Genomic DNA, 72,089 nt, shown 5'->3' with positions numbered 1-72,089 from the left:
AAGGGATTCAATGATCTGTATCTGTGACAATAGGTAGCTGCAGTAAAAGAACGCTTTTGTGATCTAGTGCAAGTAAGAACTAAACATTCACAAAACAACTGCTGGTTACATAATGAGTTCCTCTTCTTTTCAGAGTAGAGCAGGTGACTGCAAATGTAAAAATGATGTCCTTATAGAAATCTGACTGGAGTGTCTCTTTGCAGAGAGGATTGGAGATGCAGAGGTCCTTGAAATCCATGCAGGACCTCAGGATCATCCTCAGGATCCTCCACTTCAGAATGCATAAAGTTGCTTCTTTTTGGCTGTGTTGGTAGCTGCAGTATGATGGCGTTGTTTATTGCTCCCATGATCACAGGTTATCTTTAGCATATTTGGTTTATACCGATATATTTCTGTCTTCACAAGCCGGTTTAATCAGAGGACTTCACCAGATTGCTTTTCATTTGCGCTTCATTAACACCATATACTGTAGCTGTGATAGTGTTGCCCCTTGCTACGTGTGATGTCATATCATCGATCAGCTGTCTGACGTAGTCTGGCACCATGTTCATCAACATTGTATTAACTTTTGCTTGGTGTGAATTAAAGTTTCAAACTGGATTTTTTAAAAATGATTTTATGCACCTAAACATAATCTAGTCAAACTAAAAATGCCAAAATCAAAGTAGAAATACATATTGTATTATAACGTTGTTGACTTTTTTCCAGACAGAAAGTTATAAGTTGCAATACACATAGAATAGAATAGAATAGAATAGAATAGAATAGAATAGAATAGAATAGAATAGAATAGAATATTCTTTATTGTCATTATAGAATACAATGTATAACGAGATTGCAGATTAGCAACTCAGTGTCACTTTGGATGCTAAATAGTGCACCTGGAATAGCAAACCTACCTTGCTAAATGCACATAAATCTGCAGCAGGACAGATGATCTTATTTCCTTTGAAAAATATAAAGTCCAAAAGTATAATTAATATGAGCATAGTATAGTATAAGTATAGACTTATCTTGAGAAACGTGAGCTTGAATTCATGCATAAAGCATGGCACACATTAGCATAATTTTGTATAATGGAGGAACCTTTTTCTTTTTCTTACTCTGTGTCCCTTCTGTTGTGGGTAAAATGCTCTTCAGTAATGCCTGTACAGTATAGGAGCACAGCTGTGAACAGAAGTTTACATACACTCTGAAAGACCATGTAGATCATGACAGTCTAGAGTTTCCCATGACTTCTACAACTCTTAATTTTCTATAATGGAACGACTGGAAAACATGCATCTTTGTCACAGAATGCAATCAGGCATTTTGAGGGTTTTTACTGATTTGGCTAAGTCTGCTGAGTAAAAAATATACATACAACAATTCTAATTTTTGGTTAAATGTTCCTTTGGCATTTTGTTTTTACTTCAATTAGGTGTGTTTGGTAGCCATCCACAAGCTGCTGGCGCATACCTGGTTCTATCTTTGACTACTCCTCTAGACAGAATTGGTGCAGTTCAACTAAATCTGTTGGCTTACCGACACAAACTCATGACTCATTTCTTCAGCACAGTTCAGAGATTCTCAGCGGAGTTTAGGTCAGGACTTTGAGTGGGCCAGTCTAAAACCTTATTACAGCCTTATTTAGCCATTTCTTTACCCAGCTTGTTGTGTGTTGGGATCATTGTCTAGTTTGAACATCCAACTTAATGAAAGACTCAAGCTTGACATGATTTTTATTTTTTTCTTAAAACTGTATAAAGCACCAGTTCCACTAGCAGCACAACAACCTCAGACCACAATACTGCCACCACCATGCTTGATAATAAGTTTAATGTTCTTGGGGTTAAATACTTCTTCTTCTCTTCTCCAAAGTTATTTCTAGTGATTGTGGCCAAATAGCTCAATTTTAGTTTCATCTGATCCCAGATCTTTTCTTCAGAAGACATTTTCTTTGTCTACATGACCAGCAGCAACCCTCATTTGAGCCTTTAAGTGTTGCATCTAGAGCAAGAGTTTCCTTCTTGTATGGCACCCTCTCAGTTCATAGTGATTTCAAACACACTTGACTGCAGATAAACACCAATGTTCCAGCAGCTTCTAATTCATTGCAGACCTGCTTTTTGGGATTCTTGTTTGACTCTTGACCATCCTGACCAGTTGTCTCGAGTGATAGTTTGTGCTTTCTTTGTGATCCTAGCAGTGACACAGTGTTATACTTACAAACAACTGATTGCATAGTTGGTTTTCTAATCTGAAACATCTTTGAAGCAGCTCCATGTGACTTTCCTCACTTGTTGAAGTCGGTGATTTCTTGTTTCATATCTGTACTCTGCTCCTTAGACTTTGAGTAAATCAAAAGGGCCCTAATTAAGTTGACTCCAGGAAGCAGCTGTAGTCAATCGTAATCACTCATGAGCATTTAATAGACCGTGGCACTTTGAATTGATCACCACGTCTTTCTGCATCACTAGAACTCAAATAGCTATATGTATATTTTTGACCCAGTTGATGTTGTCATAGTTACAGAAGACCTATAATATACCTATGAAAGAACCAAAATGTACGATTGTTGTTTGTGACAAAGAGGCATGTGTTTCAAGGTCTTTACAAATGTATGTAAACGTCTGTTGGTGAATATCTATGACATTGCAGATCAGGTTACATTCAGCCAGATGTTATCAAGATTAAACTGGCCTTATCATGTAGTAATTGACTCAGATTTCCAAATCAGCACATGGGTGGTCTAATTACACAATTCTACAGAAAAATACCATCACCTCAATCTGTCAAAATATGAAACATGCTGACAGAAGTAAACGTAGTAAATAATTACCTTGTGATGGCACGGAAAATCAGGCTAAAGATGATGACAGTCAGTTGCATGTGAGAGCAAATACATGAGAGAAGTGTAACAGCAATAAAGGATGTAAACTGAAGAGTCCGTTTCTGCTTCACATACACAGACTATGATGAGCACTGTAGTTTCTACAGTGGGAGATCAGGTGTTCAGATACTTGAGTAAATGCAGCAATACTACAATAATAAAAAAAATCATCATTACAAGTGAAGGTCTTGCATTCAGCATTCATCATTATCAACAAAATGCACGTGAAGTATCAAAAGTAAAAGCACCTATTAGGTGGATATGCATCTTATATACCGGTAAGTGGATTATTTGCTGACACGTTAAGGTTAAAGCATATTTTTGCTATTGCAGACCTGTTATGCCACCAGCGGTTATGCAGTTAACCCTGGCTGTGGTCATCTTGTGGCTTTCAGCTGCTAAAGGAAAGTTAAGCACATCAAGGCTACGCTTGGTAACTGGCACTGTTGAATACAATCTTCAGTGTTTTATGTTGGGTTCACTGCAGAAAACATCTCAGCAACAGAAAGATTAAATAGACAAAGAATGTCAAAGTAACCAGCTTCAGTGTCACACAGCTGCTTTGTGATGCAACTGGGCTCCGTCTGAGAAGGACAATGAAATCAGGTCAAAAGACTGATAATATTTGAACTCAACAGGGAGGCATGCTTGGAATATGAATTAGTCACCCTCTTTATGAACTGTGTGCTATTAAGGGCTAATCACATTGAAATTATTCCATTTATGTTCATTCATTCACTTTGCAAAGTATATTTTAATGTAAATTGTCCAGATAAAGATCCACTTTTCTCAACATACTGGTATCTTTTTCATTGTGCTGAACTTTGATAATACAGAAATTGAAGGATAGATGTCATGTCTTTTTCTTTAAGATAAAAATCAAGCATGGAGTATGCAAGCATGTGATGATCTAGATAGTCATGTGGGGGAAAAAAAAAAATTGCTGTCTTGATGGATCAGTACATTTTAGAATTAACACCAAAGTCCTTGCTGAGTCTCAAACATCCTTTTTGATCTGCATGGTTTGTATACGTATTTGAAATCAGAATGTATAAGTTTCAAGTCTCACCTGAAAAAAATACACCCTGGTATAACTGGACAGCTGCAGCAGCATGATTAAATCCACACAAAGCCCACATAAACTACATTACTGAACAGGTAAAACCTCTATCACTCTCAGAAATGCACTGCTGCAGAGTGCAATGTTTAAATTACGTAGTCTGATGAAAATTCTGATCTCAGCCAGCTATGGACCATCGTCGTTGTGCTCTCTTATGCTGATTAAAAACCACTAAGAAATGTTTATGATTTCCTTATGGCACTAAAGTTTCGAATGCAACAATGACGAATTCTGCCACTAGATTGTAGAAAAGGGCTGTTTGTTTTTTTTCATAAATCCTAGAAAACTTTCTGACTTCCAGACAGGCGAGGGGTAACAATGTGCAAGACAAGTGATTGCTAAAGTATTGCAAAACATCCTCAGGCAGACAAATATCTGCACATAATTTCATGGCATGGTTCAGATATTTCACCCAAAGCAAGTCAGAGGTAAAACAAAACCTCCAGGATAAAAAGTCTGTTGTATACAGTGACACTTTTCAATCTATGAGAGTGGTTGGTTAAAAACTCATTCACGTGTTGCACAATACCACTGACTTCCCCATAAGCTCAGCATCCACCTGAAGGCCGAGAGAATGGCAAAACGAAAAGATAAGTGCAACCATCATGTAAAATAATCTTAAGAGTCCTCTCACTTTGACAGACAGTCGCAAACTCATATATGAGCCCATTTCTATTAGCAAGAAGATGATTGAAAGCAGGTTTTCATTGCCTTTCAACTGTATTGATTGCTATTGTACTTACAGAGTTACATAACTGCATGACAGACTTTTTCCTGCAAATGTAACAATGGCGTCAATGGTGCCGTTATTAGGGGCTATTTCCAGCCACAGAAGCATTTGGGATGCTAACAAGTTTGTACCACATAGTCACCTTTTCATTACAAGAAAAAAACCATTGGCGTGGTTGGTTTGACAGATTCTGACAGATCTGTCAAACCGACCACGTGATAAAAAGGAATCGTCACCAAATGTCAGATGATGCTCTGAGGAAGACAGCAGAAACTGTTGAAACATGTCAGCAAGGTAACCAACTTTTTCTGAATTGTCGGTTTAAATAACAGTTTCGTATAGTACATAACGACAAAATGAACCTAATCCAACTATTAAATCTTAAAGACAATAAACCTTTAAATGGGGATTAAACAGAAAATAAAATGAAGCATTGAAAAAGAAAATTAAACATGAAAAGGTGTTAAAACATTTAAAAAGAAAAACCTTCAGATTTAATCTAAAAACTAAACATTAGAAGGGAAAAGGAAGTTTTCAAACAAGGCGATAAAACATTTGAAAAACCAACAAACATTAAAAAGACAAAACATTTCAAAATGAAATCAGACAGAAAAGAATAAAAGATGAGAAAAGAGCAAAAATAAACATTTTTAAAGAATAAAACTAAAGACAAAACATTTGAAAAGACACCAGTTAGACTTTAGAAGATCAAATTAAACAGAAGAGACAATAAAACGATCAAAAAGAGCAAAAACAGATAAAGGTCTTAAAGTGTTTTCTAGTCTGAAATGAAAACATCAAGTTGTTTCTTCAAACATTTCCTCTTTCTATGTTGTTGGTTTGATTGTGGACAGATTTACTAAGAACTCACTTCAGAAAACTGCTTTCCAGATAAAGTCTACTAGTAGCTGAAGGCATCGATCAAATTAATGTTACCTTCTGATCTCCACAAACTTTACTGTTCAGTGAAGAGAATCAAAGTTTGTTCAGGTGAAGGTCTGAGAAGAACTCAGATCAATGGTCTAAATGTGAAATCAAGACTCATGGTCACAAGTTTTAAGGCTTCTGTTAACCACAAAGTTCAAAATAACAGACATCTACTCAAGAACTTTTAGGTTTTCAGTCCTCAGACTGTCGAAAGGTTCAAACTAACAGGGATCTACTCAAGAGCTTAGAAGATATCAGTCCTTGGACTGTCTGAAAGTTAAATCTAACAGAGATCTACTGTGGGGCTTAGAAAATTTGAGCCCTCAGACTGTGTGAAAGCTCAGATCCTGAGGATTTGGGAGGTCTGGAGGCTTTGGAAAGTCTTGGAACTGAGGGTTCAACCCTCCAGCACAAAGGCTGAAGTCCAACCTCCTGAGAAAAACGGTCGAGACGAGACTCAAGTTAAAAAAAAAACTTGAAAACGACAGAAAATAGAAGATAAATGCGCAAAAAAAGAAGAATTAGTATCACTGGTAATACCCCCTTTCAACCCTGTGTGAAATTCTAATTTCTAAGAACAATGATGGTTTGACTTTCTTAAATCATTCTCTATTCATGATTATCATTCAGTCATTCAGCTCCTTTTCGTGGTGTGAGGTACCATTTCTTCATAGCTTACGACTGTGCTGTTTATTTCTAATTTCTATTGTTTGATTTATACATTGATTTGTTCACCCAGCTGCACACTATCCTCCTTTTCGCACATTTTGAGTATATCCTCTGTCTGACTTGTGCATCTTTGGAATGTGGGGAAAAAAACTAACTAATTTCTAATCCATCATCTCATTTTGTGTGATATGAGTTACACTGGTGAAGCCTCTGTGTCATGTGTGTGTGTGTGTGTGTGTGCATGCGAGATGCGTTACTGTCATATCTGTGAAATATTTGGTAGAGGGCCAGGTGCTGCCCTCAATTTTCAATGCTGCCTTGCAGCAGTGATGCTGATAGAGCACCAGAATGCAGCTGCCTCTTATCGCCCAGAGCCAACAGGTGTCCTTGTGAGGAGGCTTCTTGACGTAAATGCTGAACTTCACCTGCTGACCAGACCAGCTAACCTCAAACTGCGGTCACACCATGTAGCGAATGACCTTTAGAACATGTTTGTGAATAGCAATTGTGACCTCTGAAGCCCCAAGGATGCTCAAGCGTAAACATGATATTACAATAGGCTGTCAGTGCACTTTGTTTCCCCTGTGTTAGGACAACAAAGTGTGTTTCATTAAGTCTGTGAAGTGCAGGTCAAGGGTCACAAAAATGTATTTTCTATCTCAATTCTGCAGATTCAATTTTTTTTCTTGTTCAACCCAACATGTTTTCGGGAACATGAAAGACAAGCCAAGACAAATTCTATATGTTCTGGAAGATGTGTGTAGGTAGCATAGTAAGCAATGACGTCAGACTCAAGATAGGTAACCCTTAGTTATGCCCCTATGCTGCTATAGGCCTAAGCTGCTGGGGAACCTCTCTCAATGCACTGAGCTCTTCTCTCATTAAATATGTATTTACTATATGTATATATAAATATATATACCATTATTGCATTTCATTTACTTTGTGTCCCACTGTGTCCTTTCTCCAAGTGTCCCTGGTCCCGGAGCTGGATACTTCAGGTCTGTGGTTGCTGTCCCACCAACTGGCTTAGTCTCCATCATATCCACTGTGGGACGCTGCTGCTGACTTTCCTCCAGCCCACTGCTTCTAGCTGCCCATTTCCACCAATCTACTCTGCATTGCCCTTAATCCTCAACTCTGAGTTGATCTACTCTGATACAGGAAACTCTGAGTTTTCGGTTTCACAACGGCTGATTTCAGTTGGTTTAATCAACTCGGAGTAGTTTTACTCGGAGTTAAGCGTGTGCACCGCAACTCTGAAAAGACAGCATCAATGGAACCCCGATTCGACGAGTCACCATGGCAACGGGGAAGTGAAAGGCTGCGTTTTTGAACTGGAAATTTTGAACGCGCTCATATGGCGAGTTTGAACACGTTTTTAGAAAGAAGTGGAGAACATTGCTGCCCGGGTCAATGCGTAAGTTTAAATGTAATCCGGTGTAATCGTAATAATATTACAGTGAAAACCTGTCTGAATGGTAGAATATTAAGTTATTTCATTTAGATGAAATCCCGCAGGGGAGAAGCGCACGTGGCAGCAGCTTAAGATGAAATATAAGAACAATGTTCAAACAGGTCAGACCTCGGCATTATTTCATGGAGGTCCTTCATGTTGATCATGTTTTACATTGTGAAGTAGCCTAAATATTAAGTGGCTGTTTGACTGTGCAGTTGTTTTATCCAAACAAAATATCATTAAGATTTTTTTTCAAAGAAAACTGCTCTATAGTGTTTTTAATGGCCTACTTTACATTATTTCATCATATTACATGTTTTTACGACTATGTTGAAAAAATGGCATTTTTTTTCGACATAGTATACTATGGCGGTTTTTTTGGACAAAAATTCATGATGATTTTTTTAAAAAATAAAATTGCTCTATAGTGTTTTTCAGGGAATACTTTACATTATTTCATCATACGGCATGTTTTTACGACATGTTGGAAAATTCTTATTTTTTTCGACTATGGCAGTTTTTTGGACAAAATATCATGATGATTTTTTTTCAAAGAAAACTGCTCTATAGTGTTTTTCTACTTTACATTATTTCATCATATGGCATGTTTTTACGACATGTTGAAAAAATCATACTTTTTTCGACATAGTATACTATGGCGTTTTTTTTTTGGACAAAATATCATGATGATTTTTTTTCAAAGCTGGCTGCTTGACCCCCGTATAGCTCATGGGGTTAAGCAGGAGACACCAAAATGGGGGCTGGTCTCCGACGCAGCAACCTGGGTTTGATTCCTGCCCGCGGCCTTCTCTCCATGTCCTGTCACTCTTTACTGCGACTATCTCAATAAAAAAGGCAAATACATAAATAATTCAAAGAAAACTGCTCTATAGTGTTTTTCACGGCCTACTTTACATTATTTTATCATAAGGCATGTTTTTATGACATGTTGAAAAAATAATATTTTTTTTCAACATGTCGTAAAAACATGGCGTTTTTTTTGACAAAATATCATGATGGGTTTTTTTTCAAATACAACTGCTCAATAGTGTTTTTCATGGCTTACTTTACATTATTTCATCATATGGCATGTCTTTACAACATGTTGAAAAAATGGCATTTATTTTTTCGACATAGTATACTATGGTGTCTTTTTGGAAAAAATATCATGATGATTTTTTTTCAAAGAAAACTGCTCTCTAGTGTTTTTCACGGCCTATTTTTACGACATGTTGAAAAAATGGCATTTTTTTTGACATAGTATAAGATGGCATTTTTTATGAACAAAATTCGTGATGATTTTTTTTTCAAAAACACCTGCTCTATAGTGTTTTTCATGGCCTACTTTACATTATTTCATCATATGACATGTTTTTACAACATGTTGAAAACATGGCAGGCTGCTTAGTGGTGTAGTGGTTAGCACTTTTGCCTTGCAGCAAGAAGATCCCTGGTTCGAACCCCAGGGTGGGCCTGGGATCTTTCTGCATGGAGTTTGCATGTTCTCCCTGAGCATGCGTGGGTTTTGTCATGATGATTTTTTTCAAAGAAAACTGCTCTATAGTGTTTTTCACGGCCTACTTTACATTATTTCATCATATGGCATGTTTTACGACATGTTGAAAAAATCATAAATTTTTTCGACATAGTATACTATGGTGTTTTTTGTGGACAAAATTCATGATGATTATTTTTTTCCAAAGCAAGCTGCTTGGCGCATGTACAGCTCATCAGGTTAAGCAGGCGACCCATGTAGAGGGGCTGGTCTCTAATGCAGCAACCTGGGTTCGATTCCTGCCTGCAGCCCTTTGCTGCATGTCTCCCCATTTTCTTTCACTCTCCACTGTGACTATCACAATAAAAAAGGCAAATAAATACATAATTCAAAGAAAATTGCTCTATAGTGTTTTTAATGGCCTACTTTACATTATTTCATCATATGGCATGTTTTTACGACATGTTGAAAATATGGCATTTTTTTTCGACATAGTATACTATGGTGTTTTTTTGGACAAAATATCATGATGATTTTTTTTCCAAAGAAAACTGCTCTATAGTGTTTTTCATGGCCTACTTTACATTATTTCATCATATGGCATGTTTTTACGACATGTTGAAAAAATGGCATTTTTTTCAACATAGTATACCATGGTGTTTTTTTTGGACAAAATTCATGACGATTTTTTTTTCAAAGAAAACTGCTTGACCCCCGTATAGCTCATGGGGTTAAGCAGGAAACCTTGTACTGTGCCTGGTCTCCAATGCAGCGACCCGGGTTTGATTCCTGCCCGCGGCCCTTTGCTGCATGTCTTGTCCCCATTTCCTGTCTCTCTTCACTGTGACTATCTCAATAAAAAAGGCAAATACATAGATAATTCAAAGAAAACTGGTCTATAGTGTTTCTCACAGCCTACTTTACATTATTTTATCATAAGGCATGTTTTTATGACATGTTGAAAAAAACATATTTTTTTCAACATGTCGTAAAAACATGGCGTTTTTTTGACAAAATATCATGACTTTTAAAAAAAAAAAAAAAAGCTCTATAGTGTTTTTCATGGCCAACTTTACATTATTTCATCATATGGCATGTTTTTACGACATGTTGAAATTATGGCAGGCTGCTCAGTGGTGTAGTGGTTAGCACTTTTGCCTTGCAGCAAGAAGATCCCTGGTTCGAATCCCGGGGTGGGCCTGGGATCTTTCTGCATGGAGTTTGCATGTTCTCCCTGAGCATGCGTGGGTTTTCTCCGGGCACTCCGGCTTCCTCCCACAGTCCAAAAATATGCTGAGGTTAATTGATTACTCTAAATTGCCCGTAGGTGTGAATGTGAGTGTGATTGTTTGTCTGTATATGTAGCCCTGCGACAGAGTGGCGATCTGTCCAGGGTGTCCCCTGCCTTTGCCCGAGTCAGCTGGGAAAGGCTCCAGCACCCCCCGCAACCCTAATGAGGATAAAGCGGTGTATAGAGAATGGATGGATGAAAATATGGCATTTTTTTTCGACATAGAAAATTCATGATGATTTTTTCTTTCAAAGAAAACTGCTTGGCCCCCGTATAGCTCATGGGGTTAAGCAGGCGACTCAGGTACAGGGGCTGGTCTCTGATGCAGCGACCAAGTTCGATTTCTGCCCCTGGCCCTTTGCTGCATGTCTTCTCACCATTACCTATCACTCTTCACTGCGACTATCACAATAAAAAAGGCAAAAAAAATAAATAATTCAAAGAAAACTGGTCTACAGTGTTTTTCACAGCCTACTTTACATTATTTCATCACATGGTATGTTTTTATGTAATGTTGACAAAAACTTTTTTTTTTCGACATAGTATACTATGGCATTTTCTTGGACAAAATTCATGATGTTTTTTTTCAAATAAGACTGCTCTATTGTGTTTTTTACGGCCTACTTTACATTATTTCATCATATGGCATGTTTTTATGTAATGTTGACAAAAACTTTTTTTTTTCGACATAGTATACTTTGGCGTTTTTTATGGACAAAATTCATGATGATTTTTTTCAAAGAAAACTGCTCTATAAGGTTTTTCACGACCTACTTTACATTATTTTATCATATGGCATGTTTTTACGACTTGTTGAAAAAACGGCATTTTTTTCCGACATATGTAGTATACTATGGCGTTTTTTTGGACAAAATATCATGATGATTTTTTTTCAAAGAAAACTGCTCTATAGTGTTTTTCACTGCCTATTTTACATTATTTCATCATATGGCATGTTTTTACGACATGTTGAAAAAATCATATTTTTTTCGACATAGTACTATGGTGTTTTTTGGACAAAATATCATGATGATTTTTTTTCCAAAGAAAACTGCTCTATAGTGTTTTTCATGGCCTACTTTACATTATTTCATCATATGGCATGTTTTTACGACATGTTGAAAAAATGGCATTTTTTTCAACATAGTATACTATGGCGTTTTTTTTTCGTACAAAATATCATGATGTTTTTTTTTCAGAGAAAACTGCTCTATAGTGTTTTTCACGGCCGACTTTACATTATTTCATCAAATGACATGTTTTTACGACATGTTGAAAAAATCATATATTTTTTTCGACATAGAAAACTTGGTGTTTTATTTGGACAAAATTCATGATGATTTTTTTTTTTTCCAAAAGCAAGCTGCTCAGCGCACGTACAGCTCATCGGGTTAAGCAGGCGACCCATGTAGAGGGGCTGGTCTCTAATGCAGCAACCTGGGTTTGATTCCTGCCTGCAGCCCTTTGCTGCATGTCTCCCCCCCCTACTCTTCTCCCCATTTTCTTTCACTCTCCACTGTGACTATCACAATAAAAAAGGCAAATAAATACATAATTCAAAGAAAACTGCTCTATAGTGTTTTTAATGGCCTATTTTACATTATTTCATCATATGGCATGTTTTTACGACATGTTGAAAAAATCATATTTTTTTCGACATAGTATACTATGGTGTTTTTTTGGACAAAATATCATGATAATTTTTTTTCCAAAGAAAACTGCTCTATAGTGTTTTTCACGGACTACTTTACATTATTTCATCATATGGCATGTTTTTACGACATGTTGAAAAAATGGCATTTTTTTCAACATAGTATACTATGGCGTTTTTTTTTCGTACAAAATATCATGATGTTTTTTTTTCAGAGAAAACTGCTCTATAGTGTTTTTCACGGCCGACTTTACATTATTTCATCAAATGACATGTTTTTACGACATGTTGAAAAAATCATATATTTTTTTCGACATAGAAAACTTGGTGTTTTATTTGGACAAAATTCATGATGATTTTTTTTTTTTTCCAAAAGCAAGCTGCTCAGCGCACGTACAGCTCATCGGGTTAAGCAGGCGACCCATGTAGAGGGGCTGGTCTCTAATGCAGCAACCTGGGTTTGATTCCTGCCTGCAGCCCTTTGCTGCATGTGTCCCCCCCTACTCTTCTCCCCATTTTCTTTCACTCTCTACTGTGACTTTCACAATAAAAAAGGCAAATAAATACATAATTCAAAGAAAACTGCTCTATAGTGTTTTTAATGGCCTATTTTACATTATTTCATCATATGGCATGTTTTTACGACATGTTGAAAAAATCATATTTTTTTCGACATAGTATACTATGGTGTTTTTTTGGACAAAATATCATGATAATTTTTTTTTCCAAAGAAAACTGCTCTATAGTGTTTTTCACGGCCTACTTTACATTATTTCATCATATGGCATGTTTTTACGACATGTTGAAAAAATGGCATTTTTTTCAACATAGTATACTATGGCATTTTTTATGGACAAAATTCATGATGATTTTTTTCAAAGAAAACTGCTCTATAAGGTTTTTCACGACCTACTTTACATTATTTCATCATATGGCATGTTTTTACGACATGTTGAAAAAATGGCATTTTTTTCGACATAGTATACTATGGCGGGTGTTTTTGAACAAAATTCATGATGATTTTTTTTTCAAGGAAAACTGCTCTATAGTGTTTTTCACAGCCTACTTTACATTATTTCATCATATGGCATGTTTTTAGAACATGTTAAAAAAAATCATATTTTTTTTCGACATAGAATACTATGGCGTTTTTTTGGACAAAATATCATGATGATTGTTTTGTCAAATAAAACTGCTCTATAGTGTTTTTCTACTTTACATTGTTTCATCATATGACATGTTTTTATGACATGTTGAAAAAATGGCATTTTTTTTTTACATAGTATACTATGGCATTTTTTATGGACAAAATTCGTGATGATTTTTTTAAAAAAACTGCTCTATAGTGTTTTTCATGGCCTACTTTACATTATTTCATCATATGGCATGTTTTTACGAAATGTTGAAAATATGGCATTTTTTTTCGATATAGTATACTACGGCGTTTTTTTTGACAAAATATCATGATGTTTTTTTTTCAAAGAAAACTGCTCTCTAGTGTTTTTCACAGAACACCTGAAAATCTCAAACTGGTTCCACAGTAGAACCATCATTGTAAAAACGTCACAGTATGGTGTGTTGCTAAAAAAATACATTACAACCAGCTGTCTGGGGTCGCTGAGGAGTGACAAAAACACGACAAATGTTGGTTTCCAGGGGGTTAAGTGGCTATTTATTTGAAACAGTAAGTTTACAACAACACAACATGTGAGCAGAAAAATCACAAAGTCTGTCTTTAGTTCAGCTGAAAATTTTAGTTTTTGTATTTTTATTGACCAAACTTTTCAGGAAGTAGATGAAGAATAGTTAAAGCTCTCATGTAGAAGCCCAACTTATTTTGGATCCTTGTGTAATCTTAGAGTTTGTAAAGCTGTTGAGTTTTTTGAGTCACATGGATTGTTTTGACATTTAACAACCAAGTCCTGAAATAAAATTACAGTTGTGGATTTCTGTCATTTAGTCTGGACTAAACAAATAACAGCAGCATAAATCTCAAATGTCATTATGAGGAGTCTGGATTGAGGTTTCTCACTTGATAATGATCAAAACATGAAATTTAGGTTGGTTTAAAGAAATATTTGACCTTAAATCCTTGAATGTTGATCTAAAAGGTTAGTTTCAGGAAGTATTCCACCTACAAGGTCCTCACACATCCACCTTAAAGGAACATTCCACCAAAAATCCCTGGACATGCACCTAAAATGTTGGTTTAACCGAGTATTCCATCCAAAATCCCCAAAGAGACCTCAGGGGCTGGTTAAAAGGAATATTTCACCTAAAACCTCAAATATAGACGAGAAAGAGTGGCTTAGAAAAAATCCTTCAATGTAGACCAAAACAGTTAGCATGGAGGAATATTCCACCTGAAATGTAGACCTAAGAAGTTGGTTTGGAAGAATATACCATCCTAAACATCCTTAAATGTAGACTAAAAGACAGTCTGGAAGAAAATTTCACCTAAAATCCTCCAATGTAGACCTAAAAGGTGAGTTTAATGGTATATTCCACCTAAAATTCACTACTGTAGACCTTGGAGGCTGGTCTGATGGTATATTCCACCCAGCATGCTTGAACATAAAGTTAAAACGTTCGTTCAAAGGAATATTCCACCTAAAATCCTTCAATGCAGACCAAAAATTCTTGGTGTAAAGGAGTAAATGTAGACCTAAAGGATGGTTCTTCAAATGTAGACCTAAAAGGTGATCTGATGGTATATTCTACCCAACATCCTGGAGCATTTACCTAAAAGGTTGGTTTAATGGTATATTCCCAGAAGAACCCTTGAACATTGGGCTTATTGGTGTATTCCACCCAAAATACTTGTACATATACCAAGAAGTCAGTGTAAAGGAAATGTAGACCTAAAAGGATTGTTTAAAGGAACATTTAAGCTATTATTTTCATTATTTAATAATCTGTTATCAGTCAGAACCCTGGCAAACTTATTTTCATCAGTTTTTTAGTGGAAATCACAAATAAAGGAGCTCTTGGTTTTTACTGGCGTTACTGAGTCAAAAGCTGCAGTTTGAACACAGACACATTCACATGCATCAACAAACCTCTCAGCACTCAAACACCCACAGACAGGCGGCCGGCTGGGCCGAGGCTCGGCGGCGTCCTCAGACCCACAAGACGGGTAGTCGGTGAACGTGTTGACCAAGTTTGAAGGCCTCTGTGTGGTCCAGTAGAAGTCCACGTAGTCAGTGATTGGCTTTGAACCGCAGCGACTGGCTGGCATCAGGTGGACCGGCTCGTCCTCGTAGGACTCCTCCTGTAGCCTTGAGGGGACCACAGGAACATTCAGCAGCTGTTGAAGTTCTTCCTGTCAGGCTCGTGGTAGAACGGCTCTGAAGTATCTCGTACTTGTCTTATCTGGAACAATCTAACAGCCTAAACTGTTAACAGCAATGTAAAGAAGCAAACACACAGACATAGATTCGGACTCAAACTAGATTTATTTTAGGAAATGAATCAACTTTGAGGCATTTGTTCACATGTGGCTTAATAGGAGGCAGTCCAATCAGATTTGAAGTCTTCACTCTGTAGGTTGTTTGTTTGGTGAGACTCTTGGACCTTCATCAGTTTGTTTGATGGACTTCCTCTCTAGTGCCAGAATATTCCTCCATGAATTCAGCAGCTACAGACTGAAATGAAGCTCATGCTGCTGTTAATGAATTCCTGTTCCAGATGAGATGTTCAGAGCTCACCTTGAATGCTGCCGTTTGCTGTCTGATAGTTTTTCTCATTGTCGTCTTCAATAAAGTCTTTTTCCTCATGTCAGGATGTGGTGAGACTCTTTCTCAGTGACTGCAGACATCTCTCATTGTGCATTTCCAGAGAAGAAACAGAAAAACTGATCACTGCTTCAGCATCACAAACGCTCTCCAGCATCGAGTGTTTTAGGAATTCATTCATTGTGTTGTGAACTTTGAAGGAGCAGAAACTTTCCAGCTGCCAAAGATATGAGCTCCAATTCTGGATGTTTTAAGAAATGAAGTTCATCAAATGAACACTTGATTTTTGCTGATAACTCATTAAATTGCTGAAGAAATCTAACATAAAAACCTCTAAACTCTCACGCAGCTTTTCTTAAAGTTTGTCTAGAATTCTCTCATCATGTTCTGGAACCAAGACTCTGCAGATGTTCCTTCAAACGTGTGTTTCTATTTCAGGCCTCAGGTTTGAACGTACAGCAGAGGGTTAGAAATGCTATAAAACAAGACCAATTCACAGGGAGTCTATCCCACAACCCGCAGGATATGGTGCCAACATCCGGACACTACAGGACACCCTACGAGGCAGAATGTCCATGCACAGATAGGTCAAAGCTGTTTTGACATGGACCTACACAAAAATTAGGCATATGGTTTTAATATTGCTGCTTAAAAAACAAGACTTGTAAAATAATTGTACAGTATGATAATGCATTCTTAGTTGTCATGCATCATATAGGATAAACTACAAACATTTAGGCTTCTGATTAAACCTATAATCCTTGAGTTTCACATTTATATACAACTGTATATCAACCTTTGGTCCCCAATTATTAACCATTAATTGATTCGTGGTATTTAATTTGCAGCCATTCAGGAATGAGATAATTATCTTTAAAAAAAGAGAGAATTATTTGACAGTTTCAGTCATGCTGGTTGCTCTTTGCTGTTTTCTTCATTACATATCTAAAGTACACCTATTTCATTCTGTGCTGCTACAATTTGGAAATTCTAACCTGCAGATAATTTTGCAATATAAAATTGTAATTTTGACTGTGCATGAAAACACGGATTAATCAGACTGTAGTTCACTATTGCTGCAAGGTCTCACTGTTGAATTTCTTTGCTGCCTTGTGTCCAAAGCTATGTTTTAGTTAATAAAATTCTTGTCAAGTCTGGCCTTCATGACAGAATTCAGAGCAGGTCCTATCTTCTACTCTTGGCCTTATCTCATTGGAGCGTCCTTCAAAAACCATATAAAGACCACATCCGCACTCTGTTGCTTTGCTGTCATTTCCAAAGACAGACAACATGCTGCCTGCCGTTGTAAAGCTGTGCTGTGGAATCTCTTACCCTCATTTAAGAAGCATGACAGGTAAACGCTCTCAACAATTTGACTTTTCCTTTTTGCCCTTTTTTAAGCAAATGCATCATCCTGGCTAAGATTCCTTAATCTTTTTTTTTCTGCCTTAAACCCTGCAGGACTTCAACACACAGCTTTGGCAGTAATAGGTCTGGAGATCATTGACCCGCAGCGATGGGGACGAATCCAACATCACAGGAGACCACAAGCCTTTTTAAACTTTAATGGTAAAATTGAAAAAAGTGCCTTTATAGTTTAAATGCAATATTTAGATTGTACTTTTAAATAATACTATCACTAATACTAACAAGAGCCTTTTCTAGAGACCAAACCAGAACATACAAAGCCTGCACCAGCCACAGAAGATGAGCTGTTCTATGTGCAACAAGGTCGATGTGCAATGAGCAAAGCTCTCAGCATATTGGAGGACAAAGAAGGATGGAAGCATGAGATCACAGAGGTAATGTCTGACTGATTCCCATGTGCTCCTCTCCGAGTTGAACAGAGTTCTTATGTCCTCAGTGCCCACACTCTGTAATAGACTGAATGGAAGGAGCCACTGTGTTAAATAACCTTTGTGCTTTTCTTGCTTTCTTTCTTTTTCTTAGAGCAACGGCGATGTGATCTGTAGCAAAGTGATGCCAGGGGCCAGGAAGGTCTTCAAGCTCGAGGCTGTCCTGGAGGCCAGTGTGGAAGAACTCTATGACCTCCTGTTTGTCAGAGTTGAGGAGATGCATCAGTGGAACCCGTGTATACAGCAAATCAAAGTGAGCTGCTGACCTTTCAACAACTTACAAGAGGCTACCGGTGATAATTGGGTGTCTCATGAGCTGTGAAACGATAGCCTCTATAAATACCATAGATTAGACAGTACAGCATAAGCCAGAGTTTAAAAAGTTTCTGCTTTTCTGTTGACTGCACATTTTTATTTATAACTGATGCCATGCTACAAAGACATGAAGTTGCAATTCAATCCTGCAGATCACGTTGTGCAAGAGAAATGTGACGAGTTCCTGTCTGTTGTCTTGCAGGTTCTAAAACATGTTGGACCGGAAACAATCGTCACTCATGATATTTCAGCTGAGACAGCCGGCAACCTGATTGGCCAAAGGGATTTCCTGACTGTCAGACACAGCTGCAAACAAAAGTCCGCCGTTTTTCTCGGAGGAGAAGCGATTCAGCTGGAGTCATTCCCACCTCAGGCAGGCTTTGTGAGGTACATCTGCAGAACAATCATCACATGTTAAAACATATTCAGCAGCATCACTGAACTTTCTCTCACAATACATACTGTCTGAATGTAGTTGATCTCAATTGTCCAGGCAATAAGATGAAGAACGGCAACTACAAGAAACTATTGTTTGGTTTTGCATGACATTTTAATTTGACCTGACAGTCTGTGGTGACGTACCAGCACCTGCTGATGTCAGTGTCTGCTGTTGCGTCTAGTGTGTGTGAGATAAAAACTTTCTTATCAAATAGAAAAAAGAGCATTTTGAAGAATGTGAAGGATGCAGGAAGAGAACAATAATTGAAAGCCGTTTTATAAATGAACTGATACTAGGGTGAGTCAGTGTTGCTGCTTTTCTGACTCAGTGGTGGTTTGGGCTGAATACTAATGTGTACTAACACATCCACAGTGACAATGCTAACTTCATGACATTTACCATGCTAACTGTCACAAGTTTGCATGTTAGCATGCTACTGAAACACTGTAACACTGGAGGAAATATTAGCTTACAATTAACCACAGCAATGAGCAAATTTAAATGTTGACCTTTGAATAAAGTTTCAGTGAAAAGTCAAGGAGTCACCAAATGAATTAGATTTCACAGTGCGGGCACTGTGAATCCGGAGTGTGGCACCAAATTCCATGTCAGTACTTGACATTTTAGCACCGACTCAATGGTGGAGCAGCAGGGTGACAATTTCAACTTCCTGTAATACACACGACAAAAAAACCCAATTGTAAGGAAATTTGTAATATGGATAAGCACCTAATTCATAAACCTTTCTTAAATACAAAAGTTAATGAGTTTGTTTGCATGTGCACAGAGCCGAGGATGGACCGACCTGTATCATTATACGAGCTCTGGACGAGGATTCAACAAAAAGCCGCTTCACATGGCTTCTTAACATAGACGTAAAGGTAAAATCATGTCTACTCTATAAACAGGATCGTTCTAACACGTGCAATACTTATTTATTCCGACAAACATGTTTGTGCAATGAATAAATATTGCACAGATGGCAGTAAGCAGGTGCAGGTTTTTTATTACTGCTTCTAAGCTCTAGCACTTCTGTCAGGTTATATCTAGAGAATGAAAACTTTCTGCCATGTACATTAAGTAAGGAACATAAAAAATAATAACACAGATTGTCTCTATTTCAGTAAAGTGGTGGGCGAACATGATCTGCAGATTTCAGTCTGTGACAGACGCTGCAAAATTGTAATTTCAGATCAGGAAAATGCCTTTTATTTTTTACAAATAAGCTGTTGGTAAACGTAGAGCAACCTGTTCATATTCTCCCAGGATTAACAGACATAAATCACTGCAATATGGAAGACACATGTTTGAGATAAGAGGCAGCTACAGGATAAGAATATGCTATCACAACTAAGGATGCTGGCTGAGATAAGGAGAAAGACATGAGCATATGTCAGGGATGTTGGAGGAACAGCAAAGGCATTTAAAATGCTAATTCTAGTTTTTTGAGTCTAAAATGAAGTGGGTTTTTTTTTTAGATGTTATTCTGGTGTATTTTAGTCTGTCCAAGACCTTGAAAAACTACATTTATTCAGTGTATTTGTCATGAGGAGCACTTTGCAGGCTATGATTACAGTTACACTGTGTGTTCTGTAGCCAAAGAAAAAGCTCTTGAATATAAAAAAGCCTGACTATGCCATCGTGCTTGAGCATGAAACTTGAAACTTTCAGATTTTTAAATGAAAAGTTTGGGAGGCAATGAGGCTCTAATCTTTTATTTACCTGCATAACGGGAAAATCTGGATCTTTTTTTTTCTTGTTGGGCTAAATGTTTAATTTTTGCAAATTCTCCAACTTTATAGAAGTGCAGAACCACAACTTTCACTCAAGAACTTTGTCTTTTTTAGCTTTGTTACCTGCATCTCAAAGCGTTTTTTGGAGAAGTTTTCTGTTGGCAAAAAACGACTGTTGTCAAATGAAAAACAGAAACTTACAACCAACCAAAGTCCCTGAGATGTGATTTCAAGCTTGAGAAAATGCAAGTGGATCCTCCAGTAATACTAATTTGTGAAATGATTATTTTCTGGAATCTATCTTTTCTATAAGGAACCACATCTGCATACTAACAGTCAATGTTTATCGTATGTCAACAGAACTGGTAACCTACGCTCTTTTTTGATTGCTAAGACTTACAATCACCATTCATTGTTGTTCTCAGGGCTGGCTCCCAAAGTCCATTGTCAATCAAGCTTTGCCTCGAATCCAGTTGGATTTCACCAGACACCTCCGCAAACACCTCAGCCTGAGCTGACTGACTCTGTGAGACACCGTCACCTCAGAGGAACACCGGGGAGACGGAGGCACCGTGGTGGCCTGGCTGTTCGGCAAAACACTTTTGACATGTGAAGAATCAAAAGCCCAAAGAGACACTCGATCGGCTTGGGGAGACCAACGCCAGCCTGGCCAAAGGAAGCTGGCTTACAATAGGAATTAATGTCACACTGTGCTACTCAAAACTCATTAAGATTTACTAGTTAAGAGCCATAACTTGTCTCTTGATACATGACTCCCTGCACGACTGGACAGACTTAATAAAGTGCTTGAACGTACCTATATTTTCCGATTTATTTGCACCCATTGCATTAGGAATAACATTTTGAGGACTATGTTATTTGAAACACTCCACCAATGATGTCTCCTCTCAATTCAAATACAATAAATCTTAATTCAGACTGAACTCAGTGGATGCTCACTTAGAAGAGCTAATGGAACAGTTTTCAAAGCCCAATATATAAAGTGCAACCACAAGAATGTCCGTTCTTTCAAATGTGTTTTACTTTGTTCACCATACCACTTAAAAATTCAATAAATATTAACATTTAAAGCTTTCATTCACGTACGTATATACAAGAACTATACAATAAACATAATGACGTTATGAACCGCAATGCAGGAACGGTGTAACAGTATGACCAACCAGTCTGTGGACGTACAGCATCACCTGTGTTTTCAAACTGCAACGTACACTTTTTCATAACTTGTAATTTACACTATATACATTATTATCTGAAAAAAATGTGTCAGTTACAAAAAAAACATCATAATGTGACTTTTCTGAAATCTTTTTTTGTTTGTTTTTAAAGCATCAAGAGACTGACTTCCACGAAGACAGACGGAGGGCATGCTACAGTGGTGTCGGCTTGCAAACAGTCGTGATTTTTTTTTTTTTTTAAATCAGTGACAATAATCACCAGTATGTTCGATCTGGACAACAACAAAAAAAAAAAAAAAAAAAGAAAGAAAAAGAGCACCGGGGGACAGAGAAGCCATGAAGCTCCCTGCCAGGAGTGATGACTATGAAGTCTGGAGTGTGCCACTGGAGTAATTATGGACTTAACAAATGCTTGACTAGAATTAATTAGCAGCCTGATAAATAATTTTAAAAAAACCATTACAAGTGCATCCATTAAAGTAGCATGAAAGGAGCAGCTTGACATTTCTCTCGCTGTCTTGCTGTTAGATGAGACGATGAATAGAGCCTCTCTTAGTATGGTAAATAAGAGCTTGGACTGAAAACTAACAGTCACTTAATGCAAGGGCGTCAGTTTGTTTTTTAAAGTGGGGGGGGGGAGAGACCACAGCACTTTGAGAAAATGTCGAAGAACGGCGGCAAAATGCCACAAGCTGGGCTCCAACTCACAACCACCACACCAAAGGCGGAGGCTCAAACTGTTCAGCTATCAGTACATGCATAGAGTGGTCTGTGGGCCGCTATAGTACTAATTCTCCCGGGCCGAAATTTTGCCCCTGCACGCCTCTGGTCGGAGCTTCCACTTGGCACAGGCGCAAATTTAGCATCTGCGCGTTTTTTTTTTTTTTTAATCCTCACGAAGGTGTGCTGCGTGTCTGTGCAACTCTCGGCTGAGTGCGGATGGTGCGTTCAGGAGCATCGGAATTTTCTATACTACTGAAAATAACTGGGTTTACAACGACTTACATGTGAAGAATTTGAATGTGTTGGAGACAAAATGACCCCTGAGAAAAAGTGGTGGGGACACGTCCCCACCGTCCCCCCCTAAACTGACGCCTATGACTTAATGAACTGTTTGGGTTAAAACATGAAAAAAAAGTAACAATTTTGCCAACATTCTGCAAACATGGCTGCTTTCAAATGCATTTTGACCTTTAGATTTGAGTTCAGAGCAACAGATATTTTGTGATGTATGATTTTAGTACCTTTTCCTGAAAAAAACAAACAGTAGATGTTTTTTTTTTTGTTAGTCAGAAATCACCAGCTCGACAGCCAGACTTCCATTTACTCCTCTGTTGGTTGGATGTAAAACCTTTATAAGTCAACACACTGCATCAACAGTCATCTTTAAAATGGAGCTATCATGATATGGAAAATTAAAAGGAGGCAAAAATATTAGAAGTGACGAAAAATACTTTGTTCAATAACTCCTGCAACTCAAAAATGAATGCTTTCAAATTAGGATAATAAGGGAAGGATGTCTTTTATAGGCTTTTGATGTGTAGCTTCAATTTTAATTTAATTAGCAAATGTAGCAGCTTAATAACTGACTCTAGCTGAACGCTGGTCTGTAATTACTCCAATGGCACACTCAGGAATCCACAGCTGTTACATGCACCTCCATAACGTTTGACCTCTCCTCCTGTTCACAATACAAGTTCAATAGTAGTTCTGATGCACTTGAAAGAAAAAAAAACAGGCTTACACAACTGTACACAGATAAAAACATGAATGTAGCAATGCAGTCATCACATTTTGAACACGTCTTGTAGTCGTTTTAGTTTACAGCACCTTCGGTTTGACAACTTTTTTTTTTTTAACTTCCGTTTCGTATTCAAAGCACAGAGGGCAGAGCGACGCCGCACACGCAGATCGCTCTGGAGTTTTGATGAGGTAACCATCACTGGTCTGGTCTAAGTTCACTGGCATGGAAACAACAAAAAAATCGTAAAAAAAAAAAAAAAAAAAAAAGACATTATCTGCAGCAAGAGTGAATCAGATACTGCACCGGAGTGTGAGCTGATGTTTGAGACGTCTCACTAAGCAGCACGTTCACAACACTGCTCGCTGTTCATTTCTGAGCTGACAAGGTTCTGTGACTTGAGTCCCTCTCGGATCCTAAATTGTCCCTTCTTGACCTGGCAGCGACTGGGCCTAAAGTGCTGTTTGGACTGTGCTCTTTAGAGGCACCTCCACTGGAGTCTGCAGTGGGCCGAGTCGACCCTGGAGGTAGAAGATGCCCCGCACCCGAATCTCTCTTCCCGGCGGTGAGGAAGTAGTCGCCGGTAGGATGCTGGGGCTGAGCAGCATCTGTTGATGGTGAAGCTTGAGCAGCGGAGGCCGTGGTCGGCACCGGCGCAGTGGAGAGAAGCCACCGACTGACGGCTTTAGTGGTTTGTGGTGGGGTCTGGGTTGTGGCGACGGGAGGAGTTTTGGATGAGGCAGGATGAGAAACAGTGGCAGTAACGGCTTCAGCGAAGGCCACTGGGGTGTTGTGGAAATCGGGAATGTGCGTGGTGAGGCTTTCTTTCTTGTTACAAGACTCACAACAGAGCTTATAATATCCAGGGATGGAACAATAGCGGGCGAGGACCTCCATTTGGCAGAAAATCGATTTATCCCCCAGACAAGGTTCATCTAGTAATAACAGGAAAGAAAAAAATCTAAGAAAAAAAAAACCTTTCCACTGTTGAGATTTACATCAGAGTGATTCATTTCTGAAACAAATGACATTTGAACTTACTGGAGGAGATTTTTTGGACAGGGTTTTCAGGAACCCTTTGGTATACAGCTTCGTCTTTCATTGTAGAATTTTCTACTGTTTGAGAGGTGAGAGAAGACATTGGCTGACCTGGAGGACATAACGGCAAACACACAACAGAACTGAGCTGAAAAATACTGTTGAATGTGCTACTGAACAGGATCCACATGATCCTAGGAAAATGTCTTGACCTAATCTGACTTTATGCTAAAAGAAAAACCACGGTGTTTTTTGCAGGGCACAACCTTAGTTCTTTATGTTTTTGGACAAAACGTACTTCCTGTGCAGGGAAACAAAAACCACTAGTGGTTATGAACTCCTTGAAGTGGAAGCAAGAGAGGAAACGCTGCAGGGGGGTTTCAGGGCAGAAAAATGGAGCGAATTATAAGAATCCTGGGGTGATTAAAAAAAGCTTCAGCCTGAAATTTGAGTCGGCTGCTGCAATTTTTGACATCGATGATGCAAATAAGCTGTCAGCGTAGATATTATAAGTCAACCTTTCAGTTTCCTTTGAACAGTGTGTTTAAGACTAGCAGCAAATCCGCTAGTAAAAAGACTTTGTCCCGGTAAACTCCCTTGGACGTGGATCTCACCTGGACATGGACTTAGTTTACATATGAGGACTGTCTCCGGCTTCTCGCCCTCACACTCTCCGATGGTGTTGTCGCTGGCCTTGCAGACCACCTGTCTCTGCTGAATCCCTTCACCACAGGTCACCGAGCACTGCCACACATCCAGAACAAGATACGTTGGAAAACACACAGCCGTGTTAGATGGACGTACACTAAAGCTAACCATAGACACCACTTCCCTAACCCTTACTGTGACCCTAAACCAAGTTGTCAGTTTACTCATGGAGGTCATTTTATAATGACCACTGCCATTTTTGGTCAGTTTTCCCACTATGTCAAAATACACTCACCCAATTTACATCAAGGCTTCCTGTCTATCCTCATTTTAAAGTGGGTAATGTTGCAAATAGTATTTTCCTGCAGATTGTCATATTATGTATTTTTCCTTGATTTTCACGTGTTTCCAGAATTCAACATGAATATGGATGAGCGTAAACCTGGTGTGAGGTCTAATACGTTGACTGTAATACCATGTTCACTGTTTGGCAATGTAAATAAATTAGCAAGTCTATCAGTTAGCTAACACAGCAGTTACACATGGCAGTGAATAAAAAGAAGTAACAACTAGTTTGTTTGCTGCAACTTGCTTGATTTAGTGATGCATAAATAATCGTCACAATACACAATAATATATAACAAAACACCATAACTTGTCCTACCTGAGACCACGCCCCGGTCCTCCACTGGGCGGGGCATACGGTGTGGTTACAGGCCCTCCTCATCTCTGGTCGACTGTCGGTGCAGTGTTTGCTGTGGACTACTCTGTTGGTGCCGTTGTGGAGCACCTGCATGCACTGCACCACCCTGCTCTGGTAGCCCAGCTTCCCGCAGGTCTTACTGCAGGGACTCCACTCCTCCACCACCCACCTGCCAGCACAGCAGGCAACTCGGCGATTAGACGCTTTTTCGCCGCCAGTTACTAATAGCACTTAGAGTCTCCATTTGAAGCCACTGTTATGACCTCTATGGAGGAAATAATGACCTCCCTATTAGCGGCTATTTTCAAATATCTATTTAGCTGTGCGGCGCTGAAGGTCACTTACGTGGGCTGGCTGCACTCTTGGATGTTGCAGCGCTTGCGGATGGGCTTAGGCTTTTTGCTGGTTTCGCAGAAGTTACGATGCACCAGACGGCTGTCGCTCTTCCTCCTGCATCCGTATTTTGTGTACTGTACACCTGAGAGACAAAAAAGTGTACATGATTAATCTTTCAACAGGACAAAGGTAATATAGACGTACACCTATCTACACACTTATAGAGTCTGGTATCACATTAAACATCTCTCATATTTTATTCTGAACCTGACATAAGCAGAAAGTTTAGGGGTTTTTAACATTCAAAAACACACAAGAAGTGTGAAACAAATGGTACATATTGAAGATTCTACACTATGTTCACTTCTTTGTGCAAAAGTTCACACTTCCTTGAGTTGTATCCTTCGATTGAAAGACACTTCACATACAGAAAACACTCAAGTGGATTTGATTGACTCATCACAGGCTCAATCGAGCGAATCAACTTGCGGCCATTGTTCACCTGCTGTGCCTCGAGTTTCCAGGAGAACATTGCTCAGTAAATAATACTGTTGGGTGACCATACGTCCTCTTTTGCCCGGACATGTCCTCTTTTGAGAGGCTGTCCGGCCTGTCCGGCCGGCGTTTATAAAGTCCTTCAAATGTCCGGGTTTTTGATCCCCTAAATTCCACATAACGCGAAACCGCCGCGCTCTTGAATCGTACTGCGCAGCACTTAGAACCCATTCTCTTCTATCAGACAATTTCCACTGCACACGCTGCGGAGTGCCAGAATATTTGTTTAACTGAGTTTGAAGCACAGAAAAGCCCCCTGACCCACGGAAAACCCCTAAAAATGGGGGGGACTGATAATTTTTCGCGCGGGAGCTGGAAGTGTGTCCTCTTTTCAGAGAAACAGAATATGGTCACCCTATAATACTGTTATAGTGAAAACATGTATCAGAACAAATGGAAAGCATCAGCAACGAAATAGTTATTTTGAGCAAAGAGGGGCTTTAACGGTGCAAAATCATGGCTCGACTGAAGGTTTCTAAGAGGGGGTGCTGAATGGCTCTCTCTAAAACACTCTGTAGAAATTTCATCAGCTGGATCCAAAGCACAATCAGGCAGACTACCCCAAGTAATCACCCCATTAGAAGACCAATTCATCAAGCTTTGTCCACTGACGGATAGGGAGACAGCCAAAGGGAGCAAGACTCCAATCAGTAGAAGGCAAAAGAAGGCTGTGTAACAGCTGACCTCACATGACGAGTCTCTGAAACAAGGCCGGATGCTCGGCCTTGCTTGGGGTGGGCTAAAACATCCCAGCATTTCACAGTGGATGGGTAAATCCAGATTTATGGCAGTAACAGGAGGGTGTATGCGAGGTGGCAAACAAGAGAAAAATGACACAGCAGCTTATGAAAGCCACAGCGAAACATGGTGGTGGGAATATTTGAGTGTGGGGGCGTTTTGACTAAAGAGTGGGAGCGCCTTATTCTTCAGAGACAAGCTACAATGTCTGGTTTACACACTGTTATTAAAGAAAAAGGGAAACAAACAAACACTAAGACATCCAGAAATTCAAATATATTTTGTATACATCATTTTTTTCTTCAAATTTAATGTATTAAAATTGAAAATAAGTACACTTGATACTACTTTAGGACCTCATTGTATGCTGTAAAGACATGTGCATCATTATAATTTTGTAATATTATTTTCATCACTATTTAATCATTAATACCATTCCGACTTACAGATTCACTGTATGGTACATGTTAGAAACATTTGAAGAAAGAGAAAGATGTGCATGAAGTGGTTTGCTTTGCCCTCTTTACACTGACTCCCAGTACATTTTAGAGCAGATTTGATCATGTTACTGATTGGTTTTAAAGCCCTCAGGCAGACGTCTTTTATCTGGTCCAGTGCTCTAAAACTAAATGATACACAGTATGTGCATTCAAGTCAGTGACATCTTTTAAGCTGTTTTTTAAAACATATTCATATCAGAGTGCCTTTCCTCATTTTATTCTATTCTAATTACCTTTGAACTGTATTTTATATGCCATTCTGTGATTTATCTGTCTCTTAAATCCTGGTGATTGGTGTTCGGGAAAACACTTTTAAACTTGTGTTTCTAAAAGTGCCCTATAAATAAAGTTTATTATTATCAGATAATTTACAATTATCTGAAAATGGCAAGGGAAGCAAATGTTAGTCATTTTTCACTTCAATTAACTTGTTTAAATGATAGAATTGTTGTCAGTCTGTTTCCATTTAATAAATTAATTGAAAAGTCGTCTGAAGCATTCAAGCTGCGACTGAAGACAAATGGGTGGCAAAACTTCACAAAAACAGATTCAGGTTTGCCTTTGTCTGAATATGCACATCGTTACAATTTGCAGACTTAATTATTTGTCTTTTTGCGTCTTTCCACACACGCTCACTGACCTCCCCCACAAGGCTTGGAGCACTGAGACCAGCTCTTCAGTGCCCACTCATACGTGTCCAGTTCAGCCAGAAGCACGTTGTTGTTGGTAATAAGCGGTAGGAGGTCCTCATGTATGATATACTTGTAAGTCAGGCTCACTTTGGCCTCTTCTTCCTGAGGAATGACCTGCAAATAAAAGAAAGGAAGGATAGTATAAAAACCTGGAAGGATAAAACAAAAGATCAGAATAAATTCAAGCTAAACGTCCCACTCACCAGAACTACGATGCCTTCATGCAGAGGACCAGCTGTTTTCAGAGTCTCCTTCTCAGCGTCGATGGAATACTCCCACTGTAAACCATTTTCGATGAAGGTCTTTGACTCAGCATCTTCACTTTTCGCATTCAGTATGAAGCTTCCAGTAACTTGATTCTTCACAGCTGCCAATAATGAGGAGCGTAGGGGAGACAAAATGTGTGCATATTATCTACTTTTCTTTCATTAAAAGTCTCAAAAACATGAACAGAAATTCATGATCCCCCACACACAAACAACTCGTGTCAGTATGAACTGTGGTTAGCCAACACTATTTCTCCAAGTTGAGTTCCATCTCTTATTTCCAGGAGCTAATAAAAGCCAGAGAGGAAAAAAGTGGTGAAAAGAGAAGTGCGGGTTTGGCCCAACGACAAGCTGATTCTGATTCAATGATTCAGTTGCAGAAAGAGTCATTGTCAGCTTAAAGATATGATGGTGTCACTCCTTTTCATACCTGGTCATTCTCTGCTCTCATTTCTTTTCACATAATCCTTCACAATATGGTTTTCCTGTGTTACACATACAAAGACTTCATCATGTAGCTCAAACTGAAAGTGAATGTGGAGAAGAAAACCTTTTTTTCTTCTTTTCACATCAGCAGTATAGAACCTCTAATTTAATTCAACAACAGTGCTAATTAACAGTAATATCTTACAGGGAATATTAATATAGACCCAAGCTTCTCTGGAACATACGTGGCAATTATTTTTACGCTGCTAAGGAGGCGGAACTTCGGCGGAGTTATATGACGATCAGCGTTGTTTTGTCTGTTTGCCTGTCTGTTAGGAACATTACTCAAAAATGGATTAACAATTTGGATGAAATTTCCATTGAAGTACAGAAATGACACAAGGACCAAGTGATTAGATTTTGGCAGTGATGCGGCTTAGTCTCGATCCACGGATTTTGTAAAGATTTCAGTCATCGGAAATGATTCAATGACTAACCTCAGTGGAATATTGTGCTCTCTGAGTGTCTTTATAGTTGTCTTTGTAGCGCATTGTGTCAAAATGAAATTCTTACATGAATGGTGTTTGCTTGATTAAACAGATGCAAAAAATCATTCTAATTAATTTCTACTTCACCATTTAAAAAAATGCCATTATCATGGCATTAAAAGTGTCAAATTTGGGCAAGATTCTCCTCCTTATAGCCTCTGTTAAGTATCACCTCACATCCTGGAATTCTGTTTAATCTCGCAAGTAAAAGTTGACATTTTGGGAATTAAATATGCTTTTGAGGCTTCACATACAGCTCTGAAAAGTTGGATACAGCGTCAGCATTTAAAAAAAATCAAAAATCATATCTATATGTAATGAGTAGACGTTTGTGCCAGATTTGAAGAAATTCTCGAGGCGTTCGTGAGACGTTGCATTCATTAGAACAAGGCAGACAGATGCTGGAGCAGAGGTGTAAAAGAATTATAAATATATGCCAACTGCTGGACTCTGCTGCAAAATTCACTTCCTCATCCCAGATTTTTCGGTTTATTAAATTCCAATCTGTCCTCGCCTTACCCGAAAAATTGCTAAATAGTTTCAGCAGAAATATTGTATTCATTTCCACTGTTTAAAGCACGCTGACCACCAGTGCAGAAATGAATTATGTCTCCTCCGGAATTGTTTGCAACTGCTGCTTTCTGTGAAGAAGCAAGACAAAAGTGTTTTAGAATATTCTACTAACTTTGCAGCTGCTGGTACAGACGTCCAGGACAATATAAGTGGACTACTCCTGTGTAAAAGTGGCAGATCAACATCCAACATTTGTCATTTCCTTCGCCTTTTATTCACATGATGCTCTAATGTGCATTATTAGATTTGCCCATTTGTAGAGTATAGAGTTTACCTACACCTGCAGAACAGACCTGAAGCAATCAGTGCAATTATGCAGCTACTTTTATAACCCCGAATCCTGCAATTCCCATCACAAACCAGTTGTTACTTCCAGCTGTGCTGACAGTATCAAGTGTTTCTGCGGATGGAAAAAGGAAGCGTGACACACTCACCAATTATATGAGGGGAGGTCTCATTCTCTTCAATGACTATGTGACGGGCTCCTATGGGGATGTCGAACATTTTCAGCATACCTGACAAGACAAAAAAGGTGCACCATTGTGAAGATGTAACCAGAGGCGGCGATCCAATTATTTCAGAATCACACAGAGTTTCGGCCACAACACAGGAGGAACCGTTTCCATCGAGGGGGCAAAATAAGTAAGTCAAAACCCAATCTGAGATCACTTGTTCCCTAAAGAAGTAGCAGGTATAGTTGGCTTTGCACACAGAATGAGGCAAAAGACTGCTGGACTCCTTCAGAAAGGATAGCAGTGGACTGCCCGTGTAGCTGATAATTACCATTCTTTTTGGGCGTCTTGGTGAGTGTCAGCTTCACAGTGCGACAGTGGGAGTTGTCCCCCTCACACACTCCACATTTGTCCTCCTGTTTGTACGAGCCGACCTCCTTGTCGCAACCGACATGCTGTAACGGAGGAGAAAGGGCAGAGGCTGTCGATCAAACCGAGGTAATGCTGCATGTGACATTTACGCAGACTGAGATTGCTTCCGCTGGGAAAATGACGCCATGGGAGGAACGCAGCATGCGTCTGGTTTGGATGGTGAATGCGTGAAGATGATGCGTGTCGGAAAAAACACCCAGACATAACAGGAGAGCAGCCAAAACACTGAGCGCTGTGGCCTTTCAACGACAAAAGCTTCGACTACAAGGTGAACACTGAGACAAAAGAAAACCTGCTGAGATGTGCAGTATATCATTCACAGTTACGTCACCGCATATGTGTGTCACTCTCTGAAAGGGCACGATTTATAACCTGAAGTCAGCTCTGTAGGAGGTGGTATTTAAAGTTTCTCTCTGATCATTGATGACCAGTGACGCTTAAAAACGTATTTCTGTTGATCAAATGTACATTTTTACATCTAATCCTCTTTTAAAATGGCAATCTGTGAGGTGCACTCTTTCCCACTCGCTGCAGCTGAAGCACACCAGCTCACCTACAACTTGTCAACACTGTAAAACTACTCTACGCTACACAAGTTGTAATATTAGAGGAAGTCAGTCATGCATGTTTGAACCAGAAAACGATTTTGAAGAAGAAAAATGATATGGAACCCTAAAAGTTTACACTTTTGTTTTTAGGTTCGGTGTTTTTTAGACAATTGGTACACTGCAGTCTGACTATAAAAAATATTATACGTCTTTTAGCAAATAAAATACACATGAACATGTTAAAGAGGGTGTTTTTAGTGTTGAATAATGCTTACTAAAGAAGGATGCTAAACTTCAGTAGCAAAACTGGCACAGAAATGACTGTGAATAAACTTTAAAATCATTTTTTGGGCAAAGTTTGATATTAAATAACTTTTACTTTACATATTTAAATGGTTGTTATCTTTTTAAAAGCCTAAAATGGACGTCTTTCTTCTCATTCTCATATACAATGGAATAATAGCAGAAATATGACATTTAGGGTTCCATTCAAGGCAGAAATGTTTTGTTTATTACAACTATACTTGGAGGTTTGGCCTTCACAGAGAAAAATGTGTGGTTTCCCACTAGAAGCACATTTTCAAATTCATTTGAAGAAGAAAAGCTTAAACCTGACTTTTAGACTTTTAGACTTTTAGACTTTTGGACCTTTAGACTTTGCTGCAGCGATGTGATCTAAAAACTCAAACATGAAGAGAATGAATGTATTTAGTCAGTAAGGTGGTGGCTTTGCTTTTGAAACCAGTATCTGTCGCATACTCATACATTTTTCGGTAACAGAAAAGGAGCGGGTGTATAGTTTCAAGGACAGGGTCATAATGTCACCCATTTTTTCTTGTGACAAAAATCACATTCATAGTTTACAAAGAACAGATCGTGTGAATGAGTCCAGGTAGTTTTAGTAAAGACTTACGAGACATTCTCCTCGAGCGCACACACTGAAGGGGTCCGAGTAGCTGCATCGCGTCCCATCATGCATCACCTGGTTCATGAACACCACCTCTCCTGTCTCCTTGGACTTGCAGCTCAGCTCACATTTACGGGCCTCTGAAAGCACACAAACACAACACACCTCCACTCATCCAGGTACGTTCAGGATCTGACAAAGACATCTGCGGCTCCCAGAGCGCTGATAACACCTACACTGAATCTAAACGTGCGTGCGAACAGTTGCTCCTGCAAATGTCATCTGTTCACTTGTCGCGCTCACGTAAAACCTTCAAGCTCGCCTCTAAAACGAGGAGCCAGCTTTGCTTCACTCTTTACGGACTTACCATCTGGGTGCTCGTACGGCAGCCAAGTGTGCTTGATGTTTTTGTGGTATTTGTTGCTTCTCTGGACGCACTGCTGAGCGCGGAAGTCCTCGTAAGGGCCGGCGCACTCCTCGGTGTTGCACATCTGGTAGTCAAAAGCAGAGCCGGGGCAGTCTCGACCACCGTAGGCAGGCCTGATCGGTGAAAAACACAGCGGTTAAGATGCCTCTGCTCATGATATTCAGAAAAGTCCAAAAATAATCCATGTTGGTGCCATTTCACAGAGCTAGAATCAGTTGTAAGCATATTAAAATAAACAGCAAAAACAAAATACAGCAAGCAGCATGTGCACTAAAATTCCACAAGTACAAAGACTTGTTTCAATGTGAAACTGCGTTGAAGTGATGCTGAAAATGAAAAGAAATTAAAGGATCGCAAAATGACAGAAAATGGCATTTCAGCTGCATATAGTGGCATGCAAATGTCTGTTTGACAAATGTTGTTGCTTTTTGACGTTAAAATAAGAAAATTCGTCTTCGTCTTCTTCTTCGTCGTCTTCTTCTTCTTCTTCTTCAAATGTTCAAGAAAGGTAACCGGTACTAAGTCAGCATGAGTCCTCTGACAGCTTGCAAAAGCAGCTTCAAGCCTTGCCAATTATTGATTTAAGTGTTTTCACCCAGTCTCCTCTTCTTGACGCAGTCCTGCACACACACCATGTTTCAGATCTCCCAACACATTTGCAGTGATGCTAATGTCACGTGACTGCATGTGCCATTTCAAAAGCATCGATTTGCATTCCTCTGAGTCATCCACGGTGGATTTTTGAGGTTCGCTTTGGATCATGTCGTTAGAGGCGAGACTCCTTTCAGCTTCACTTTGCATGTGTGAAATGTTTCCTGGCTCCCACACATCATTTAGATTCCTTTACAGATCCTCAGCCAGTGGCAATGAAGTGTCACCAATAGTCATGATTTATTATACCTAATGTGTCAGTGTAAAATGGAAAGTAACAGTGCATTAACATTTGAAAACAAGAAGCTTTTGGCAATATTTATTAGCTGCAGCAGCTATATTTACTTTTTTCAACCCAAACGTGCTATTCTCCTACTTCCTATTGCACCTATCTGTAGGGATATAAAATATCACTCGTGGTGGCTTTTATTGTGAAAATTCAATCTGCCACTTTTTCAAGTTGCTGATATTATTATATATTGTGTTTTTATAGCTGACTTATCACAGTAGGCAACACAAAGTTCTAAATAATATCAACAAACCATTATATTTCAGTGTCCCGTTAAGCCTTAAATGTTCAAACGTGAGCCGGCATAAAAAACAGCAGGAGTCTGGAACTGCAGCAGCTAAATGTAACTAATTACTCATTTCTGTTAGTTATTGGCATCATCAGTGCTGTTTCTGCAATGATAAGTCAAAGTTTCTCCTGTGAAAAGGTCTCCTCCATACTAGCACAGTCTGACCTATATACTATTTGTCACAGTGCGCTATTTTGAGGTTAGCACAAAAAAATCTATTTACTCTGCTGATGTGTTCGAATTGAAAATGATGTAAAACTTAGAGAGACCCCAAAATGGTTATCTCATCACCATCTGCAATTTCTGCTGTTTCTCTGTTCCACTATGTTGAGTGACAAAAGAATCCATTGACAATACACCAAAGCATGTAAGGTTTCTGTACCCACACCCACCCACTCATTCAGTACATTTAATTTTGTCTTCAACAGTGTCCCAGTTCAAATCTCCAGACTGTTCCATGGACACGTGCCATCGCATGTCAGTCATGTTGTTGCTTTGCAATTACTGTCTGTCATTTAGTGAAACCAAGAAGCTTAAAAGCCTAATTAGAATTCATGCCATCATTAGTGAGGGCTCCATTTCTGTTTAACAACATTGCTCCACATCCAACTGCAAAACACAAACAAAAATAAAGCTCTGATACAGGTGAAAAATAAATATTAAAGTGAGCAATGGCAAACTGCAAACTTTGTATTAAATGGTTGCTAAACACGGAACATCTGAAAACATGCATTTATAACAATAAAAGTAACCATTGATCTGAAAGTCTGATCTAGGCAGTAAAAAAGTGAAAAGTAACACATGATTGTGATATATGATATGTGATATGATATGTGATTTCAGCAATGTTTTGCTGTGTTGCTTAAGAAGCCTGATCTCTGCAGATCCTCCGTGGATTTTACACCCCCTGCTGAATTTTTGCAACTCTGCTTGCTTTGTCAAAGTTGAAACATTTTGTCAAATATAAATGTCATTACTTTAAAGTGAAAATGTTCCTGGTTCATCCAGCTGTGCATTCACACTTTTAAAGGATGTCACACATAAACTATTTAATCTCTGAATACGTAAGCTATTCATTTTCATTGTGTTCTTTGTCTCTATTTTTTTGTCAGCTACAATCAGTTTTTCCACTGCTGCACAACTTACGGGGGATTGTTGCACTGCCTGCTGCGGGAGCGAACTCCCCCTCCACACGTTCTGGAGCAAGAGCCGAACTTAGACCAGGAGCCCCAATTTCCATCGTGACCCTGGGGCTCCTGGCTGGATCTCCAGATGCAATGTCCCTTGAAGCACCACTGAAAGTACGACAAAAGCAGGAGAAAAGACAGCACTATGAGCGCGATAGTAAGGTCAGCGATGTCCAGACTAATGATGGTCGACTACTTTGAAAACGTTCTCATTTCCTCTCTGCTTCCTATCTTCGAAGAATTCCACTTAGCAATTGTTGTAGAAGAAAATAGAAGATAATTCAAAGACATTTTTTACCTTCCCTGGTGCGCACTCAGTCCCGTCGACTGGAGGACCTTTTTTGGTTTTGCAAAAGTACTGGTTGTCCGGGTGGCTGCACCACAGCTGCTTGCAAGGGTCGTAGGTTCGAAACTACAGCGGGAAAACAGCATTTTTGAAAGGTAGATAAGTAAACAAACTAAATTATTCAGCTTTTTTCCTGCTGAAAATCCACCCATACAGATCACTGTCAGCAAAGCACCCTCAGTTTACTGTTCTTCTGGCTGTCTCGTATGTCCTAGGTTCTGTATTACTTCTGTCGGATTGTAAATTTAAAAAAAAAAACTCAAGTAAATCAATATTTTGGACAATACACGGGCGTGAAAGACTTACAGCTGTGCACATTTTATAACCAACGCCGAAATCAAAGCGGCACTGCTCATCCATTGAATAATTTATCCCAGGGAGCTCAGGAAGCTTGGGCCACTTATGTTCAAAAGGATCATCCAGCAGGCAGTCATAGGAGCTGAGGAGAAGATCACAATACGGTCATACATGTGATGCGACGTGAGACCTTTGGAGAACAGACCAAGAGGCCCATGAGAAAACAAGAAATAGCGGAGAAGGAGAAGCAGAACGTACTGGATGTATCTGTTGAGCTCCTGTTTGCTGCAGCGAGACCAGTGGTAGCGATGGAAAGCTGCTTGGACCAGTGGCGCCATGATGCTGCCCATACTGGTCTCATCAGCACAGCGGTTCCCCTGGCCATCGTGCTCCATACCTAACCTGAAGGGTAAAGACATGCACATTAAACAGGAGTGCATGCAGCATGAACAGGAAAACACATCTAGACAGATGCAGGTTGGCTGATTTCACATATTTACATGTATCATACCAGACGCTCTGCTATATTCAGATATCTTTAAGCTCTATGTGCTGATGACTTTGACAGCAACATATTAACCATGAATTTGCTCCACAGGCTGCACAGATCAAAACTAGAAGCATCAACACTATAGATATAAAGTCTGGTCTTGAGTAGAAATCATGTATTTTGCAAATAAATGCCAACTAAACTATTTATTCATGTTTCTTTGCTGAAATGTCGATTCATTTAAACCTTACTGGAGGTGGTCGTGTATTTTAGAGTACGGTAAGTGGAGAGAAAAAAGCAGGAGCATGCTTCAGTCTGGAACAGAGACGGGCTGTTCTCATTTGTGACAATGAGCTGAAGTGCTGTCTGCAGGGGGTGAGAAAAGAACATCCCATAATCTGTCACATCTCAGTGTGAGATGACAACAAAGGCAAGTTCAATCTAAACACAAATTGTATTGCACAGATATTAAGTGAGGATTCAGTAGCAAATTGTTAGGGCAAAATGTCCACCTGCAGACAAATCAATACATCTGCAGAAAATATGACTCTAATCAATAAATAATCTGTCAAAATTTCCACTCCTTTTTCTTTTCTTCATATAATATTCAAGCAGTGAGGCGTCTTTGTTATTTAGTCTTATAACGGCTGCCTGCTGTGGCTGAAAACAACACCATGAAAGCGATGACAGTGAATGAAAACGATATGCAGAGTGATGCTAAAACCCTCAGAGAATTGAAGGGAAACTGCGGAGTCAAGTGGTGATTCTCTGCGGGTGCATCAATAAGAGCGACCCCTTTCACATTAAAGCCGTCACATGATCAACAGTTCATATAAAGCACACTGATTGTTGCTGCTTTATGTCAATAGGCTACTGGTCGTTTCAAGAAAATCAGAATGTTTTCATTACAGATGTCAGATACTCGGTGTGCTTTTATTGAATTACGGCTGCCTGCTGAAATCCTGTGTTTTGTAACATCTGTGCTTTAATAACAGTGCAGTATTATCTTTCTTTTGTGCAAAATAGTCTGTCCAATTTCAATTCTCCCTAATCCTGCTCAGGTTCATGAAAAGCTGAAGCTTATCTCAGCATGTACAAGAGGCAGAGAATACAACAGACAGTCCATCACATGGCTAAAACCCACCTGGTGGGAATTTGGACTTTTATTTCGCCTAAGTAGCACGCATTTGAACACAATAACAACCCACAACTGGTTGGATCTGGTTTCAACTGAAGCGCTGCATTGCTCTATTTTATGTGCAACAACACCTATTTTGTTAAATGTATGCTTCATATGGAAACAACTGCAATTTAATTAGAACATTTAAATGAACAGCTGCTTAGATTTGGCAGCTTATAGAAGCAATTAAAGTAGAAACTAAATCAAACAAGATTCAGCAGGTGGTTTTTTTTGTAATGCGAAAAGGTGTCAGCAATTGGCTGGTGCATTTAAAGTCAGCAAGACGCAGTGAACGATTCTAACACCTTTCCCAGTCTGTGTCAGTATATTTTAGCGTCCTTGTGCTTCCTTTGCCAGCTGAAAATAACTCAGTAGTTAGAGGTTAATTATTTGAACCACACCTGACACATGAGAAAACCTCAGACAGTGCTTTAAATCAGCAAAAATGTAAAAAAATAAATAAAAAAAATCATTTGATGGCTCAGGACATCAGTTAATCATCTAGCATTTTGCTAAATGACCTCTGAGATTAGAATACAAGTTTGCATAAAAAGAATGCCCTAGATTATACACAGTTTATCAGTTATACTATTTCTATTACTTCTTGCTCATTTTTCATTTGCTCTGGCATTCTCCTAAGTTAAAATGCAATTACATGAATCGACAGTGAGTATGAAGGACACTTTTTTTCCCCACTGCATTCTAGGAATTTTATTTCACTCATCAATATTTGAGTTTTACTTCTAATAGAAAAATAATTACATTTTTCAAATAATAAAACTATTGAAATCCCCTTAAATTTAAGGTAATGTGGAGAGCTTTCACAATATTTGAAGGCTGTCTGGGCAGAAATCTACATTTGCATTGCCTGTGTGTCAGTGAATGGCAATTCAGTGTTACAGTGTGGTTCAGCAAAATGAAAAAGAAAGACACAGGCACAATGAAAACTATTGAAATACTTTTTCAAAAGCACTCATATATACATGTCAACACTCAGCGATTAAATTATGCTTTTGTGTTCAAAGGCTCAGGGTCTCGAAACACCTACAGACACAGCCGCCTTTCTTTCCACCATTAACAGATGAGGAAATTGGCAACCTGTGCATCTTTTCTTTTCTATGATTTGATGGTCAATCAAGTCTTTGGAGGCCACTTTCAGTCGCAGCAAGAGGCAGTGTTCACAGAGGTTACAGTACATCATGAGCCTTTAGAGCTCCATCAGCATGAAATGGACCAGGGTTATGCAGAATAAGTCTGTCATGTCGTCACAAGCGGGAGCTGTTAAAGAGTCAGACTGCAGCTCAAAAGTTCCTAGAGTGGATACAGCCTGCTATGAATTCTAAATAATGAACCATGGAGCTTCACAGAGGTGAAAACTAATATATTTGAAAGGCGCCTGTCAGTATCTACAATGCCACATCTAAAAAAAATGGTTGAAAATGGCAAAATTTATAATAATAACACTAATAATAAGAGAAAAATAGGGTCAAATTTTGGGCTATATGGTTATTTCTTTTCATACTTATGGATTCAGGCGAAAAAAATCAAACTTCATGCATGTCTTAAAGGCTAAGATGACTTCCCTGTAAATTCAAACAGCACATCATCTCGCCATGCAGTTACTCTTGATGTCATTGTCTTGCCCTCGAGTTCAACTGTGAGGTTCCTTGGAGTTATTGTGACCAGAATCTGTCCTTTAACTCACATAAAACAAGCCCGTAGGACGGTCTACTTTTGCCTGCAGTATAGTTAAAATCAGGAACATCCTTGTCTCAGAATAATGCTGAAAAACTAGTCCATGCATTTCTTTTTCCCGGGTGGACTATTATGAATTCATTATTATTGGAATGTCTCAATAACGCTCTGAAAAACCTCCAACTGATCCAGAGTACAGTAGAACCAAGCAAGCGAGATCTAATTTCTCCCATATTAGCTGTCTGTAAAATCTATAATAGAACCTAAACTCCTTATCCTCACATACAAAGCCCTCAATGACCAACCTCCATCCCATCTCGAAGACCTTATTATACCGTATTATCCCACTTTGCTCTCAGGTTTTCTTATGGTTCTAGTTTGCGTTCAGGAAACAGACATTCTCTCTTTTTTCAATATCAGGCTTCAAATTTTTCTCTTTGCTAAGTCTTATAATTAGACCTGGCTTAGGTGAGCCTGAATGTGACTTAGTTATGCAGTTATAGATCTTGACTGCTGAGGAGCTTCCCGTGATGCACTGAGCACCTCTCACTTCCTTTACTCTCATACATTTATATGGCACCATTGCACGTTGCTAACTTTGTGCCTTCTCTCTGCTGTAGTTCGTGTTTTGCTCTCTCTGCAGGTATCCCTCGAGCCATTTTTGTTAGTTCTCCCATTCATTGTTTGTCTCTACTATCCTGCATGTGAAGCAGACAGCTTCCTAAGCCTGGTTCTGCTGGAGGTTTCTTCCTGATAAATTGAGAGCTTTTTATTGTTCTCCCATGCATTGTTTCTCTGTTTCTATTTGCTGTTCTGTTCTCTTTCCACTTAGTCCTCACCCTAATCAGTTAAAGCAGATGGTCGCTACCCCTGAGCCTGGTTCTGCCGGGGATGGCGTTCTTACTCATAAAGAGGAGTTTTTTAATGCTGTATCATGAGTCGTTCATCTGTTTTTCTGTGATGCTGTTCGCTCTTCTCTTTGCCTTCACCCTAACCAGTCGAGGCAGACGGCTGCCGTACTTTTCTTCCTTTGAAATGGGAGATTTTACTTCACCGCTATCGCCAAAAGAGAGAAGAAATCTTTGAAACTGTAGTGTCTCTCTCTATAAAACAACACTGTAAGATCTTCATTTTACTTTATGAAATCCCTGGAGATGACTGAAGTTGGGAAGTGGTGCTATACGAATAAAACTGGATTAAATTGATGCTTCTAGCCCAGATGTTTTGTTGTGCCGAGACAACAGAGCCCCATTAAAATCTGATTACAGTCCACAGTCACGCAGTACCATGCAAAACTATCGGCTTAATTGGTTACAGTAAGAGCCTGTGAAACTCTGCTGTGCCTTTCATTATGATGCCATTACTCACACATGGCCGGTTTCGTGAGCAACCACAAAGGCGGAGGAGAAGCCATCCTCATGGTTCAGAGTGCAGCTCCTCAGTGGGTGGCACATCCCTGTCACTGGAGCATAACCTGAGCAACAGAAAAGACCACACAGCCCCAATAATCAAGTACCAGAATAAAGGTGGTGACATTCTCATGCAGTGTGACAAGGTAGAAAATTGGCTCGTTATGTGACATTATTGAACTTTCATGAGAAATGTATATGTGACGTAACTGCAGTCATTGTGAAGGTCTTCTTGGTATGAAGCTGAACATATCTGGAGCGCTTGAGATTGCTTTTGCTCAGATACAGTGCATTGTATTCAGGCAGTAATACTGTAACTCACTCAAGGTGAGCTAAAGAGGCAGAAATGCTTCTAAGAGAAAATGTGCATTCAAGAAGTATAGGTAATATTTTGTTTTAAGAGCCAGATACCACTCAGTAATAGTACATCTTTGGGCTACACAGAAGTGAAATACTGAAAGCTTTATGTATGCATTAAAGCATCTTAAAAGCACATTGATTAGCGCTAAGGAACAACAAATAGCCATACTATAGAGCGCTTAATCAGGGAGCGTGAAGGAGCCTTAAGCTCAAATGCCACAGCTATCAAAGATTTCCGCACTATACATAAAGAAAGTCCCAAAGCAATTTCATCTGTCATCATCATTACCCAGCAGACACCCGCTTGGCATCGTTACATTTCACACAGTTCAACAAACTTTTTAAGCAAAGCACAAACATGACACATAACTCGATCAAGAGGTGTGCAGCGATTCAGCTTTAGTGCATTTGGTTTGGTTCAGAAGCACGCTCACGTCGGCCTTCTTTGTCGGCGGCTTTCATGCGTTCTGACCATGAGAAGACCATTTTTTGGCATGCAGGTAAAAAGCAGAGAATGCAGCAGGCAGACAGCTGGTGATAAAGACTAATGAAAGGCATGTATGTCAGGTTATTTTGGTGGTGCTTAAACAGAGAAATGTCTACAGCAAAGTTATTTCAGACACAGCAGAGCGAGTTCTTGATATGATGGCATGATGGCGCTTTTTTAAGACCAGTTTTTGATCCGTATGATTTGGTTTCTACTCGTGAATGACGACAAAATGAATGTATTAATGCTGCAAGTGAAATAGCCAAACATGAAAGCAGCTGTGGAGCATGACCCTTTATCTGAAAGGCAGATAAAAGGAATTCAAGGGAATGCAGATTACATTCCCATGAAGAGGCCATTTGGAGCTTTGCACATTGAAGCGAAAAAGGTGCAGCAGCAGCAGCTAGAGTCGAAAATGTGTTTCTCTACTGCTGATGTCAAAAGTGAGAAGAGAAGGTGGTCTCTGTCATCTGGTTGATAAACTCAAACACTGGACATCCTGCATGGGCAATCGTTCAGTGACAAGGAGAGCATATCGAAAACACCTGAAATCATTCACAGGATTTGATTTAAGTGCGTTTGTAAATGTCATCATCGCTCAATGATACCATGGGAGATACACAGCTTTCTGCATCCTTATTTGCTCCATTTGCACTCATTCTATTTACCCGACAGCCCAATATCTGTATTTGGACATAGAATCTACCATCTCACAGCTAAACCTTGACAATAAAGTGTGATGTCTGCTCGTGACCCTGAGACACAGCCCAGGGTCCAGCCCTACACAGCGCAAGGTGCCATAGAAACTGGGCTTGTTATGAACACAACACAACTGCCGCTATGGCAACATCTGGAGGTGTGACAAGCAAACCAGGTAGCCTCGGGCTGTCCTCTAAACATGACACGTGCTTTAAAAGTTAAACAATATACACAGGTCAAAGCAAGATATTGAGCTTCGAGCACAGTGGATGTTTGTTCATTCTGGACCCAGTTTCTCTGGAGGTTTGGCTGCTCACTTCAAATTTTGCTTTGAAGGGCTGAAAAGAAGAAATACAGGGTGAGACAAAAGCTAAACTGAGAGAACAACATGTATAGCACACAACTACTGACTGCATACATGTACGGTCATATTTAGATTTAGAATAATCTATTGATGAAAAGTTAACACTTGAACTTTGCAAAACTGAATTCAAAAGTAACAGTTAGTTCACATAAGTGACACACCAACAAACACATCTGTTTTTTCTCTACATGCCAAAAACCTTCTTCAGCATTTTCAATCTCAGTTCTTCATTTTTCCAGGGTGGCATCAATGTCAAGTCAGCAAGGTTTTGGAAAGATACTCTGTAATCATTTTCCCTGTGAGGCTGTCGTCTGCAGAATTTGTCGATGTTAAGCCGCAGCCCCCCGCTTTTGAGTTTCCATCGACCTTACCTGGGCAAGACTTGAAGCCAACCCCTTTGTGAACGGAAGCAGATATCAGCACTCAGTCTGCACAGGCCTCGATCGAGAAAAATACAGTACCTTGCATACCTGCGGGACCAAAATCTTGCCTTGTGAGGAAGATGGCGTGGTCGTGGTACTCGGCGTGGTCGGGGTCGCGGCGCTGCTGCGTGTTGGCCCATCGGCACACCTGCTCGAGGCTGCGAGATGGGTTGCCACGCTCGATCAGGCTGATAGACTGCGGCGTATGAAGAGGCAGGAAATATGTGTTATCAAACTGTGATTAGAAACGTAATTACCCGCCGCACGTAACCTCAATTTGAACACTTGAAAGGAGACAGCTTTCCCTTTCTCTGAGAGAGCTGCAGAGAGGAGCAAGCCAGACATAGATAGTAAATTCACACGTGGGATTTTAACCTGAAATCCATACATGAGATTTAATTCATCAAGTTCACCAGAGCCTGTGCTTCTCTTTTGGTGCTTGTGACTGTGACTCAACAGCAGACAGAAAGCAAAATGTGGCACAAAAGGAGGCAACAGTGTGGATGTTTATTCCTAGAAAAATGCACGGCAACACATGGGATTAAAGGAATTAGTCTTCATGTAAAGTTGAATTAAATTATCTGAAATTTGCAAGTCTTTCCGGCAAATATTGAATATTTATTAGGTTTACAATTCAAAGGGTTTCTTCTTCTTTGAAAGCTGATGTGCCAGAAGGAAGCTGTCATGATACTAACAGCTGCTATGACATGTGAAATACTGTCCGGAGTGCAGATCTAGCGTGCCCTCTACTTTTCCATGTGAAAAATGTGAAAATTGCACTGCTAGAAGAGGAAAAGGTTTTTGTGTACGCAAGTCGCAGCTGCTGTGAATCATAGACTGTATAATAACAGTCTATGCTATGAATGCAGGCAGAGGATGGGGAAGCTCAACTAGAAATAGTGTTCTGTTTCGTCTTCCATGTGACGAAAATCCGTCCAATTCGAAAACCAAACTGAGTCACGGATGAAATCGCCATGAATACACAGAAAGTTTGAGGCCAGGAGGAATGAGAGCACTCATGAGGAAGCAGGCCAAAACAGTTTTTTTTTTTCCCCTCGAGTGTGAGCTGCAAGTAAAGCTGGTGACACATTCAACACATTTGAGCTCATCTAATTGGTGCTGTGCGAACAGAATCATCCTGCTTTGGTAAAGCCAAGCAAGCCAAGGCAAGCCAAATGTGCGAAATAAAGGCCTCCAGGCAGCATCAGTCAGATCCGCAGATGAAAGGGCACTTGAGCACAGCTGATATGTGCACACAGAAAATGACTCACGCAAGTCTGTCACCAATAACATAAAGTACAGTGTATTTGTACCTTATTAATATGTGTTTTGCAGCCTGCTAACAACAGAACAGGCGACGATAGGTGTCAACAGGTGAGCAGACAAACAAAACCGTACATGTATAGAATTCAATAAAAATGCAAATACAGTGGATGTTTTGACTTCAAGCACCAGCCAGCTAATATTAGGTGGTTTGATTTGTTTGTTTTTGCACCTAAAATACAATCAAGAGTAAAGAAAATAATTGTTGTGTTTTATAGAGATTAGCAAACAGGAACCATGGACTTTAGAATCCTTCATCATCAGCCAAATGGAACTATTTTCCTTATACTTGTGCTCTGCATTATTTATATCTGATTTGTGTGATAAATCAGCAAACAGGCCCCTACTGAGTGATTAAATGTACACTATTTGTTTGTGTCATTCATAATGTTGTGCATATAATGAATATTTCATTCATGTGTTATTTTACAGGTCTTGCACTGAGTATGAATATGCTCTAGCATGCTGTCTTCTTGTTCTATTTCACAGCTGCCTGTCAGTTAAACAGTAAACAGCACTGAGACCACCTGATGCACGATAAAATCCCACTGTGCTAAAGACATCTCACCACCAAGCGGTCCACAATGCACCAAGGATGTGAACTCTCCCTTATCATTTAGAGTCATCATTTAATTTCCATTTTATTTAGAGCACCCTCTCCCAGCATCTTAGTGCTGTGAACTGTTTCATGAATATAGATTTTTTTTTGTGGTGGAGCTATGGCACATACAGGGAAACAACAGGTGCACAAGAAACCAGGTTACTAGGAAGAAATCAAGTCACACAAAACCAGGCCACTGTAAATCCACACATGCACCAACTTAATTTGTAGTCACTTACTGTAACAGCAATATTTTTAGAGGAAACTGCTTCCTGAATCCTTTGTCTCTCTCTCTCTCTGTCTGTCTGTCTTTCTCGCTCGCTCTGTGTGTGTGTGTGTGTGTGTGTGTGTGTGTGTGTGGTGTGTGTGTGTGTGTGTGTGTGTGTGTGTGTGTGTGTGTGTGTGTGTGTGTGTGTGTGTGTGTGTGTGTGTGTGTGTGTGTGTGTGGAGGGCAATTTAAGGGTATTGCACGTTTTTGTCCAATTTGAAACTACTGTCAAAACAATAATGCATTGCTACATTTAATCATGCTTTCTTATCTGTTGCCAAAGTGATACTTGCCCTGCTATTATTATGCATATGCACACAAATAAAAGGTCAATTAAATAAAATAAGAGGTTAAAAAAAGACGTCTATCTCAAAACCACTCTCTTATCTGTTAAACACGAAGCTTTAGCCTGTAGCCAGTTAGTTCCTGTTAGCAGAAACAGTGGGAACAGTTGACTCTGTAAATTTAACAAGACAAGTCCAGCAGAACATAGCGTCTTGCTTATTTAGTTTGCACAAAAGTGACCCTGAATGACACTTGCAAGTGCAGTGGAGTGTTTTTGAATCTTACTTTTCCATCACTGGAAGGTGATGTCTAAAAGCTACCGTTCTCTCATTTTTTTTCAGCCAGAGTGGAAAGCTTTTTTCATTTAAAACAGAATTTAAAGCAACATAAAATGCATTTCATCATTTCCTAAAAGCAGTAATAAATGGAAAGGGCAGGGAGCACAGAAAATAAATACACGCCTGCTCTCGATGTATTCGCCTTGAAAGCTATTCGAAAACATATCTGAACATTCAGAAATTAGCATTAGTGTGGGAGACATCATACCTGCCGGTACCCGACCATTATCATGCGAACGAGGACAATGTTGATGTTCGTTCCCAGAGATTCGTCGTGATAGATTTCATCAACCTGAAAGGAAATGAACAGTGTCTGGTCAAACAGCTGTCTGAAAAATGGAAGCTACACAATGTACTAGATGAAGCTGATTTGAGAACATCTAATGGACACTACACAATGTACTAGATGAAGCTGATTTGAGAACATCTAATGGACTCAGAGCCCAAAACTTGCAGGCACAATCAAGGACATGGCTGTCCTTAAAGTGGAGTATTTATACAAACAACCAGCATCTTGGAGAAGAAAAGCTTAATGTTTCCACTCATGTTAAAAAAGCTAAAATTAATGCTTGCAGGGCTTTCAGCAGAGCTCATTGACTTTGTCTCTAGTTTCTAGAGTTTCCAAAGGATACAATAGTCAGTAATTACGGGCAATTTATTAAGAAGTGGGTACTGCAGAGAACTAACGATGCCAATTATAGTTGTTCAAACTATGGAAATCAGAGCCCTTCACTGACATCCGCTGAGGGAAAAGTGAAGTTGGTGAGCTCATGGTTACCACATTAGCTACTGTGTAATGCTATAATGCGTTGGTGGGTGCACCTTTCCCCTCATTATTGCTGCTTCTGATGGTGCTGCTTTCTACGCTGATTTTTGACGCTTTTTAGGGAAGTTAAATTACATTCGCAGCTGGGAGCGAAAAAGTTCGAATTCACCTCCCTGTTGAAATCCATCTGCTGTATCTAAAATCTCCTGAAGCAGACAGTGAATGTGTATTTGCTCTGGCAGCGATTCTACACATTCTCTGTCTGAGCTGCACCATCCCGATTGCAACCATTTTTTTCAACTCTTACAAAAAGCTTCATGATGAAATATGTAGTTTAGACACTGGCAAACGTCCAATGAAATCAGCATTGTTACGCAATGGCGAAAAAAGTCTGACCCAGAAATGTGCCGACTGCTGTTTGGCTTTAAAAGAGCGCTGTGCTATGTACATGCATAACCCAGCACAGAGCTAGGAATCCTATTCAAATCCCAGGTCCAGTTTCCACTCGAGTGTGTTGTATTTTCATCAGATACCAGCACTCATGTCAGTGCTCATTCGGGCGAGTAAACTATTTATTTCACCATATGTAGGTCATTTAGTGTGGACATGCAGGTTATTGATTGCAATAAATAAGATGTCATTTAGCTTCTCAAAGTCTCACGTTGTTAATGACAGAAAACATACGGTTTACAACCAGTCATTTTTAGCCATGTGGGTTGAAGCTACATGTGACAGACGCATATATTTAACTTGATATATTGCATTGCAAGTTTAAAATGTGCGACATGTGTGCACAATTTATCATCATCTCACTCGTGCAACTTCCTACCAGTTCCCATAAAACCACAAAAATTATAAATGCATTTCCTCATTTCTGCCTAAAAGAGTTGCAAAATCATAGAAGAGAAATCCCAACCCTAACTCTCACTATGCACCAGTAATACTATTAGTTAATTTTCTAAATTGCAACCCTGACATTCGTCTTTGAATAATCTTATCCTTATATATTATTTTAGATTCACTCTTTAAGGTCTCCCAGTCATTGCTACTGCAGCTAGTAAACTGAACTGCATCATTCTTACAATTAATTTGGATTAAGTTTACTGCTCAAGGGCATAGATCCACTGTAAACTCCAAATAGATATTGATATTAAAAGTTTCTGTTTAAAAGTATGACTTTTTTATTACTGAATACTACCTAGTCAATGTTTCCATCATTACAGTGTGTGGTTCCCCCTTCAAAAGGTCTATGAGATAAATAAAAACCACTCTGGTGGGGGGAAAAAGCATCACTTCCCTATTTCCCCTATAGAAGTTACTCAACCTTATGCTTTTTATCCATGTGTCTGACTCTAATTTCAACTTTCTGCCATCTAACCTCTTTAAAGACTTCACAGCCATTGCCCACTGGTTTCCTGTTGGAGTTAATGAGTCTCCCCAGGTTTGGTCTGTGCCAGGCCTGAATTCAGCCTCTACTCGGCCTGGACCACCATCCTGATCTACAAATTAGCCTCAGTTTGAAAACTTGTTAAAAGCCAATTGAGAAACCAGTCTTAGAAACAGTATATCCATTTGTTTTTATTTTTTTAAGAATTGCTATGCTAAAACTGCTTCACTGCTAGTCACAAATGTTAGTCTTGCTGATGTAATTTTTACTGGAGAGACTCAGACACTGTGTGCAGGTAAATTGGTGATTCATAATTCAACATTTGCTACCTCTTGTGACTGGTAGACTGATAATATTGAGCTGCATGTTTCATTTAAACCTACAACTCCTCATTTTGTGGCAGCGTCTTAAAACCAGACTAAATAATATCTCCCTTTTCTGGCAAATTAGTTATTTATTTGGCTTGTGTCTGTAGACTTCAGCTTCTGAACACAATAGTTTCTTTATTCGCTTTTATGCCTGCAATCTAAATATGATATTACAGCCAAACTATGGTTAGCTTAGCTTATCAAGAGGACACAGATATTTTGGTTAACTTCTCTCTTTTGTTTAAAGTGTACCAAAACCAATATTTAAACAAAAGTTTGCGGTTGTACAGGAAATTACTCACAGAAAGTTTTCCTTGGTTTGGTAAGTGACTGTTCTGAAGTCACTGTTTCAATCAGAGCCCTGTTTCATGTTTCACTTCCCCCCAATTTAAGTGCTTGGACATCCATCGTCCTCCCAGTCGTCTGCCTAATTCCCAGTCCAGTCCCTTCTATATAAACCATTTCTTCACATCCATTCTATGTCCCAGATTGTTTTTGGGTCATTTGCCTGAACTCTCCAGCCTAGTTTTCTACCTGTTTGCTGAAATAACCTGTTTGGACCAGAATTTCTGCTGGCTGACTGCCATACATGCTGCCTGGAAGCTTCTGATTTGTTAATATACAATGGGTGTGTTCCAGTATTCATACGACCATATTGTGGAATATACCAGAAAAGAAATGCACTATGTCCTTATATATAGTATGTGACATGCAGTGTGCCAAAAACATTCAGATATTAGATGCCAGCATGCTTTTCTGGCCATTCTGATCCACAGTCATCACATACATCAGTGTCTTGCGTGAACTCGAACAAGCCTGAGCTGGCATTTCACACTACAGACGGATATATGAGCAAGATAATTAAAGCCTAACACACGATATTAGGACAAACTAGTCTATCCCTTCTGAGTGCAGACTGCTAGCAGCAGAATGTATTGTGTAAGCGTCGCTGCAGTATGTACTGACTGGAAGCACAGCCTGTGTTTAAACTATTCCTGACCAATACTCAACACAGAAAGCATCTTTCTCTCTACCGTCCTGCCTGCGTTACTCAACCTCAACTTTTAAAACGATCCATAATTTGTCTCTTTTATCTCTGATCTTTTAACTTCTAATTTTACACCAACATGATTCAAATCTGGAGAGATCTATAAATGATACGGGACTGCATTTACGCAAGACTGAAAAAAAGAGGGCAACATTAAGGTATTCAACACAGTGGACAAAGTCCCCCTGTGGTATAATGTCAGCTGAGTCAGTGCTAGAAAGAAATGCCATGTATCCAGTGTGAGATGATTTGTATTCTGTTGTTTCGATATTAGTTTTTATTTCAATTAGGTTCTTTATAAAACATTACCCAATCTCTTTTCTCAGTTTTTCAGTGAAAAACTTAAAAGTTAAGCTGTTATGACCACAACCTCCAACAGGAAAGCATGCACTCAACATCCATGGGCTTTGCCAAGGCTTTGATCATTAAACCAGCAGCTTAACTTTAATTTTTATTAGTTATTTTAGCAACATGTCATGAAATCTTTGCTCTTTGTTGGCTTGATGTAACGAGGGATGTCGTAGGCTAAGATAAAACAACTAAATCCTGCTTCAGGGTGTTTTCTTCATAGATATTAACAGCAATATAGTTAAATGTCTCTTCAATATCTTGTGTAGTGTTGTAAAAAAAATAAAAGTCTAAAACAACAGAACGTTCCTCTTTTGCTGAACGCCAACCAGTGTGTGTCAGTCAGCTTTATGCGGGTGAAAATTATGACCGTGCAGAACAAAAGCTCTGTCACTGAAAGGCTATCTTGGCTTAAGTCCAAATTTGCTCTGGGATGCAGGGTTACACCCAAGGCATTTAAGCAAATATTCCATTCACAGAAGCCTATTCAGGTCAATAAATGCTGTAAAGAACCTTTGAGTGACCCCTAAATTCTCCCAGATTTGTTACAATCTCAAATTCCTCAGACTGGTCTATACTGACCTACATACGTGTGTTTATGCTGGACCCGAAACAGGGAAGCTCTTGAAAAAAATGAGGACAGCATCAAAAAATAGCATCATGAAAGTTCCATGACGACATATGTAAACACTGAGGCTGCAGAACTCGCGTCTCTGCATCTTTAAATGAAAAAAAAAAGTCCAGCAGAGGGATGGGCCAGCCCCACGTATACGGGGATAATTACAAAGCCAGGAGGAGCACACAGAGGACTGAAACGAGACTCTTGTGGCTGAAAATGAGAGTAGCAGCTGTGGGCTACAGGCGCTAGGTGTCCCTGGCTTGTGTACAGCATCACATTGACATGGACAAAACCTGGTCCGCGGTTAAACAACACAGCCATTGTGCAGCAGGCACCTCAGCAGTCACCTCAGCAGTCACCTCAGCAGTCACCTTGGCTTTCGCGCAGACAGGATGTTCAGTAATCAATCCCTCAGGGAGAGTTTCTCCAGGTGGTACTACACATTCTGCAGCCACAGAGCAGGGATTCGGAGGGATTTGAGTGGGCAGAGCTCTTTCAGACACAGCAAGCCTGTGGCTTACGAGAGGAACTAAAGATTTTTGACCCTCGTTTGTTTAACTGCTCTTTTCTTTCTCAAAATTGCTCATTTCCTCCCTTTAAATTCTATTCAGCATGAATGGGAATGTGCAGCTACAACTTCCATCAACTTTACTTGATTTCAGTTAATAGCTCAGTCAATTTTAAATGCGAGGATTTCCTCAAATTCATTCTTCTTTCAGTGATCTGAAATGCTCATAAGTGCTTATCAGAGGGCACTTCACTGGAAGGACTGACAGCTCTCACAGCCACTTCGCCGTATAATCAACCAAGGCCGTTAAAAGCCAGACATTTCTCTCTGCTGAAGAAATTTGGAAACAGAATGTGAATGTAATATCCTAATTAAATAAACACATCACTCCATGTAAGCAGAGCTTGGCAGCGTTGACGGACTTCTGGCGCTGGTTTCCACGACTGCCCCGCACAGCTCCCAGTCAACTTTTCTAATTGGTCTAGTGCAGCTAATCAGACCACCAAGCACGGTCCAAATGGTAACTGTTACAGAGTGAAACCAGCACCCTGTGAAAATCTGACTTGGGGGATTTGGGTCCGGTAAGTAGATTATGGTGGTAGGAGCTGGTGGAACCCATAATGAATGAGCTGAGAGTTTCTCCCCACCCCCACCCCCTCCTCTCTCGTCGGTAATCCATCAACAGCAAGGGAAAGTAAGCGGGGGTCTGGGGACAAGTGTGGCTGGGTCTGATATCAAACAGGACATGGAGGGAAAATATTTCCACAGATAGTGAAGAGTATCAGCAGCATTTTCGTGGCAAGAAACCATATCTCAGAGCTGGAATGACTCTTTGGAATATTTATGTGACAGTTTAAACTATTATGATTCATTGTTCATGGAGTTTTTTAAGCAAGAAAAAAATTCTTAAATGTTTATTTTGAGTCTGTGTATCAAGCCGTTTCTTCCTCTGCATACCTAAGTAGCTTTTTTTGTTATGTTGCCATATTTAAGTTTATAGGAATTTACAGCAGTTTTACTACAGGGTCATTCTGCCTCAGTTCACCGAATGCTCCATGCCATACCATCTTCAATTCCACTGATTTTTTTTTAAAGTGGAGAATATTGTTGACCATGTGTAAAATCTGGGGTCATGGGTAAAAATTAGTTTTTAAGGTAAAAAGTTCCTAGTTGTGGGGTCATGCCAATTTTTGCGCCACTTTATTCTTCTGTGGAGCAATGTTTGAAGTGTCATAGCTTGAGAAACAATTAGAGTTCTGAAATTTTGCAGATTCATTGATAAGTAGATATCGTCCTCAATGGTGCAACCTTTGATAGAATAGTTCAAACCAGTTATATGATGGTGCCAGTTTGATCAAAAACTTCATTGTTTTTCTTTTCCATTGTAAGAAAAGAAAGCAGTGCCATTAGTGGAATATTGGAGTAGGAATAAACCTTTTTTTTTTTTTACCAAATTTGCACCAATATAGAACTGGTTTCTATTAATTTCAGCAAAGCAGGGTTGTACCACTGAAAACCCTATGTACATTTCAATGAGAATGCTAAATTGCAAGATTCTTGCTACATTATTTCTTAAGTTATGGCACTTCAAACATTGCTTCACAGATTGGCACGAAGAAAACAGTGCAAGAATCGACATGACCCCACCTTCTTTAAGAAATTTTAACTTAGAAATCTACAACTCCAGATTTTACACATTTGCCTAATAACATGAACAGAAAAAAATCAGACAAATATGAGATGGTCAGGCATTTTTAATATCTGGTGAACTGAGGTGGAATAACCCTAAAGTTTTCTATTATTATCTTCAGCTATCTAACCAACTTTCTTTAATTTGCTGTTCAGATTTTTGGCGTTAGGTCTGTTAAATGGTAAATATTAAGTAGACTGTTTAATATCAAACAATCTTCAAATTATCATTGCAATCAATGCAGAAAATAACGGAGAACATAATGAGAATTTGCATAATCAATCAGCAGATGAAGAGAATCTGATGGGCCATTTGTGCAACAATAGACTTACTATGTTCATGAGCGTGAGAACATAATTCTGCACGTGCTCCTTGCCGTGGAAGCGAACCACCGAGTCATCCACAGCCAGCAGCACCTCGATGTTGTAGTCATCTTTCTTCGCATGCCTCCTCTTGCGATCAGACTCAGACAGCTTATGTTCGACGAGGTCCAGAGCCGCCGGGAGGTCCGCGATCCCGATGTCTGCCACTGCAAAACATGACCAGGATGTAAACAAGTCAATGAACAGACAGCGGGAATCTGCTGCCCGTATGATGTGTCCTCTCCTATTTCAGCTTCAGTGAAAGGATTTATGATTCCTGTCATGCCCGACATAAAACTTCTGTCTTTGAGTCTCGGGGATGAGCAGGTGGGGACCTCTGGGATTATCAACAGGGCTGAGGAGTCTATATTTTCTTAACCACTCGATGCCTGGTCAAAATACTCCCCTTTGAGTCATAAATTGTTGGCCTGCAGAATCAGAAGAGATTTTTACTGTGCCGCACACTGAAAGCAACTATGCATTCATGACGTGAAACCGATCTCAGTTGCCCAAACAACATACATCCGCATCATGAAGCACTCCAGCTGTTTTTTTTTACATGTGTGATATCTACACAGTGTGTCATCTATCAAGGGCTGTTTGCCGGGACTGAAACAGTAACCGACAGCACTAAACTGTGTGAATTTGGGTTTTGCAGATTCAAGCGGCAGCAGAGAACTGTGAAACGCAACAGGTCTTGCGAGATGAGATGTAAAGTGAAACGCAGCGATTCACACGTCCGGATAAACTGAAAATTGAGTTGCCACTTTAGAGATGATGAATGGAGGTCACTCAGAGGGAAGATATCTCTGCCAAAGACATATGATCAGAGCAACTGTATAGGTAGGCAGTTTTTATCTGATGCTCGGATTGCATGAGGCAATCAGAAAAACACAAACATGCCTCATTATTGATGCAAATTTCATTGAAATATAATACAAGTTTCTAATGCTCCGCTATCTAAACAAGCAAACAAGTAAACAAACAACATGTGTTGACACAGTGGACATGCCTGGCATTGCTTTAACACTTAAAGCGTCACAAAAGCTTTGCATGGCGTTCGAAAATATGAATTACTGCAATCCTTTGTGAGCGACTCCACATAATTTCATGTTTCAAAAGCTATTGATTCAAGCCCACGAGATACAAATGGAGATTTTCACATACAAAGGTGCTTTCATGACAGATGAGAAACAATTTCAACCAGTCGTGGTAGAGTAATTTAAAAAAATGTGTTCAACGAGTGAAAAAATGTGGCTATCTATAAAAAAATATCTATACTTGTTTGCAAAGATGTGCCTGCAACTGACGCCACATATTCTGAAATAATGCAAAGAAGACAATGAACAGAGACGGACAAAGCATAAAATATCATTTCAGGTCAAGTCAAAGTTCAATGGTTGTGGAAAAGTCTCATCGCCTTTATTGTGAAGGACAAAAATGTGTGTGACGTCAGTGTGAAATGAGTCTGCAAAGGATCCTGCTGCTTTGCTAAAGTATCGCAATGGCAATGATGCACAGTTGCAGAAACAGTAAAGGAAGACATAAAAAGTGCTGCAATATTGAAGAACTTTACCCCAGCTGGGAGCATATTCAACATTATACAGCTGCATCACTTAACTGGAGAATGTAGCTGCATTTCATGACGTTACAAAAAAAAGAAGGATTGGAAAATGTGAATGAGTGACTTGATTAAAATTGTTCCAAAGGATGTATGAGCTAAAGAGCTATGGAGTAAAAAAAAGAAAAAGAAAAGAAAAGCCCAATAAGGTTTACGGCTTCGGGAAATGGAGTGAATTAGTGAGCATAGTGAGACTCTTTCACCAGATGCTCAAGTTATTGTTGCGGCAAAGAAAAGGAATAGAGAAGGAATTCATGATGGAGCTGTTTGACTATGAAGGAAAGGTCAGTCTAACCTCCCCAGTCCCCAGTACTACCACTAGAGCCCAGCATTCCTTATTTTACCAGCTGGTTAAGTGAACACCGCTTCTGCTGTTGAGCCTAATAAATATATGTAGAGTAGTTATAGAATTTTAGAAGCCGCAGGTTTCAAGAATAAGAAAAAGCTGCAGGGAAAAGTGTCCAAACTGGTCTGGTTTGCACGTTTTAGCCCCTTAAGTGTAAATAATGTATAATTTATTTTTAATCCAGCGACAGGTTCTGGTTTTTCATTGATTTCAGCTCAGTGTGCAGACCATTCAGCTGACCTTCAGTGTGAAAATCAAGACTTTCTTTTGAATACTTTATTACTTTTATGTTGTAAGAAAAAAAGATCAATCACAATATGCTTGTACCACCAAAAGAACAAACACCATGACTACTGAAATTTGGCGTTCAAGGTCTGTATACGTTTATAGCATTGTGTGCTTCAACTTTAATTAAAATTCCTGATTCATGAGGTCAAATGCTTGCTAACTTAAGGCGAATCACAAAGTTTAAATGTTGATGTTTGAATTAAGAAGACTTAAGTTCAGCACTTGGTCAGTGGTGGTTAAATGGATGAAGCATTTTGTCCACTTCATCACAAAAAGCTACGATTTTTGTTGTTGTTCAGTTGACAGAAAAGTAGCAAACAGTACCACTTCTAACTTCACATTTGTTTGGACCATGCAATACACAAACACAGCTCACCTATTGAGGAAAAAATCACATCCTTAAATGTATAAACTGCTCGAACTCCTATACTGACAGAAACAAATGAGCGTTCCCAATGTTCATCTAAATTTTAGCTTTTGTTTGTCATCCTTATTTATGTCAAAGATATTACAAAATCACCAATATGAACCTACAACCTTCTGGTTCGTCATTCATTTCTCTAAACTCTGGGCTAACTACTGTCTACAGCACCCTAGAAGAAGCCCTGTTTTGGCATCTTTGGTCAAATGTGTAGTTCTCTTTCCATTATTTTCTGCTATAATCTGCTAAAATAAAATGAAAACATAACTTTACTACAGTCACATAATATTATCACTTTGTAAGGCTGCCATGTTGCCACATCAGTCGTTAGCTGCTCTACATTCATCTGCTTGTCTTTAACTGTGTCTGACTTCTGTATCATTGGTGCAGGGAGAATGGCGTTGCTTATCGGAGTTAAAGCTGCAGGCTGTGAAACCAAAACAGTGGGCTGAAAGGTGCTAAAATGCTCAAAAATTTCAGAGAATTCTTTATTGGTTTGTGACACAAGCAACCTCCTTCACACTGAACATAATCCTTTGAGCTGTTGTTAAGAAGCCAAATATTGATTTGTGCAGCTTTAAATGTAAAAAAAATAAATTAATTAACAAAGTCCAATAAAAATCATATTGAGATGTCTCTTACTGCAGTCAAAAACAATGTCGGCATGTTTTTCAAATAGTATTAAATTATTGAAAGGAAGGAAAAGACTCGAGGGCCGAGTTGATGTCATGTTTGATTGACAGCAGATGGCAGTTTGTCACCGTGGTGCTACACCAAAGCAAACAGATATTTGCCTTCATTTGAAATGAAAATTATCAGTACTAAAGATTGAAAATGGTATTTTTTAGCTTTTTTGTTTTTACAGATTTTACTGATTTGAACTGTTGTTAACACACAAAATATTCATTAGTGCAGCTTTAAATGTAAAAACAATCCACAACATCCAGTGGAAATCATATTTAGTCATCACTTGTGGCATTAAAAATGCTTTTTTCAAACGTAGTGCACTGTTATAGTGAAGAAAAAGACCGGAAGTCCAAATAGAAATGTCAAAATACAGATAATATCCAGTAAAATCCCCCAGAATGCATGAATTTACAAGTTAACTGACAAAAACTGGCCAAAACTGTAAATAAAAGTAATTTTTTTAATGGAATTATGATGGTTCTATGCAGTTATTCCATTTGTTGTACGTGTCTATCTGTTTGCTTCTCATGGTAGATGAGAATATTCTGTTCTATCATATGCTGTCTTACAGTTTTCTGTGAACCAGCAGCACTTTCTCTCACAGTGGATGCAGTCACAACACTCCAGCCCACACAGTGCTTTTTGTTTCCACTGACGTCACGCTCCTTCCCCTTCGCCTACCTTCGTTGTGAAGGTCGTCTCTCCGCTGGCCCGTCTCCCGCTTGATGGCTGATCTGCGGTAGACCACGTGGACACGCCCCTTCACTTCCACATCCTGCTGGCCCTTCTCGAGGGGTTCAATGAAAAACTCCCCATTATCAGTCCGGATCAGGCCTGCCTGGAAAAAGAGGGGCTTAAAATTAGTGCACCGCTCTTCCCTTTAAAGGACGGTAATTCCACTGGAGCCTGTAATTATAGCGTGCCTGATCAATTGGAAGATTCAGTAAGGATGTGGAATGACGCAGGTAGGCACAATTTGGGGCCCCTTCACCGAGATTCATGGAGTGTCGCAGTGATTTCACCCCAAACGAGATGATGAGCAGCGATGTCTCAATTCGCCCGTGTCTTTCCATCTGCTTTACATTTTTAAATACATTCAAAGAAACCCTCTCAGTTGGACACTCTTACTGAGCTTTGATACCAATTTGGGATGCCCAAAGAGTCCTGGGTAGAAGTTTTACTTTGTGCACTTGAGTACTTAATTTCTTTTAAACTGCCTGACATGCAATCGGAAATGTCTGACACTTCCCAGACTTGCCTCTTTACTTAACGACTGTGATGTTGCTGCTTTCCTTCAAAGGTTTGCATACACCGGGAGGAATAGCAAGGTTTTGTACGCCAGGATGGCCATTCCATAACCCCTTAACTTCCAGGGGGACAACTAAGTTTGAAAATGTGGTGGACTCTATAATGATAATATTATTCTGTTTCATGCCTGTTTTCGTAATATGACTGAAGGTAAATATTCAGATGGCCTGCATAGGGAAACCAATGAAATTAGACTTCAGTTACATACAGTACAGTTCAAGGAATTGTGGATATTATTCCTCACCGATATTGACGGCAGTTATTGGTGATCAACAAAGGCCGATAAACCAGATTTGTAAAGCACAGACATCATATGTAGTGTTTTAACAGCATGTGATAGCAGAGAACTTATCATTCATAACATTACATTAATGAGGGCAACTATAATTGAATATGTAAAATAGAAAAAGAAGTGATTAAGGACACTCTCCTCTGTTTATGGGATGGACTGAGGTTGATCAGTTTGTCTCCTGCCATTACATCTACAGTTCTTCTCTATTTTCCATCACTTTTATTGTCCACTAAGTTCCATATATTAAAGCATTATACTGTTTCAGGGTCACTTGTGGCTGCCTTCTAACTTAGCCGATAGCCTTTAGCATAGCTTTAGCCATTGTCAGAGAGGCTAATTATCTGGTTTGTGGCAACAGCTTGTGCTTCTTGTTCAGTTTTTGCTGCTTGGGAGACATTTGAGATCACAAAGTGACTACAGACAGAAAGAGGAGGCTGCATCAGACTGCAATTATTTCTGAACAATCAATTACAAGAAAAATGCCAAATATCGGCCACAATAATCAGCCGGGCTGATAATCATCAATCCCGATTTGTCAGTCTAACTTTTGTGTAATTGAAGTGATACAGCTTGCTCTAAACTGCACGTTTATGCATCTTGGCTACCTTCTGTGTTGATGGATTGGAAGCATTGGTTGGTCGATGCGACAAAATCACATCTGTTACTTTATGGAGCCTATTTGTTACAGCAACAGTCATCTTTGGTTAGTATGCTGTTATCTCCCCAAAAACAAATGAAGGCAAAAGAGGCTTCATCGTAACAAATGTTTAAACTTCAGTTGAACCTGCAATAACTGATTTTTTTTGCCACTTCAAGGCCGCAGAAACAAATTGTAAGCACACCATTTACATATTATCACCTGTTAACTTGTTATCTGTTCCCTTCTTGTGCATACAGTAGACAGAAAAAATCCTTCCCCATCTTCTGAGGAAAGCATCTGCCTCTTTAGCTGCTAAGTGGTGCACTATGTTCAAAAGCTAGTTGCCAGTTTACTCTGTCCGCTGAGAAGGTGTTGCAGAGTGAGTTTCAGTCCTGTTGCAGCTGAAAATGATGAAAGCATTTACAGTGAACCACAACGGTGGAACTGGAGGTCTGAAAAAAGCTACAAAGCTATGTAGAGCTGAGAGAAACTACAGTCAAGTCTGCAAATTGGTCATTGCGAGTGACAACCAGCCCTCTGAGCCGTTGTTAATGTCTAAAATTGATTTTAGTCACAGCAGTTTCGGCGCTCCATCCGAGTCCACACAGGATGCGTTCAGGCACGATATGCAGTGTAGGACACAGCTTGGCAGCGCCTTTACGATGCATCGCACAATCACTGTAGTTAAGCAAATAAAACGACAATAGATCTGCAGAGTAAACACACACATCAGGTTGCGGTCGAGTGAAAGAAGCAGCTGGAATGCCTCCTGTGTAGACCTGCCATGACGGTTTTGTCCACACAAAAGGCAACGCACAGCAGAAACTCTGCCTCGTTTGTTGTCCATTGATTATCATATTTATCCTTTACAGATGGGTAGCTGGTGCACGACAGAGCAGACAGACGGACGGACGCTTCACAACCTGCATGTCTCTGTGGGAAAGCAGCAACAGGAAACTCATGCAGATACTAACAAAACTGCCAATGATTTTCTCCTATTTTAGAATGTACTTGTTAAAAATGTAGCAATGAGGCTGTTGGTACACAGCTGGTGTGACACTGCAACATGATGTGCTCCAAATCATCCAAGAACATTGTCTACTAATGCTTCTATCCGATACAATCTGCTGCGAACTGCTTCTAATGAACCACTATGCACTAAAAATAACAGCATTTCCAAAAACACATTATCTACTGTAAACGGAAAGCCCCCCCCCCACATTTCCTCTGTTTATCATCTCGGTTCTATTAAGCTTTATAAGCACAAACTACACTGTGAGAATACAGTGCATTTCTCTTCTTCCTACTGTGGGAAAAGAAACCTGTCCAGTCTATCATTATCCACATGAAGAAGGCACACCAACAAGATTTTGGCAAGAATGTGTGTATTTACAGCTGCAAAAAGAAAATCTAAATACAGTGCAGCAAACAGAACCTTGTGCCGCAAAAAGAAAGCTTCATCTGAAAACCCTCGGCACGCTGTCACTTGGGACTAACAATACAAACGCTGTGAACTTGAGGGTGGACAGATGTGACAGCGAGGGCAAAGAGGAGCGAAAGAATCTCTCCAGCCCCCTGACCAGGAAATGCCAAGTACGACATGCTCCAATACTTCCTCTGTGGTCTCTTATTTCAGCAGTGGGTGGAAAGTGAAGTCGGGTTTGTGAGGGGAGAGAGAAGCAGCAGCAGCATCTGGAAGGGCCTACAGAGGAGCCAAATGTAAACACATGTAAACTCTATGGTGAAGTCTGGGCCAGACAGGGACGTGTCAGGGGACAAAAAAAGTTTCAGAAGACCTGGATTCATTTCTGTGTTATTAATAGCTTCACTGAAAACTACATTGACGCCACTTAAAATACTGCATTTGCGTGACTTCGAAAGGGACTGATTTACATCTGAGACATTTAACAGGAAATTCATCCTTAACCGTAATTCATAAGGAAAAATTACTGAATATTTGCAACTTCCAGCCTTTAAAATTTGAACTTTTGCTGCTTTTCTCTCTCATATCATTAAGTTCAAAATCTTTGGTTTGTGGATGGTTCAGTCAAATAAAAATATAGTTGGACAACATCAACTTGGACCCAAGAAACTTGGAACTGTTTGGTTTTTACTATTTTATGACATTTTATAGGCAAAACAATGCTTTGAAAATTTAAAAAACAAAGGATGTAGGATTGAAACGATTCCTCAAGTAATTCCAGCAATTCGATTGCTAAAATGCCTCGAGGCGCCGTTTAATGCGCTATATACTGTACTATATATGCACAGAAATCGATAGCTGCAGCCCCAGTAGCATCCTTTTATTATATTATTGCAGATTACATAATGTTTTCCCCAAAACATGGCAAAAAAGGGAGTTTCAGGCGCAAAAAAAGTATCTGTAGAGCTTCCTGACAGGCTGCGTACAACTCTATCAGACATTCTAGCATGTTATTAAGTCAGAGCTTCACTTAATTTAATGCTAACAGCTGGTCAAGTAGGAACACTCAAAGTATAACTGTGAAACTGGAGAGACTGAACTTAGATTATGAAAAGTGTTGCCTCGTTCACAGTGAAAATTACACCCTCAAGCCTGGGCTTCAGCTGTGGCTTGAATCTCCTTTCACACAGTCGTAAATAAGGAAAACCACGGTGTTGCTATTGTTTTGGAATCTTTCTCATCACTCTTTGCACTGACAAAACTGGTGAGAAATTTATTTTTTGGGATTTGGGATCTAAGGGAAAACCTGAAGCTCTCCATTCACAGGGCATGAGGGGTCACTGAATGTGGCCTCATAGCCAACAAATCTTAACCGTCTTAAACACTTATGAGTCATTTTGGGCATTTTGGTGTTCGGTGGCACTCTCTACCATTATTTAAACACCAAATGAGGGAATATCTTCTCCAAAAATAGCCTTCTATTCTCCAGTAGAGCTCCAGAGACATAAAGAATCAATGCACAGGAGCAATGCGTCTTGCTAAAACATTATATGTTTGTTTTTTCTTTAATTTGTCACCCATCTGTAGCATGTGGAAAATTGTGTCATCATCATCACTCACGACAAATGAAGCTTTGTTTTCCTTTCCTGAGATGATTTTTCAGATTTCAACCTGCGATGATGAAACGCAGAGATTGAACACAGAGAAGATTGCTTATCTGGGTCACTTGAGGTTAAGTGATATCCCTGTCATCCGGTTGCTCCACATGCTGTGTGATTATGGCATGCGGTTCTGCTATAACTTCTCCTGCATCTGCTCCGAAAAACAGCGAGGCACCCTGCTGTGAAACCATACAAAAAAAAAAAAAAAGAAAAAGGCAAATATCGCCAACCCGTAAGCTCACCGGCACATTAAATTCCACACATCGATCAGAGCAACTTTGAAGGTGGATATTTACTGTATGTAATTTCAGAGTGACTCTTTCAGCCTGCGCAAAAGCTGTCGGAGGCTCTCACCTGCAGCGAATGCACCGAGGCAAACGAGGTGAAAGCTGGAGAAATCGCTTCGCTGTAGGAAATTGGTCTTGTTTAAATAAATACGCCACGCATGAATGTGCACAAAAGGCTCGGCTTCCCAAGCGGCAAGAGGCGCAATTAGGCAAAGAAAAGACAGGAAAACAATACAAACAAACCCAATTAAATGAATTCAGAATGGAGTACAAGTATCTTCACAAACTGTGTGCATATGTTTGGGTGTATCGGTATCTTAGTTTTGGCCTACAAACAGTTCTTGTGCCTTTTTGATAATACGAATGCATTATTTTAGATACCAAAAAGGCAAATGATTTCAACAGCAAACTAAAGTCTGCAGATACAGCAATAATGTCAGGCTGCATGTAGCCTTCAGCAAGTAGAAAGTAGCAAGAAAGCCTAATTTACCTATTCGCTACAATAATCACTAACCACAGCATTAGAACAGAGCTTTTTTCAGTTCTATCTTGCATGACTCACTTTATTTGTCTAGATAAGGATGGTATTGCTTTGATTAATGATCTAGTATCTTTGTTTATTTAATATTTCGCTTGTTCCGACCTTTAATGAACACTGATTCCCACCATTAAAAAAGAGAGAGGAACCAAACTAGGATCTTGGGAAAATGAGTGAGGCATGTTCTCCCCCATCCCCACTGGAAATTACACCCTTAGTCACAGAGATCACAGGCCAAGTTGTTTTTCTTTAGAACACTCGCTCCATATTATAACATAAATGGAGACATGGATTGGGTGCATGGCGGCCATCATGCAATACGCCGCTGGCATGAAAACACGGTGGTCATCCACTGCGACAATCTATTGGAGACATCCCTTATGGTGCATGACAAACAAACGCAATCTAAATATGGAACAAGTGCCCCAGGCCACGGATGCTTGAGATGCAACATGCTAGGAAATCAAAGTCCGGCCATCATTCCAGGAGTTCAACCTGTAATTTGTGGCAGATTGCTTGGAAACCTGCAATTTTGATTCCAGACACACTCTTTGTTGATTCGCAACTGAGAGGCAGAGAGTTACAAAGGTAATCCACTGTCAACCTCTGAGATCAGGGCATGGACTCTGATTTTCATATTAACTGTGTGATCTTTAGACACACGGTCCATAATCTCGTCCATGTCGGTGTCAGGATGAAATGACACGTATCATGCGGGAAGATGCTGGCAGCATCTGAGAGGTTGATCATGCTGGCTCTAAGCTTTTGCAGCGAAACCGAAGAGATCAATAAGCCAGAGGGTAAATCATGGCTCAATGGTGCTGGACTCAGCGGGGTCGTGGGTTTGAAATAATCGTATGAGACAGGTTATGGGAGCAGGGGATTACTACTTGATTCCTTTTCATCAGCTCACTGTGCTGGGCTACAAAGGGCACGCATAGCTAGTGGTCAAGATGAGGGCTACACAGAGAAAATCAGGCTTAAAATCACCAGCACGAATCTGCAAGCATGCATAATGATAATAATAATTCAGGCATTAAGTAGCTCAGTTAAATGAGGCAGAAGATTGGGAGGCTGCTATGAGCGGTTTTGCATTCAAACCATATCTGGCTTGAAAAGCTGACAAATGACTATTAATACAGTCGTCATTATGTTATTGTCAATACTGAAATGAAGAGTAGAAAAATAAATCGTAATAGCAGTGTTGTCAAAGAACAAGTACCTGCTGCAGCACTAACAGAAGAAGAGTTCTAGTAGTAGTAGTAGTAGTAGTAGAAAAAGGCGCTGTTGTAGTACGATTAGTGATACTAAAGCTAACTAGTAGTGGAAGAAGGGGATTTAGTAAACCCAGCAAGAGGAATACCAAACGCAAATACTGCAGTAGAGGTTTTTTAGTAACAGGAGTAGAAGGGGCTTTACTGGCAGTAATCGCAAAGTTAAGTAGTAGAAGAAGATGCACTTGTAGTAATAGTAAAGGAAGTACATGAAGTTTGGAAAATATCTGCACAATGGCTGTTGAAAAAGTGCTGGTACTAGTAGTAATGACAAAGACAGAGCAAGGCATGGTTGTACTAGTACTAGTAGTAACATTGGATGAGTAGTTATAGTAGTGCATGTATTAGTGACAGATGGAGTATAGAAAGAGGTTGTTGTTGTAGTAGCATTGGTGGGAGTAAGGTAGCTTTGTAGTGAAAAAAGTACTTATGGTAATGGTAATACTGTAGTAGAAGCAGTTTTAGCCGTAGTTCTATGAACAGCAAGGCTTCAGTAGAAGTAGCAAAAAATTGTAGTACCATTAGTAGTGCCAAACGCAAGTTGGAGTGCAAATGTAGTGGTAGAAGAGGTATTACTTGGACTGGGCCCAAATATTAATAGCAGAAGTTGTAGTGATAGTTAAAGAAGTCATTCCAGTTTGTAAAATATCTGCTTAAGGATTGTAGAAGAAATACTGGCACTACTAGTAATAACAAAGGGACGAAGCGGAGGAAGATGTGGTGGCACTAGTCTAGAAGTGACAGGGAAAAGGTAATCATAGCAGTACATGCATTAGTGACAGGAGTAGTAGTCGTAGTTTTGTAGCTTAAAAAAAAGTGATAATGACACTGGTAGTACTGGCAGTAAATAAACAATTGTAGCAGTGATATTAGATGAAGTGGTTCTAGGAGATACAAAGATTTAGTAGTAGTAGCAGAAGTAAAAGAAGTTGTAGTACCATTAGTAGTAGGATTAGGGAAAGATAAGAAGTAGTGGAAGAAGTAGATGTAGTCAAAGTGGCAGAAGGAACATCAAAAGCAAATACTGTAGGAGAGGAAGAAGCTGTTTTAGTAGTGTAGCACTAGTAATTGTACCAGTAGAAGAGGTATTTGTTGTACTAGTACCATAGATAAGTAATAGAGGATGGAGTGGATGAAGTAATAGTTTAAGAAAAGGTTCCAGTTTGTAAAATATCTGCGGAAAAATCACTGATGCTGGAAGTAGTAGTCGCAACGATGGCCAAAAATAGAGTAAAAGGTAGTTGTTATAGTACCATAAGTGGAGGTAATAGTAGCAGGAGAAAGTGTAGGAAGAGAAGTAGAAGTAGCAAAAAGAATCTATAGCAGTGAACCCGTTGCAGTAATCGAGGCAGACGTAACAATAGCACACAGGACAAAGTATTGGTGGTAGTAGTAGCATTCATTCTATTTGTGTGTGTTCCAGTGTGTGTTTGAATGAGCACCTGTTTAGACAGACATACTGTAGCTGCTACAAATAAGGATCAGAGTGAGAGGAAATAAATCACATCGCTGGCTGAGTTGTTGGGCTTCCACTGACGGAGCTCTTAATTTAGAGACTTTACCTCCGTGCCAGCAGAGTACTGGAACACCGGAGGATCCTGGAATACTGGACCGGCCCCAGCTCAGTGCAAAATTCCTACAGAATTCCTGTAAACATTCATGAATAGAACAATTTACGAAGACGTTTTCCATCCCCAGCCGATGGAAAAACTGTCCGCTCCACTTTAGAGAAAAAGTTATCCAACTGACTTTTGACTGTTGCTGGGCGGCTCTCGCTCTTTTTAACTGATGGGCACAGAAATAGCGCTCTTCCGACCACGGTTATCTGGCACTCATGTTTCCATCACACATGAAATTCAATCAGGCCGTCATCTGTGCTAATTCCCAACACATGAGCAGCACCGGTATAATCATAGCCATCACTCATCGCTCCGCAACAATAGTCCGTGCTCGTCTTGAGCCCGCAGCTGTTGCCATCTAGCAGGAGTTACATTTATCTGTCGGTCACTTAAATATAAAAATGAAACTGAAAGTGCAGGTCTAAGCAATTTCTCTGTGACAATATGGTGGCGCTGTGAGACCAAATATACCCACTTGATAGCAGATTAATATGCAGCTTTACTATGCATGATTTATCCGTCATGAGTTTGGAATGCCATAAATCCGGCACGTCTGGGCAACAGGAGAAGGCGACCAAGTTATCTGCAACTGGGAGTCATCTCTGAACTAGCAAACCTTATCACTGAAATTCATTGTACTGAAGCAGCTGCAATAACTGTAAGAGTTATGACTGCTGGTGTGATTTTTAAGTCCAAGCACTTCGAGAAAAATACCAACTGTGATATGCATCTGCCCCAGTTCAGTCGTGTTTATTCTCTATGAGGGACCCTATCAAACTACCTTTGAAGACTAAGGGTTTTTGCAAGGACTACGTCAAGACATCACAAAGATCTGGCCCGCATTTTGTGACCAGAGCGCCTGATTCATGTTCTTATACCTTTCAAATTCACTCCTTTCATCAGACAGGATCTCCTTTGCGTCCTTCCACATCAAGCAGACATGACAGACTAAATAATTTGCCTGCGAGCTGTCTGTGCAACTTCAAATGCTCCCCGAACACCCCTGCATGCGCAGACAGGTCCATGTTTATGTTGGCTTTGATGCAAGGAAACACATGGACAATATTCCTAAGAGTCTGACTGCAGCGTCTAAAGGGTAAGTTCACCCAAATCACAAACAAAACATTCATCCCCCCCACATGCACTTAGTGATAGTCGGTCTTCCAGATAGTTTTTGTTTTGCTTGCCTGGCCTCAGACTTCTGCCGCCACCACAGTGAAATAGAGGTGAATGAAATGCTATGTGTGATGCGCCAAGTTTGGAAATAAGACATTTGAAAAAGTCAGCAGCAGCTTGTCTTTCCAGATGCAATGTCACTGAAATTCCACGTAACACACAGACTGCAGTATCAGCAGTTTTACCGGGAAACTCTTCTCTACGAAAAGTAACTTGAACTGTTAAAAAAAAGTACTATTTGTGGTTTAGTTGAACAAACCGCACCAACAAAAAGCCCACAACCCTCAGAGTGCCTTAAGAGGATGCAAATCTGTGAATATAAATCTGATTGCATTTTCTACAGTGGAAGAACCAATTCAAGTCTTATCTACAAATGCTTCAAAAAATGATCTCAGGCTTAATTCTTATCCTTTATTAAGCTAGTTGTGTAGATGATTAATGCTTTTCCTGGCATTTACATTCTGAAGGAGGCTGCTATGACTAAATTGTCTTGTTATCTGCTTCCAAAAGTTGGACTGGTCACCGATCAACTATCTCATTCCATCAATGTGTCACTGCCGTCTTTTTGTCATTCCCTCTGGATGACCTCACCATGGCTGCTAACCTTTAGCCTCTCATTGTGCAGAAGGAAACGTGGCATTAGATTGGTGGCGCTTTTGCAAAGGTTGAAATTATAGCAAAGGTGTGTTTGACACAAAGCAGTAAATCTGCACAGTAAATGGCACACATCATAACAAGGACACACAAGACAGAGTACTTTTCTAGTACGATTGGGTTATTCTATGAGAATGTGGATAATGCCAGCAAAAGATAGCAGATCAAATGTTTGCAGAACAAGAGCTAGCAGAAGTAAGCAGCTTGTTTGCACCTGAACAATATAGCATCCGTATGCACCTACAGGTTTATACCAAATATGCAAAAATCTTTTCCATCATCTTTGTAGGTGAAGACGTCTTTGTGCTGCATCGGGCCTTTGCGTCACTTGTGGCCTTGAGTCACAATTGCTATAGCACAGTTGCCTTTCAGAAAATTATATTGTGGTTAAAGAACACAGTGTTGCATTGTGTACACACGACATACTGTTATTACATTAAGACAGACACAGCTCCATATTTCACGACAAGTTTGACTTGGTGATGATCTATCGTTTTAATACGGAAAAACACTGACGATGGTGACAAACAACACACTGACTTCTATTGCTTCTTTGTGTTGTGCTGATGCAACACATAAAGATCTGCCACACAAACATGTCAAGAAGCAGAAATGAATTGTGGCTTGAGGTAAAAGAGTATGTAATAACTGCTGCCAACTCCAATCAGTCCATAAAGTTGTCTCACTTTAAGTGCAGAATAATATGGAGCAAAAGGCTCCCAATTCCTTGCAGGATATTTCTGTCAGAAAAGCTGCCTCTGTTGGCTCAACCTGTACATTGCAAAGTCACGTGTTGTTTACAAATTCGCTCTTATTTGCTCGACTGCAAACACCCATTGGTGGTTCGGCTCTTGATGCTCTGCTCAGTCATTGTACAACAGGGTTTAAAAGGCCAGGATGACCCTAAAGTCTCCTCGTTATGGCAGAATGAAGAATAGACTGGAGGTAATAAAAGACATGCAACCCTGTAGATGAAGAAACGCATCATTTTGAAGTGATTTTTACTCTGATAGACTTCATTTCTGTCAGTGAAACTGAGCCAAACAGATGCCTGAAGTGGGGTTCAAGGGAAACACTCATATTTAGGATATTTTAGGGTTGCGGTCAAACAACGTTGCATTTTTTATTGGCATTCAAATAGCAAGCTGTAGATTTTCAGCCACTTCAATTTATGAAGCCGCACTAAAACATCTCATCCTAACAAAGGGCACAACAACTACAGGTAATGAGAAAGGGATCGCCTACTGAGAATTGTCCCCTGTCTCCCAAGGCTCTATGTAGCATCAAAGCAGGTTTGAGTAAGAAAATGACACTGGCATAATGAGCAATCAGCCAGTGATCAAATGGCTTCAAGAACATGAAAGGAATCAGATACACCTGCCAGATTCAACAATGCACTAATTAGCCGCAATTAGCTTGTGAGCACTTGCCTGTTTTTTATTGGCTCTGTGCAAGACCAATTACCTGCAGCCTGAGGAGTTCTTAACCAGTGGAAAAGCCGCTTCCAGGCTCTCCACCTGCCCCATGCATCTGCTACTCTATGGGATGTTTTGGAAAAATGCATGATAGTTGAGATGATACTAAGGGTCCAGATGAGCAGCATAGAAATTATGCTGCAGAAGCGGTTTCATAAGCATCTAAGGACGTTTGAATATTTTCAGGTTTAAAACATGACAGCAGTTTCTCAAACTTTGAGCCACCTTTTAAGCCTTAAAAGATGGATTTCAGATGGAGCACTGCTTTGATACACGCCTTATTTAAGGTTCAGATGCATGTGGAAGGTCAGGTAAAAAAAAAAAAAAGTCCATTCCAAGAGACTTTCTGAATATGAATGAAAACAGATATCATGTTTCTTCCTCCTCCGTCTCCAAACCAGTGTTCCATGTGTGCATTCGGTGACTTACCAGTCCATCACAGTTGCTGATGGCCACAGAGGCCTCCGGCATGTCGCTCACATCCCCAGTAAAGACACAGTCCCCGTGGATCCTTTCCTTGGCTTTCTCCTCAAAGTCCTCTTGCCATTCCACAAAAGCCCGCGGGGCCACCAGCCTCCTGTTGGCCCTCAGCCGGAGGTGCAGCTCCTTCCCAAACACAGTGACATTGAAAAACAAGTGCTGAGCTGAGCCAGGGGTGACCGAGGGCATCTTGGGGGCACCGCGGGCCACCCTTCTTCTGCTGCCAAAGGCTGAGGTGGCATCAGTAGCAGTGGCGGCGGTTGCAGCAGCACCTTTACTTCCACTTACAGCAGAGACCACGTGAGAAATGTACCGGCCACAGGAGTCTGTGCTGAATGGCACGATAAGACCATATTCACTTAACTTTCCAGAGAGTTTTTCTGATGGGACAGATAGTGTCAAGTGAGAATCACATTCACAGAGCTAGAAAGTTCCTATAAAGGTGGATGATCACAAAGACATGCATTGTTTTTTGTTTTTTTTTAGAAAAACATGGGCAAATATGATTCTATAAAGAGGAATCTGAGCTTAAATCTCCTCTTTATGAAAACAGGGAAAGTGAAATTAAGCCTACAGTGGATCTCCATAGTGGAAATCCAGCAACACCCTGTATTGATTTGGTTCATCCGGAACAGTAAAGCTGTCAGGTTATTCTGTTTATCCATCAATAAGCACAAAGCTGCATTTTGAAGTCATTATTCCTGGACTTTTAAACTTCACCATGCTCATATACAATACAAAGACATGGCAAATAAAAGGAGATTAAATGGATCACTCACCGTGCGTTTCTGCAGCCAAAATATGCTCCAAAAATACTTGACTGAGTGAAAAGCACATCAATAAATACATACAATCCATAGTGAGGGCTTATAGTGAGAGAGCTGCCACTTCAGCGCAAAGTTTTCCTTTCTGTTGTAAACTTTTAGTCCTTCCTCCTGAAAAAAACCCTGCACAAACTGCAGGAGAAAAAGTCCTCAGAGTTGAGCTCCAGCGAGGCAGCCGGGCATTTCTGAGCGTTTCCCCTCTTAGACGCCAAACTGACGGATACTCACAAGTTGTTTCCAATCTTTTGGCCTGCGTTGAACTGCATAGACCAAGACTGCCCCATCCATTTAGGGAGCTGGAGAGGGGGGATATCTGGGGTGCTGATGACGACAACTCCCCGGTAGAAACCGGGACGGTTTTTGGAAGAAGTCGTCCACTTCTTTTTTTTTTTTTTTCTTTCTTGCTTTATCTCCTCTTCCTTCCTTAGATAACTTTTAAAAAGGCAGGACACCGAGTTAACGCACGCCTACGCTGAAGGAAAAAAAAACTTGGAAGGGTTCAAATAAAGTGTGCAGAGACAGAGTGTCCCGCTGGTGAAACATCTGCCGTCCAGTCGTGCACCATTACGCACCAATGGTTCGGCTGCGGAGCTCACAACGGCTCAACTTGAAGCCACTGCCAGCCAACAGTGGGAGCCACGAGACAACCACATATTTAGCGAAACGTTTTTTTAACCCCCCAAAAAGAGAAACTGGACGTTATATCATCATATTTTGCGGGGGGGAAAAAATCCACCTACAGCTAATTTTCTCTCATAAAATGCACGATTCTTCCTCTAAAATGTACAAAGCTCCAGATGCGAGGTAATAACTCACAGAGGATGTGTTTACACTGGTCCACAAACACATGTTAGTGATAACGTGCTCATAAATTCAGAAAGGCGTCAGAGGAATACTGTAGATCACACAGACACAACCTCTGACAGCCAAAAAACAACAATGTACTGTCAAGACACGCAAATAAACAGGCATTATAACCGTAAAAGCATGCTTAAAGTATAGAAAACGAAAAAATAAAGTAACAAACCAAATGCAGAGGCACAGACTGGTAAGAAATGAAAGGAAAAAGCTGGAAAGCAGGAACATACCAAAAGCAGATAGTACCATATTTGTGAACTTCATGATATAATTAAGCAATTAGTGCTGTGTACTGTGTGGCATGTTCAGCATACAGAACAGGCTCCATTGAGTCTAATTTAGTATCAAAACTGCAATAGAAAAAGATTTAAGTTTCTTTGAGGGATGATTCAGAGTTAAGGCACGGATGGCAGGAGCTTCAGCCACAAAGACTGCGCAGCTGGAGAGTGTTTTAATGGAAGCAATGACTAAAGTGACATCTGTATTTAAATCTACAAGAAAGACATAAATGATTGTATTCAACATTTGCAGTTCTACCACTTCTAAATAAGAAAAGGTGAGAGGTCAGTGGTGCAAAAACTGGCCTACAGAGTTGTAGAAAGAAGTCAGATGAGATGATTCATCTTTCAGCATGTTTTCAACAAATCAGTGACAGAAAGTCTGACAAACTTTAAGGTCTAAATGCCTCACTTCGACATTCAGGCTCTTTCATGCTATGGGGGGGCATTTTGACGGCATTGTTTGGGTCCACTTTGTCCCCTTAGAAGGGTTGCTCTGAGTGGCCACCTTTATCCTAAAAAATAAAAGACTTCTCTCCTGATGGAGGAGGACAATACCACCAGCCATAGGACATGAAAGGTCACTCAGTGATTGGATGAGTATAAAAATGATGTGAGTTATATACTGGGGTGTACAGATGATCCTCTGGGGTAGGTTGTACCACCATCAACAAAATGCCCACTGAGGGAATATGTTTTAAAAGAAGAAAGGTGCTCTGCTGGCTCAAGAAACTTCATGTTGCTTTGTCCTTAAGTCTGCATTCACGTAACCTAAATAAAGTAAAAGATTACTGGATAAATCCACATTTGTCATATTTTAAAATGATGCTACCATGCAAACAC

The 72,089-nt window shown here is 39.8% G+C and overlaps 3 protein-coding genes across 7 annotated transcripts in view; 2 read left to right on the top strand and 1 right to left on the bottom strand.

The window, feature by feature from the left end:
• Nucleotides 1-2,924, top strand: part of tbata (thymus, brain and testes associated) — a 9,767-nt gene extending 6,843 nt beyond the window's left edge. For both annotated transcript variants that reach the window (XM_051939847.1, XM_022191000.2), the window contains exon 9: nt 204-2,924. In XM_051939847.1, the coding sequence (XP_051795807.1) occupies nt 204-286 (83 nt within the window). In that variant the 3' untranslated portion in view covers nt 287-2,924. The remainder of the gene's footprint in view (nt 1-203) is intronic.
• A 14,010-nt stretch (nt 2,925-16,934) lies between these two features.
• On the top strand, nt 16,935-21,178 carry star2 (steroidogenic acute regulatory protein 2). The gene is made up of 7 exons (XM_051939599.1): nt 16,935-17,302; nt 17,410-17,517; nt 17,614-17,750; nt 17,899-18,057; nt 18,322-18,506; nt 19,346-19,439; nt 20,717-21,178. The coding sequence occupies exons 1-7, from the start codon at nt 17,239-17,241 to the stop codon at nt 20,807-20,809; spliced, it is 840 nt and encodes a 279-aa protein (XP_051795559.1). The 5' UTR covers nt 16,935-17,238; the 3' UTR covers nt 20,810-21,178.
• A 133-nt stretch (nt 21,179-21,311) lies between these two features.
• On the bottom strand, nt 21,312-70,739 carry LOC110949123 (A disintegrin and metalloproteinase with thrombospondin motifs 14). 4 transcript variants are annotated; one of them, XM_022190997.2, is made up of 22 exons: nt 70,066-70,739; nt 69,236-69,666; nt 57,141-57,297; nt 53,067-53,263; nt 46,209-46,292; nt 43,225-43,381; nt 40,813-40,918; nt 36,338-36,481; nt 36,089-36,221; nt 35,735-35,848; nt 35,396-35,544; nt 32,961-33,133; nt 32,600-32,733; nt 31,038-31,161; nt 30,689-30,769; nt 28,645-28,808; nt 28,390-28,555; nt 25,966-26,098; nt 25,582-25,789; nt 24,884-25,013; nt 24,273-24,347; nt 21,312-24,166 (listed from the first exon to the last, which is right to left on the bottom strand). In XM_022190997.2, exons 1-22 carry the CDS (start codon nt 70,142-70,144, stop codon nt 23,601-23,603), a joined length of 3,705 nt encoding a protein of 1,234 aa, XP_022046689.1. In that variant the 5' UTR covers nt 70,145-70,739; the 3' UTR covers nt 21,312-23,600. The 4 variants fall into 4 exon arrangements, with proteins under 4 accessions (XP_022046689.1, XP_022046690.1, XP_022046687.1 ...); XM_022190998.2 differs by having other exon boundaries at nt 24,273-24,344; XM_022190995.2 differs by having other exon boundaries at nt 24,273-24,380; nt 70,066-70,738.
• Between the last annotated feature and the right edge of the window lie 1,350 nt (nt 70,740-72,089).

Source organism: Acanthochromis polyacanthus, chromosome 19, assembly GCF_021347895.1.
Source record: "Acanthochromis polyacanthus isolate Apoly-LR-REF ecotype Palm Island chromosome 19, KAUST_Apoly_ChrSc, whole genome shotgun sequence".
Classification (NCBI taxonomy): Eukaryota; Metazoa; Chordata; class Actinopteri; family Pomacentridae; genus Acanthochromis; species Acanthochromis polyacanthus.
Note: the sequence above shows the minus strand (reverse complement) of the source record. Positions and strands in the feature narration are given on the sequence as shown.

What these genes read in the sequence shown, in the direction of transcription:
- star2 (XM_051939599.1), top strand. Translation starts at nt 17,239, where the DNA reads ATGCTGCCTGCCGTTGTAAAGCTGTGCTGTGGAATCTCTTACCCTCAT. An exon ending in AGCCTTTTTAAACTTTAATG is followed by an intron (nt 17,518 to 17,613) that starts GTAAAATTGAAA and finishes AGCCTTTTCTAG; the next exon opens with AGACCAAACCAGAACATACA. An exon ending in TTCTTAACATAGACGTAAAG is followed by an intron (nt 19,440 to 20,716) that starts GTAAAATCATGT and finishes TGTTGTTCTCAG; the next exon opens with GGCTGGCTCCCAAAGTCCAT.
- LOC110949123 (XM_022190995.2), bottom strand. Translation starts at nt 70,144, where the DNA reads ATGGATTGTATGTATTTATTGATGTGCTTTTCACTCAGTCAAGTATTT. An exon ending in TGGTCCCGCAGGTATGCAAG is followed by an intron (nt 40,919 to 43,224) that starts GTACTGTATTTT and finishes TCTGTTGCTCAG; the next exon opens with GTTATGCTCCAGTGACAGGG. An exon ending in GCTCACGAAACCGGCCATGT is followed by an intron (nt 36,482 to 40,812) that starts GTGAGTAATGGC and finishes TTTACCCTTCAG; the next exon opens with GTTAGGTATGGAGCACGATG.